The sequence below is a fragment of the Pelophylax lessonae genome (assembly GCF_965119305.1).
Source record: "Pelophylax lessonae genome assembly, chromosome: 3".
NCBI classification, from domain to species: domain Eukaryota; kingdom Metazoa; phylum Chordata; class Amphibia; order Anura; family Ranidae; genus Pelophylax; species Pelophylax lessonae.
In genome coordinates, this window is record NC_138770.1 from 503380075 (window position 1) to 503452163 (window position 72089).

Below are 72089 nucleotides of genomic sequence, written 5' to 3' on the forward strand. Positions count from 1 at the left end.
AATGTCTGAGTATCACTCTACGGGCGACCATTAAACAGGTGGCAATCCAACGTTGGTTTTGGGTAAAAAGAAGACATTGCTGTCGTGAAAGCGAGGATTTTAGGGAGTCCAAATGTCCAAAAAGCAGGCCAAAGAGGTTTTTAGGTATCACAAGGCCCAGCGTACGTGAGATGTGGCGAAGGAGACGATCCCAGAAGGTAGAGATGGGGGGGCAGAGCCATAACTTGTGGAGAAGAGAAGGATTAGAGGTCTTGCAGAGAGTACATAAGTGGTGCTGTGGATCCTGGGACCACCGGAGATGAGGAATGTATGCTCTATGAAGAATCTTAAATTGCTGTTCTCTCCAGAAGGCGTTGGTTATGTGGCGACAGGTGGTTCGGTAACCTGACAGGATAAGAGTACTTGCTTGATCCGAGGTGAGAATTTTATTCCAAGGTTTAGCTACAGACTGTGAGACACTGGCATAAAGGTCCTCTAGCAACGGTTTGTATAAATGCGATATTTTGTGCCTGCCCTGCGATATCCAAGTGTCCAAAGTGGAACCCCTGAAGCGTTGAGTTGGAGAGTTGCAGAGAGAGTCCACAAAACCTACACATTGACCAAGGTACAGGTGGTGGGCTGAGGGAATTCCATATCTGCGGGATAGGTCAGCAATAGGAAGGGGCTTCCCAGTAGCAATGTCAAATAGTTGGGAGAACCGTGTGACGCCCAATCCCAACCATGACTGGAAGGGTGCAAATTGCTGTGCCTGTGGAAACAAAGGATGACCTAGAATGGGCATATAGCGAGAGAGATTCTGGGGAACCCCCATCCGTTTCCTCACCTCCCTCCAGGCAAGAACCGTATCTCTGATAAGAATATTATGCTTCAGAGAGGGAGGGAGGTCCTTGTGTCCACAGTGCAGCAAGGCAACTAAATTATGAGGAGAGGCCATTTGAGTCTCTAACTCAAGGTTGATATATCTCGATTTGGCATCAATCCAGTCCAAACACCCACGTAGGAGACAAGCAAGGTTATATAATCTAGTATTTGGAAGGTCAATACCCCTGGCACGTTTAGGAAGATGGAGCTTACGCAAAGCAATGCGAGGACGTCGACCCTTCCACAGAAAAGTATTCAGGGCTTTATCAAGCCTTTTGACGTCCGTGTGCTTGAGGAGCAAGGGGATGGTCTGCAAAGGATAGAGTAATTTCGGAAAGCTAGACATCTTATACAAGTGACACCTACCAAATAATGATAAGGGGAGATTAGACCAATTGTGTAGTTCTGCTACCATTTTATCTATCACCGGTGTAAAGTTGAGGCGGTAAAAGGATGAGGAATGGCGACCTATCTTGATCCCCAGGTAGGTAATGTGCGTATCCGTGACTTTTAAAGGGGAAGAGTTGGCCCATGATGGCATACGCGTAGTGTTGAGCGGCAAAATTTCACTTTTTGAAAAATTTATGCGGAGTCCCGCGCACAGTCAAAATTCGTCGAAAATGGATTGGATAATCGGGAGGTCATGTCGAGGGTCAGAGGTGAAAATTAATATGTCGTTGGCAAATAAAGCTAGACGCAGTTCTTGCGACCCCACCCGGATGCCCCTAAGATCAGGGTGGTGTAGCAAATATCGAGAGAGCGGCTCTATCGCCAAATTAAATAAAAGGGGGGAGAGGGGGCAACCTTGCCTCGTCCCCTTGTACAACCGAAAGGGATCAGAGATGTGGCCCACCGCTACTACCTGTGCAGAAGGGGAAGTATACATGGCACGAATCAAATGTAGGAAGGGACCCGAAAATCCAAGCTTGTTAAGAACCAGATCAAGCCACTGAAAGCTGACGTTATCAAACGCCTTTTCGGCGTCAAGCGTCATAATTGCAGCATCAGAGGCGGGATCTGATTTGGAGACCTCCATCGCAACGAGAACCTTCCTTATATTGGATGTGGCTGATCTGCCCTGGGTAAAACCGGCTTTGGCCGGGTGTATAAGTGAAGGTAGGATAGAGGCCAGCCTGTTCGCCATGATCTTGGACAGCAGCTTGGCATCAAAATTGAGTAGCGATATGGGCCGATATGAACCTGGGTCAGTGGGGTCCTTGCCCCTTTTTGGTATAATTTTGATGTAAGCCTGGAAGCCCGTGGGTAAGTAGGGATGTCCCGACAGAATGTAATTAAAAACCTCAAGCAGCGTAGGGGGTCACCGATTCCGAAGCCATCTTATAAAATTCGGGGGTGAACCCGTCCGGTCCGGGTGATTTCCCTGACGCTAACGTTTTAATTGTACTGGATACTTCCTCCAGGGAGACAGGGGCATTAAGAAGGGATACATGATCTGAAGAAATCGTAGGGAGCGGGACCGAAGATAAAAGCGATGTTACCGCCGTCGTGTCAATCTGGTCAGGGCTATACAGGGACTGATAGAATTGCTCAAAAAGTTCAACAATGAGCTTGGGGTCTTCGACTAGCTTCCCTTGGGGGTCTTTGAGGGCCGTGATGTGCATAGGGGGGTGGGAAGTTTTGCTCAAGGAAGCCAGAAGCTTACCAGGTTTGTTGCCGTAAGTGTGAAATTGCCAAACTTGATGTGATCTGAACAAGGATTCTCTGGCCTCTGCCCACTCGTCAAAACTGGTCTTAGCCAGGCGCCATTGCTCCCTATTGGCAGGGGTGTTAGAATGATTCAAGGCAGCCTGTGCAGCCCTCAGAGATGCACTGGCCGCCGTGAAACCACTGGCAACCTTTTTCTTGTATGCCGAGGCATAAGAGATAAGTCGACCTCTCAGGACTGCCTTCCCCGCCTCCCAAAGTAGCGTTGGGGAGCAGTCCGGAGAGGCGTTATGGGCGAGGAAATCGGCCCATGTGTCCTTGACGAGTGTGCGTACTCCAGGATCTTTAGCAAGAAAGGAAGGGAAACGCCAGGTCCCCTTTGAGGGGGATGCAGACAGGTAGGTGATATCTATGGAAACTGGAGCGTGGTCAGAAATAGCGATGTCGTGTATTGCGGGGTGAGCTGTGTAGGGGAGCATCTTGTCATTCGAAAATATGTAGTCTATCCTTGTGAGGGTATTGTGGGGATGTGAGTAAAAGGAGTATTCTCGTGCATTGGGGTGCGTCTGACACCACACATCAGTGAGGCGAGCACCTTCAGTAAAAGCGAGAAGCATGTGGGAGGTGTGAAACGTGTGATCAGCAGAGTGAGCTCTGCCTGAAGATCTGTCTTCCTCCAGGTGCATGAGCTGGTTAAAATCGCCCGCCACCAACAGAGGGAGATGTATAGTCGGCCAGTCGAGTCGTAAGTTGTTGGAAAAACGTTTTCGAGGGCAGATTAGGCGCATAGACACCCGCGATCGCCCAGTCTCGATTCAGAGTTTTAAGATAAATAACGGATATGCGTCCCTCCTCATCGAGACTAGAGGACAGCAGGTCACTGGGCAGCCGTTTATGGATTAAAATCATAACGCCCGCCTTACCTTTAACCGCGGGAGAGCCGAAAATTTGTCCCACCCACAACTTTTGCATGCGGAAAAAATCCCATTCAGTTAAGTGGGTCTCCTGGAGGATGGCTATGTCTGCCTTCAGCCATTTCAAGTGTCTGAGGACAGCCATGCGCTTGTTAGGAGACCTTAAGCCTCTCACGTTCCACGTAACAATTTTCATGTGGGTAGGAGGATCTGGAGAGGACGCAAAAGCAGACATAACAACCATAGTAGTATCCTAAAAGTAGTCTGTAGACATAGCAAGAAATAAGCAAACATTACAAACCCTAATATCAGTTTAAGGGCACCTTGCGAAAGACCGAGGGGGTAACAAGGGTAACAGGGCCTGGAACCATGCTTACATGGATATCACATCAGAGGAGGCCAGCGAGTGCAGCCAATAGCAACATAACACATGGTAATGGTAACCTAAAAAGGCAAAAAGAAAAGAAAAAAAACACCCTGGTGGGTCAGGAACCGGCCGAAACACTTGTCCAGCATGTTGCGACAGGTGAGCATAGGCACAGACAAAGTTCTCATCGTGGCAACAGCCACTAAATTGACAATCGGAGCAGAGGAAGTTAAAAACAATTCAACGGTGTCTGGAACGAAAAGCAGGACCTGAGACACGTTGCTTTTTGGCAGGGTCCTTCCTGGGGCTCCTTTGTTCCCTCGCACCCTGGGGACGGGTGGGCGTCGGGTTAGGCAGCGCATCCAGAGAGATATGATAGTGGGTTTGAAGAAAAAGGGATGCATCATCCGGGTGTGAAAAAGACTTTTGGTCTCCTGAGGTGTCAGTAAGGCGAAGAGTGGCCGGATAGGCTAAAGTAAATTTTATGGCCTTGTGATACAGGGCCTGGCAAATGGGCTGAAACGCCTTTCTACGTCTCGACACTTCCTGTGAGTAATCAGCAAATACAAGCAGTTTGTGGCCGTCAATCTGCAGGGATTTTGAGTTACAGAAAGATTTGAGTATGTTTTGTCTGTCCATGTAATTCAAGTACCGGACTATGACTGGGCGAGGAGACCGTCTTTCGTTGGACGGTGCCCCCAGGGGGTGCGCACATTCTACAGTGCATAACGCTGTGATCCCCAGGGCTGAGGGGAGACAGCACATTGTAAGGTCAGTCAGAGCGTCAGCCCCATAGGTTTCAGGCAATCCTATAATCCGAAGATTATTTCTTCTAGAGCGGTTCTCTAGATCATCCAGTTTTTCTAGTAAATATCTCTGGGTTTGTCTGGCCTGTTGGTCCATAGAGAAGGAGCTCTGCAGCTCGTCCTCTAGGTCAGACATTCTGTGCTCCAGCTCTGACAGTCTGTGGGAGTGTTCCCCCAGCTCCTTTCTTAGCTGCACTATGCCCTGTGCAATGGCCTTATCCACCACTTCGGTAATGGTAGGTGATAAGAGAGGCGACCTGGGTGTCTGGGAATGCCGAGGAGAGCGGTCCCTGAGTAGTGGGGGCGGGCGGAGTTGCCGCATCCGCCATGTCTGCCTCGTGTGAGGCCTGGATTGCTGAGGCTCCCTTGGGGGATGGGGCGGGCTGCGGAGGTCCGTGATGGACAAATTTGTCCATAGTTACCGATCCCCGAAGTGCAGGAGGAATGTCCGCCGGGTCGGATGGCTCAGAGGGACTGTCGGGAAGCCGTTGTATGCGGGTAAGCCGGAGCCGCCGTTCCATGCTGCTGGTCACATAGGCGCCGGAACCGGAAGTGGCCAGTAACTGTTGTCACTGTGTGTAGCACAGTCAACACAGCAAGAGAGGCCAAATTTGTGCAGGACTAAAATACACTCTTAGAAAAGAATACTGTTAAATAACACCCCACTTCAATATGTGGTATTGGGGGGCCACTGGTTTATCACACCAGTTGTTGAAAAAATTGGCCAGGGAGTTTGGCACTGTGTTTATCAGACTTAACTCAGCAAAAGAGGCAATATTGTTGCAGGACACAAATACACTTGTAAAAGTATACTCAGATAACACCCCGCTTTAATATGTGGTATTGGGGGGTCACAGGTTTATCACAACAGTTCTACAAATAATTGGCCAGTAACTGTTGTCACTGTGTGTAGCACAGTCAACACAGCAAAAGAGGCCAAATTTTTGCAGGACTAAAATACACTCTTAGAAAAGAATACTGTTAAATAACACCCCACTTCAATGTGTGGTATTGGGGGGCCACTTGTCTATCACACCGGTTGTTGAAAAAATTGGCCAGGGAGTTTGGCACTGTGTGTATCAGACTTAACTCAGCAAAAGAGGCAATATTGTTGCAGGACACAAATACACTTGTAAAAGTATTTTCAGATAACACCCCGCTTCAATATGTGGTATTGGGGGGCCACAGGTTTATTACAACAGTTCTAAAAATAATTGGCCAGTAACTGTTGTCACTGTGTGTAGCACAGTCAACACAGCAAGAGAGGCCATATTTTTGCAGGACTAAAATACACTCTTGGAAAAGAATACTGTTAAATAACACCCCACTTCAATATGTGGTATTGGGGGGCCACTGGTTTATCACACCAGTTGTTGAAAAAAATGGCCAGGGAGTTTGGCACTGTGTGTACAAGACTTAACTCAGCAAAAGAGGCAATATTGTTGCAGTACACAAATACACTTGTAAACCTATACTCAGATAACACCCCGCTTCAATATGTGGTATTGGGGGGGCCACTGGTCTATCACACCAGTTGTTCAAAAAATTGGCCAGGGAGTTTGGCACTGTTTGTAGTATTGCTTCAGCAACACTCAGTTACCATACCTGTCACAATGCTGAACAGTGCACAATAATACTACTAATCCACTATAATATGCTTTCTACAAAGTATATTATACTGTGGATTACCCCCCTTTTTAGTGCACTGCACAGCAATACCAACAAATTTGCAGCCCTTTAAATTACTTTTGTGGACATTTATAGAGCGATTTGTGTGACTGCTGCCGATCTCTAACTACCCCTAAAGCACAGACGGGATACCTGAGCCTAACCTGAAAAGAGACTGGACCTATACCGAAATACCAGCCCTTTAAATGACTTTTGTGGACATTAACAGAGCGATTTGTGTCTGGCAATCTCTCCCTCATGAGCACAGGCAAGTTCTCCCTACGCTGGCAAAAAGCGGAATGTGAAATGGCTGACAGCTCAGATCTATTTATAGGGTAGGGGGCATGTACATGTGCTGAAATGTTTTAATTGGCTGTCCCGTTCCACCTGACAGCTGTGTCATGGGTCAAAGTTCTCCCCAATGTAAACTAATATGGCCGCCGCGAGCAACGCCATGTGTTCGCAAATTTGGTGGGTAGCGAACAAGCAAAATTTGTTGCGAACCGACCGCTGGGCGAACTGCAAGGCCATCTCTAGTACCAATATTTGTCGCCATTCCACGAGCGTGCACAGATTTGAAGCATGACATGTTGGGTATCTATTTACTCAGAGTAACAATATCTTTCACATTATATAATAAAATTGGGCTAAATTTACTCTTTTCTTATTTTTTAATTAAAAAAAGTGAATTTTTACCCAAAAAAATTGCGTTCGGAAGACCGCTCTGGTCTGATAATATATACGGTGTGATAAAAAATATTGCAACGATCTCCATTTTATTCTCTAGGGTCTCTGCTTAAAAAAAAAATATATATATATATATATATATATATATATATATATATATATATATATATATATATATAATGTTTGGGGGTTTTAAGTAGTTTTCTAGGAAAAAAATGATTTTAGCTTGTAAACAACAAGTGTCAGAAATAGGCCCAGTCCTTAAGTGAATAATATAATTCCTATGTTGTGGTGAAGAACACATAAAGACATCTGAACTCCCAGTAGCATTGCAATAGACTGGAAGGCTATTGACCCAATGTGTTTTACCTATATGACACTGAGTTGGGTCATTACAACCACTACAGTATCATTGAATAACAATATGTTATATGTTATAAGTACAATATGAGCACATTTTATATGATTTCTATAGTTTTTGATACACCCTGCACATCCAGCTCATATGGTATACTCCCCAACTTAAACCATGCGCATGTGCATATAAAATAGTTCAATATAGTCACACAATATACAGTATGTCTCTAAGCATGGGGACACTGGTTGGCAGCATATGCACGTGTGAGAGGTGCACAAGAGCACACATAAGGAGTCGCAGCCTCCCCACACAAGCCCACCTGCAACTCCCACAGTGAACTTTCCCACTATGGTGTGGCGTGCCAAATTTCACACTACCGGAAAGGAGAAAGAAAAGGAAAGGAAAACAATGAAACCGGTACACAAAGAAATTTAAATGATGGTACTAATTTCTAAGTCTTCATTGAGCCTCCCAGGGCTAATGGAATGATGAGAGTAAAGATCCAGAAAGTTTCTCTGTGACATAATCTAGAGTATCTTTCACCCTCTGGCAACTGCATAGAGATAGCTTCAACTCCAAATAATTCTAAGCCACTATAGCTTTCATTATGGTACTCACTAAAGTGTCGCGGTACACTATGTTTCGGACTGCCTGCCTCTATGAGCCTCCTATGTTCATTGAACCTCTTACACGTAGTGCGGAATAAGCGACCCACATAATAAAGACCACATGGACACCTCAAAAGGTAGACAACATATTGGGTGCTACATGTGATAAACTGTTTCATTTTGTAGATTTTCCCATTTTTATCCTTAAACTCTTTTTGACCATGTGTTATAAAAGCACAAGTTTTACAATTGGATTTTTTTTTTTGCATTTATTTGTGCCCTGAAAATTAAACATATAGGGAATACCCCAACTTTTGGGCATTTCAGTCAGATGACACCAAGCTATGCAGTGGAATAACATTCTTACATGATGTCTCCAACTTACAAGCCAACCTTAAGGCAATGTTTAATTGGGCAACTATGTGGCAGATAAAGTTTAATGTTGATAAATTTAAAGTTATGCACATGGGGGCTAAGACTATGCATGTATCTTAAATATTAGGGGGAGTAAAACTGGGGGATTCAATGGTGGAGAAAGATCTGGGTGTTTTAGTAGATCATAAGCCTAATAATGGCATGCAGTGCCAAGCTGTGGTTTCCAAACTGAGCAAATTCCTTTCTTGTATTAAGAGGGGTATGGATAGCAGAGAGAGAGAGAGAGAGATTATTTTGCCCCTGTACAAATTATTAGTAAGACTTCAACTGGAATGTTTAGTTCAGTTTTGGGCACCAGTTCTATAAAGGGATATTGGGGAACTGGAGAAAGTGCAGAGAAGCACAACCAAACTGATAAGAGGCATGAAGGTGCTCAGCTATCAGGACAAATTAGAGGAACTGATTTTATTCTCTCTTGAGAAGAGGAGATTAAGGGGGGTATGATCAACATGTAAAAATACATAAGGGGTCCATAGTGAACTTGAGCTATTCACTTTAAGGTCATCACAGAGGACAAGGAAGCACTCTTTATGTTTAGAGGTAAAGAGATTTTATGTCCAAATCCAGAATGGTTATTTCTTAGTAAAAGCTGTTAAAATGTAGAGTAGACTCCCTTAAGTGCCAGTTCTGGCCAGCTCAGTAGATTGCTTTAACCCCTTCCATACCGCGCCATTGTCAAATGACGTCGGCAGGAATCCTTTCTCAATCCGGGCGGCCGTCATATGACGTCCGCCCGGTCTCACCGCTACTGCGCGCCCCCGGGGGCGCGCAGCGCGGCGATCGGGGGTGAGGCTCATCCCTCGGACTGAGCCCAACCCCGATCAAGGTAAACAGCCAATGAAATTGGCTGTTTACCACAGGATCGGCTGTGTCAATCACAGCCGATCACATGAGCGGCTCCAGCGCGAGCCGCTCGTTCCTTCCTCAATGCGCGCCCCCCGGGGGCGCCCAGCGCGGCGATCGGGGACGAGGGTCGTCCCTCGGACAGAGCCCATCCCCGATCTAGGTAAAGAGCCAATGAAATTGGCTTTTTACCATGTGACCGGTTTTGTCCAATCACAGCCGGTCACAAATGTCAACAGAGAACACGGTAACTAGCTGTCACCGTGTTCTCCTCCTCACACACTGATCCTGTGTGAGGAGGAGATTTTGGTAACAGCTAGTTACCGATTACAGTGCACCCCAACCACACTGATTGCCCCCCCCAATAAAAAGCACCTGTCACTATCCCATCAAAGTACCCGAGTACCTGTCACCAACCCATCAGGTACTCTGATGACAGGTACTCGGGTACTCTGATGGGCTGATGACAGGTACTCTGATGGGCTGGTGACAGGTATTCAGGTACTCTGATGATGGGTACTCGGGTACTCTGATGACAGGTACTCGGGTACTCTGATGACAGGTACTCGGGTACTCTGAGGACGGGTACTCGTGTACTCTGATGATAGGTACTCGGGTACTCCGATAACAGGTACTCGGGTACTCTGATGACGGGTACTCGGGTACTCTGATGACGGGTACTCGGGTACTCTGATGACAGGTACTCGGGTACTCTGATGACAGGTACTCGGGTACTCCGATGACAGATACTCTGGTACTTTGAGTACCCGTCACCGGAGTACCCGAGTACCTGTCACCTACCCATCAGAGTACCCGAGTACCTGTCACCTACCCATCAGAGTACCTGAGTACCTTCCACCTGCTCATCAGAGTACCTGACACCTGAAGTACCCGAGTACTTGCCACCTGCTCATCAGTACCCATCACTACTCATCAGTACTCATCAGTACCTATCACCTATCAGTATCAGTACTGATCATTCGTACCCATCAGTACAGTATCAGTATCACCTATCAGTATCAGTACTACTCATCAGTACCTATCACCTGCCTGTCACCTGCCCATAAGAGTACCAGAGTACCTGTCACCTGCCTATCGGAGTACTCGAGTACCTGCCACTTGCTCATCAGTACCAGAGTACCTGTCACCTGCCCAGCAAAGTACCCGAGTACCTGTCACCCTTCATACAGCCACCATGTCTAAGTCCAAAAAGGTTTATATACGTCCTCCGTTTAAACCTAAATACCGGTGTTATGGCAGCAGATAGCTGCCATAACCCTGGTATTTTCGTTAAACGGTGGACGGTTGGCTTTCCGATAAGGGTGGTCCCAGCGGCGGATTCGCCGGGGGATCACCCTTCCGGGGTGGCGGAAGAGGTGCCCCCCTCCTGCCGCATTCTGGTCCTTTTCCCCGCTTACCGGACCCGCCGGCAGCGGGGAAAACGATCCGGTCCCGGATCCTCACAGACAGGATGTCGAGTGAGGGCAAGCTTGCCCTCACTCGACTCTATGGTCTTGGAGGACCGGAGCTACGGCAAACGTCGTTGCCTAGCAACCAGTTTAAAGGTCCCTTTTTTTTTTTTCATTTTATAAAATTTTTTTTTTTTTTCTATCTTTTAGTGTACTTGTGAGATCTGAGGACTTTTTGACCCCAGATCTCACAAAAAAGAGGTCCTGTCGTGCCTTTTTCTATTACAAGTAATGTTTACATTTCTTGTAATAGAAATAAAAATTATCATTTTTTTTTTTTAAAAAAACAGTGTAAAAATAAAAAATAATAAATAAAATAAATAGTAAAAAAAAAAAAAATTAAAGCGCCCTGTCCCCGTGAGCTCACGCGCAGAAGCGAACGCATACGGAAACCCCGCCCACATATGTAAACAGTGTTCAAACTACACATGTGAGGTATTGTCGCGATCGTTAGAGCAAGAGCAATAATTTGAGCCCTGGACCTCCTCTGTAACTCTAAGATAGCAACCTGTAGAAATTTTTAAAGTGTCGCCTATGGGGATTTTTAAGTACCAAAGTTTGTCACCATTCTGTGAGCGTGCGCAATTTTGAAGCATGACATGTTGGGTATCTATTTACTCGGTGTAACATTATCTTTCACATAATGGAAAACAATTGGGCTAACTTTACTGGTTTCTTATTTTTTAATTCAAAAAATTGAATTTTTCCCCAAAAAATTGCGTTTGGAAGACTGCTGCGCAAATACGGTGTGATAAAAAATATTGCAATAATCTCCATTTTATTCTCTAGGGTCTCTGCTAAAAAACAATATATAATGTTTTGGGGTTCTAAGTAGTTTTCTAGCAAAAACAACTGATTTTAGCTTGTAAACACCAAATGTCAAAAATAGGCCTAGGCAAGTGGCTAGGATGCATGATGATGCTCCTTGGATGTTGGGCCCCTCTATATGGCTAGGCTGTGAAAAAGTCTCACACATGTGGTATTGCCATACTCAGGAGGAGTGGCAGAATGTATTTTGGGGTGTCATTTTTGCTATGTACATGCTATGTGTTAGGAATATCCTATAAATTGACAACTTTGTGTAAAAAAAAAAAAAGTTTTTATTTTTTTCCCACATTTTCCAAAAACTTGTGGAAAAAAATGACATGTTCAAAGGACCCATAATGCCTCATAGAATATAAGTTGGAGTGTTTGCTTTCCAAAATGGGGTCATTTTGTGGACTTTTCCATTGTATTGGTGCTTTAGGGCCTTGAAAAGTGTGATAGGTAGTAAGAAAGTTTTATGTGTATTTATGCTCCTAAAACGCCTTATGGTGCTACTTGGACGTGGAGTCTCTTTTTGTGGCCAGGCTGTGTAAAAGTCTCACACATGTGGTATCACCATACTCAGAAGGAGTAGCAGAATGAATTTTGGGGTGTCATTTTTGCTGTGTACATGCTATGTGTTAGAAATAGCTTATAAATTGACAATGTTTTGGGAAAAAAAAAGAAAAAAAAATGTTTTTCTTCATTTTTCCAAGAATTGTGGGAAAAAATTATAACTTCAAAAAACTCACCATGCCTCTTACTAAATACCTTGGACTGTCTACTTTACAAAAAGGGGTCATTTGGGGGGTATTTGTACAGTCCTGACATTTCAGGGCCTCAAGAAAGGAGATAGGCCATCAGTACATCTGGTGTGATCAATTTTCAGTAATTGGTACCATAGCTTCTAGACTCAATAACTTTCACACAGACTTAGGCTGGCCATACACTATACAATTTTCTTATTCAATTTCCTTTAGATTTACCTTAAACTATGTAGTGCAAGGGCCTGCCTGACTGCATACAAATTAAAAGTGTTTAGGTTTGACCCTATATTACATGGTTTTGGTAAATCTAAAGGAAAGTTGAACAAGAAAATTGTATAGTGTATGGCCAGCCTAAATAATATACACAAATTTGGGTTAATTTTACCAGAGATATGTAGCAGTATAAATTTTGGCCCAAATGTATGAAGAAAAATTAATATTTTGCAAAATTTTATAATAGAAACTAAAAAAAAGTGTTCTTTTTTTGCTTATATCACGAAAAAAAAAAAAAAAACACAGTTGTGATCAAATACCACCAAAAGAAAGCTCTATTTGTGTGAAAAAAATGATAAAAATTTTGTTTGGTTACAGTGTAGCATGACTGAGCAATTGTCATTCAAAGTGTGAGAGTGCTGAAAGCTGAAAATTGGTCTGGGCAGGAAGGGGGTCTAACTGCTCTGTATGGAAGCGGTTAAAAAAGGCCTGGGTTCCTAGATTTACATAAACTAACTGGATACTAACATTTATAGGTAAAGTTGATCCAGGGAATATCTGATTGCCTTTCAGGGGGATCAGAAAGCATTTTTTCCCCTGCTGTAGCAAATTGTTTTACGCTTTGCTGGGATTTTTTGTCTTCCTCTGGATCAACTGTGGGTATAGGACTGTGCACACAGGTTTGTAAGATTTTTTTAATTGTTTTAATTGGTTGAACTTTATGGACTTTTTTCATCCAGACTAAGTAACTATGTAAATATTACTTGTTTAGTTTAGACACACTGGTCTGTCCTGAAGGGGACTACTTCTGCTTCTTCATAATCTCAAAACTCTCAGACATCAGTCTGGCTAAACGGCTTGTCTGTCTGTGCTATGTAGGCCTGAACAGTTGCTTTCTACGTGTTAGACCTCATGCACACTGGACGTTTTACTAACTCTTCTGGACTTTCCTCTTGGCAGCAGAGTTTTGGTAGAAAAAATGCTTGATGCTTGTGTGGAGAGTGCCTGTAGGGGAGTGGATGGTCTCAGTAGGGCAGAGGTTTGTATCAGCAGGGCAGTGGATGGTATCAGTAGAGCAGTGGGTGGTGTCAGTGGAGCAGTGGATGTGTCAATGGGGCAAAGGTTTGTATCAGTAGAGCAGTGGATGGTGTCAGCAGAGCAGAGGTTGGTGTCAGAGTAGGGAAGTTGACGATGTCAGTGGTTTTTTTTTTTTTTTTTTGTTATATTTTATCTATTTTTATATTTTTTACAATTTTTTACTACATTATTTTATTTTTTTATTTTTTTTAGAAGCTCCATTGGAGGGCTTTGGTGAAATATCAGGGGTTTAAACAGACTCCTGATGTCTCACTTCTGAGACAGAGAAAGGGACTGAGGACAGAAACCCCCCAAGTCCCTTTCTCTGTAGTCTCAGCTGCACTGGACTCAACAGGGGAAGAAGATATCATGCTAGTATGCCCACATCCCACTAATATATAACAGAATGTGTGTTGTAGCAAAGGGACTGTAAAAGAGCATACATGTAGTTAGGGATTGTTTCTGCCGGAATGTGGTGCTCCGTTCCCACCAGCTCTGGCACTGGCCATGTGCTCACCGCTGTCTACTGTTACTTGTAAACACGGAATTTTAAGTTCTGTGTTTACAAGTGACAGCACAGAGTGCATCTCTTCCACCGCCTTCCCCAGAACCTCCCAGCCTCTGCAATCAGAGCCAGAACAGGGAAGAGACAATTGACTGGTGCTGTGTATTGTGGACAGGAGATGGGGCATTACATGCTGAGCTGCCAGTGTTTGGATGATGACTCCCACATCTGATCATCCTGCTGCTGCCCCTGATAAGTGGGAAGAAATGTAGCCACAAGTGACAGTACATTGTTTGGGTAAAGCCAGACAGATTTTTTTGGAGAGGCAAGCAAAGCAGTGGAGGGGGATGGGGGGCTTGTGCAAAGCTTGTGAAATACAGAAGTCAGAAGTAAGGTGCAGAGGATAGGAGATAAGCTGTAGAAAAAGGTGCAGAGGTGAGTTGTAGACAGGGGATAGCTACGGCCAGGGGTGTAGAGGTGAGCTGTAAAAGGGGGAAAGTGTGCTGGAGTAAGCTGTGGGCATGGAAGGAGGGAGATGCAGAGGTGGGTTGCAGATATGTGGGGGTACAGAGGTGAATTGCAGACAGGAGGTGCAGATGTGAGTTGAGGAAGGGTGGGGGGGGTGCAGAGGTAAGTTATGGACAGGGGGTGCAAAGATGAGTTGTGGATGGGTGGGGGAGCAGAGGTGAATTGCAGACAGGGGGTGCAGAGGTGAGTTGCAGACAGGGGGTGCAGAGGTGATTTGTAGACAGGGGGTGCAGATGTGAGTTGCAGACAGGGGATGCATATGTGAGTTGCGAACAGGGGGTGCAGAGGTGAATTGCAGACAGGGGGTGAAGAGGTGAATTGTAGACAGGGATGTAGAAGTGAGCTCCTAACCATTTTTGATGGGGTGCAGAGGGGATTTGTGGACAGGGGTGCAGAAGTGAGTTGTGGATGGGGTGCAGAGGTGAGTTTTGGATGGGGTGCAGAAGTCAGCTGGAAACAGTTTTGGATGGGGGTGCCGAAGCAAGTTGTGGTTGGGGGTGCAGTGGTGAGTTGTGGATGGTGGGTGCAGAGATCAGCTGTGGTGGAGGGTAAAACATTAAATTACAAACAGGGGGTGCAGAGATGATTTGTGAAAAGGGGTACATAAGTCAGTTGTGGACCAGGGCACAGTCAGTGAGTTGTGGACGGAGATGCAGAGGTAATGTAAATGGTGGGTTACAGAAGTGAGCTTAGAAAGAGGGATCAAAGTTTACAATGCCCCATTTAATACCCACTGTGCATTTTGGCCACACCCACACTATGATGCAGTGCACTACATCGAGGGGTAAAGGACATTGAGGGGGGTTCCTGCACCTATTCTCTTGAAAAAAAAAAAAAACGTCTCAAACTGGCTCATATCTACAAGCCACTCCAACTCCGCATTAGCACTCTTAAGGGCATACCCAGTAAATCCCCTTGGGATAAAGACCTCTCCCTAGAGGGGTCCAGAGAACTCATTTTGCATGGATACACCTCAATTTGCACTTATGTTAGCAACGAATTCTGGAGAGAGCAGCAATTAAAGATTGTCCATAGAGCTTATTCTCCCTTCTCGACCAACACAACTAATGCACCTCTTCGCTGTTGCCCATGGTGTCACAAACACCGGCCAACTTTGTTTCATAGACTCTGGTCATGTCCACCGATCTCGTGCTTCTGGTCCTCGGTGGCGGCCTATATTTTTGACATTGTGGGCTATCTGCCCCCCAAGGATCCCTTTGCTTTCCTCTTTGGTTCGATAGAAACCTCTCCATTGACCGCCTCTCAACACGCTCTCAAGCCTCATCTACCACTGATACGTCAACACAAGGCGTGGATCCTAACCTGTCTGATGATCGCTAAAAGAGCCATTCTCAGATCCTGGATACGTTCTACCCCCCCATCGATGAAAGATGTAAAATCCGAACTAGAGACACTCTTCAACAGGGACTCTCTGGATGTGTCTCTCTTCCACTATCCCCCCATCATTACCAAGCTAAATGGGACCTCTACATCAAAGCACGTGCAAAGTGGGGGATTCCCCCCCCCCTACACCCCCTCAGCAAAGACTTTCACGCCCAACCGGGACCTTCCCCCTTCACTGACCTCCCTAAGGACTAACCGAATCACACGGCTGCAAATTACTCCGGACGCCCACAAGCTGTAATCATGCCTTTTCTCATTAGGCCCTTTTAGTTTATAACTACCACCTTGGTTCATTTTTTTGCTTGTTGTCATATTATTGCCTATTATTGCCTATCATCCTTTTTTGACCCCTCTGGATGGGAGAGGGGCCAAAGGTTGTAAAGTTTGGTCTTACTCGTTATGCAGTGGCATGCCCTGGTTCTTGTTTTATTTCCTTTTCCAATTCTTTAACCTCAGTCATTCTGTTATGAGGTTACCTTTGTTTGTTGTGTTTCCTGTATGGTTGTTTTTTTTTTTTTTTTTTTTTCTCGAAAACCTAATAAAATATTTTTGAAAAAAAAAAAACCTGCAGGTAATGAGCAAACCCAATAAAACAGGAAATAAATCACATAAGATTCCTATTTTTTTTTATTATTCAAAAGTTCTAAAAGACATAGTAGCAATCAGATCCATGTGTTGGACCCAGGTAAAGTTCTTATCTATAATACAGAGAATATCAGCTGCACTGGACAGCGAAAGAATGAGAAGTGCTCTTTGCTGAGCAGCTTCCTGTTTATTCACAAACTGCACTTGTTAATTCTGAATGGACACAGGAGAAATTGATACCGATCACTCACTATGTTCATTCAGAAAAGGAAGGGGTTGGTAAATGATATGATTCAAAACTCACACTGGTAAATCCCAGACAGGGGGCAACTCTATTCTGGGGGTCAGAATACACAAACCCTCACAGCAATGACTAACTTATCTTAGTCTCAGTAGAATTTTACACCTGTCCAGGTAACTTTTTCTTGTCAGAATATATATATTCTGTGTATATTCTGTGTGCATTCAAACCTTCATTTACTAATATGAATTTAATGTAGATGGTTTCAATTATACTGTATTTGCAGAGCATAGCAGGTTTTTTTTTTATTAATGAAGCTTATAACTGGCTTCTTAATCCATGCATGGGCAAAGGAGCTAAAAGAATGTATGTACTCTCTCTGGCTCATTGTATATTGATCTGAATTGCAGGAGATTAAATTATAATCAATCTACAGCATAGTAGTACATAATTCAGAAGCATTGAGCAAAACTTCTATAAATTCCCCATCTAACTACAAATACACTTTATTACCAAAAGTATTGGGATGCCTGTCTTTACACTCACATGAACTTTAATGTCATCCCAGTCTTGGCCCGTATGGTGCAATAATGAGTTGGCCCACCCTTTCCAGCTATTACAGCTTTAACTCTTCTGGGAAGACTGTCCACAAGGTTTAGGAGTGTGTCTATGGGAATGTTTGACCATTCTTCTAGAAGCGCATTTGTGAGGTCTGGCACTGATTTGGATGAGAAGGCCTGGCTCACACTCTCCACTCTAAATAAATCTTGTGCTATCGGGTAGAGGTCAGGACTCAGGACTGTGCAGTCAGTCAAGTTCTTCCACCTCAAACTCACTCATCCATGTCTTAATAGACCTTGCTTTATGCACTGGTCCAAATCATTTGGTGAAGGGGAGATTATGGTGTGGGGTTGTTTTTCAGGGATTGGGTTCGACCCCTTAGTTCCAGTGAAGGGAACTCTTAAGGTGTCAGCATACCAAGACATTTTGTACAATTTCATGCTCCTAAATTTGTGGGAACAGTTTGGGGATGGCCCCTTCCTGTTCCAACATGACTGCGCACCAGTGCACAAAGAAAGGTCCATAAAGACATGGATGAGCGAGTTTGGGGTGGAGAAACTTGACTGGACTGCACAGAGTCCTGACCTCAATCCGATAAAACACCTTTGAAATGAACTAGAGCGGAGACTGCAAGCCAGACCTTCTCGTCCAACATCAGTGTCTGACCTCACAAATATGCTACTGGAAGAATGGTCAAACATTCTCATAGACACACTCCTAAACCTTGTGGACGGCCTTCCCAAAAGAGTTGAAGCTGGTATAGCTGAAAAGGGTGGGCCAACCTAATACTGATTCCTACCGACTAAGACTGGGATACCATTAAAGTTCATGTGCGTGTAAAGGCAGGCGTCCCAATACTTTGGTAATATAGTGTACATTAAGACTTTTATTTTTTTTAGCCCTGAATTTTAACAAAATGCAAATGTTTACAAAAAATGCATGTTGTCACTGAACAGAAAGTCACAGCAGGCTCTTAAATCCAAGATGGCGGCATGGTATCAAAGACCGCTCTGAGGATTTCCGATTGTATGAAGACAGTGCTCACTCCATGAGCTGGTAAGTACCTGTTTAGTAAGCTTTCCACTTTTACATTTTGCACAACTGGTTCCTCATTAACTATTAAAGGTATTTTTTTCATTTGTTTTGTGACATAAATCTACGGCAGGTGGTGCTCAGCAGTTATTCACGACCTGTTTCTCTATCTACTGATAGATGATGGCGATCCCTTTTTAGGTACCCTCTTGCTAAGTCTTGGTGTTTCCTTTTTTAGATACCCTCTTGCTAAGTCTTTTGCTCTCTCCTGCTGTTGTTCCTCTTGTCTTTGTCTGTCTGTCCACCTGTTATTTGTATTGATGTACCACCTTTCTTTTCGGGATGTTGCTGTCTGCCTGTTTATGCTTTTATGACTGCCCCCTCCTGAAAACCTCTCTGGCTTATCCTGTACATGTGGATCTCTTTATGTGCCACTTACAAGCATACTTGCTTTATTTATCCTTTGAGGTGAGCTGTGCACGTGGGAGAGCATAGTAGGGTGCACACCTCCTGATTGGTTCATATTGTTTGAAGGCCCATTCATGTCTGACATGCAAAAAATGCAAATAAACTTTTGCTGTGTGCCTGCAGTCATATGTGTATGTTAAAAATACATTTACCTAGGTTTTATATGTGCTTTATGTATGTTTACTTCAAATTTTTCATTGTGCGTTTTTCTGCTTAATGTGATTTTTTTGGCCCTGTTCACGTGGGTGCCGAGGACCATACACCATAAACGGGACATTTGTTTTAATAAATATCTGCAGTTTGCTACACAGATACATAGAAGAGTGAAAACAGAAAAATACCAAGCGGTCCATCAAGGCTGCCCTATTTTTTTATATAATATTATTATAGCAAGCATGTTTGAATCCATTTATTGTTGACTGACTCGCTACCTCATCTGGAAGTTTATTCCAAGCACCAACTAATCTTTCTGTAAAATAATTAATACTTCCTAAGGGCTCTTTCACACGGGCGATCCGATCAGATCAGCCTGTCAGTTTTTTAGGCGGATCTGATCGGATCCTCCATGCAGCTCTATGGGTCAGTGGATGTCAGCAGAGACAACTCCGCTGACACCCGCTGCCATCCGTATCCGATCCTGTCCGTGAAATCTGGACGGATGGAAACCCTATTTTTCCATCCGTTCAGGGATCGGATCGGATCGGATGAGAGCGGACAGACGGTCGGCTCTCATCCGATCCCCCATAGAGAGCAGCGGGAGCTGTGACACCTCCCTCTCCGCACTGCAAGCCGAGACGGAGCTGTCATCCACCGGCTCAGCGGGGATCGGCGGATCGATCCCCGCTGAGCAGCAAGGATCCGCCTACGGAGGCGGACCACGTGAAAGAGCCCTAAGTTAGTTTTGAACTTCCCTCTTGCTAGTTTGAGGTCATTTGCCATGTTCTTGATTTTATCTTCATATTGAATATCTTAATGTATTTATTTATTACAGGTAATTATATTGTTAGTAAAATAAGTCGCGCTGAGTGATGAAAAACAAACAAATCAATGTCCAACAGTCAAATGTCCCAAATATAAATGGTGAATAGTGATGTAAATAATATCGAGAATCTTGAACGGCCTCCAAGGTCTCTTAGGAAATGTGCTTACCAAACGAACAATAAAAATCTGCGAGATTCATATGCCGAGGTACATTCACATGCCAAGGAGATTATCTGGAGTTCATGCGCCAGGATCCTCAATGTGTATTGCCATATATTAAACAGAAAAGAAAAAATACTCCATAGCGTGATACCGTACAAAAAATGTGGTAATCAAATTGTAGTATCAGAATAGAACCTCATGTGTGAAAATCCTAAACCAACTGTGAAGCAGCTTACCAAAAAGTAAATATAAAAGTGTAAATATCCCAGTGATAGGGAAGGAGGAGAAACCAACACCAAACGTGGAGCCTCTTACCAGATAGAAATGAATAACAGCAGAATATGGTTAAGGTCCAGATGCACCAAAAAGCCAGCAAGACCCCCAAGAGCGCGTCAAGCCTCTTACCAGACCATAGATATAATGCACAATGTAGTCACTTGCTGCACTTCCCCATCGTGTATATAGGTAGACTCAGGGACCCAATGACATCAACGGACGGATATATTCAACATTCAAAAACAGTCCTTGCCCTCAAAGAGCTTACAATCTAAGGTCCTTAATTCACATTCATACATACACATACTAGGGCCAATTTAGACAGGAGCCAATTAATCTACCAGCGTCTTTAGAGTGTGGGAGGATATTGGAGTATCCAGAGGAAACTCATACAGGCAAAGGGAGAACATGCAAACTCCAGGCAGGTGGTGCTGTGGTTGGGATTTGAACCTGGCGACCCTAGTAATGTGGTTAAAGATTTTATAGTAGTTATAAAAGCAGAAGTTTTTTTTTCCTTATGCATTCTATGCATAATGCAGACCCCCCTAAATACTTACTTGATCCCACTCTCAATTCAGCGATGTGCAAAAGAGCAGAGGCTCTTTCAGCTCTTTCTTTCCTCATTGGTTCAGATACAGCAGCGGGGGTCACTGATTTCTGAGGCTGTCAATCACCTCAACTGAGCAGGGAGTGGGGGGCAGGTCCAAACTGCGCTTTGTGTGTCTTATGGACACACAGAGAGTAGCTCGGTGTCGGGAGTGAACATGCACAAATGCCTCCATAGCCAGCCATTTTCAATGGGGGCACTCGGCGGGGAACCCGAGAAGAGGAGGATTGGGGCTGCTCTGTGCAAAATCATTGCACAGAGCTGCTAAGTATGACAAGTTTGTTATTTTTAATAAATAAATAATCTGCCCATACAATCACTTTAATGATGTCTTCCTTTTCACTTCGTTCATCAACACTGTTCAAATTAACATCTGGAAATGTTGCCTGATATGTTGGACCTTTCATCATTTTTGTTTTTTCATGGTGCATCAACAAGAAAGATATGGATTTTACTGAGTAATTCCAATACTCCTACCAGCAATTTTCCACAACTCAGCCAATGAACCTCTTATGTATAATAGCAAGCAATCATAGTAACTGCTTTTTTTATTGCCATGCTAGCAGAAAAGCCTTGTAATCAAAGCACTAGCTTTAAAAAAGCTGACAATTTGCACCACTGAAATCTGTCTTTTAGTTCTGCAAGCATTGTTTTCACTGCCAATTTTTTTTTGTAGCGTAGGTACCATTTGTACATAAATGGTAGGCAACAAAATTAATTATTATTATAACTTAACATAGATGCTAGTGCTATGTCTCCTGTCTGGATAACTAGAAATAGAGTTTTGAATCTTTTAAAAAAAAAAAAAAAATATCTGCTCCCAGAGTTGTTTCTTTTTAGATTGTCACAGATCAAAATGTATTCAGGCATTTCACCATTATACAGGTATAGCATAAAAACTAACAGCACAGCTAGATCTCTGACATCAATGCTCTTAGCAATCTCCATAGCTGAATAAAGAGCATATTTGAGGCTGCTAATGTGGTTATTCAAAATGTCAGTTGTACAAATCAAAATTCTTCTCTTTATAGTGTTATTAGAAAGTGAAAACTCTTTAATTATTTATGCTTATTTGTACTCAAACATAGTTTCACACAGATTAACAGCACAGGGCTTTATTAACATTTCAGCAAAGTGTGAATCACTCCTTGAATTGCAATGTGTTAACTCACTAAGTGCAGAAACATGATTTTTTTTTCCCCTTTGCTTTCAGAATGTGATATAACATTTCTTTGCCTCTCCCAAAAAGCAAAGGGTATATATCACATCTCTGAATTACTTATTTTAAAATTTATTTTTAAGAGAGAGGGTTTTTACTAATGATTATAAAAGCATTTGTTTTCCTCTCTACCACCAGAGCTCGAGTCCTGCAGGAACGCATGGGAACGGCATTTCTGCACTTTTTCCACAGCAGGAATGCCGTTCCCATTAGCAGCCGTGTCCTGCAGGACTGGCCTTTTAAGTATGTGAGCTGTGGCATCAGTGTGTGTGAAGAATAGAGCTTCCTGTATAGCGCGGGCTCCTGTCACTGCCGGATGATACCAAATGCACTCCGCCTGTGACAGTGAGAGGAACGATATAGGAAGCATCAGCTTTGCTCTGTACTTCAGCCGCATGCTTCCTGTCACACTGATGCTCAGGGATGGTGGGTTGGGAACCAGCCAGCAGAACCCACCAACAGTACCAGCCAGCAGTACCCACCAGTAGGACCATCTAGAAGTACCAGCCAGCAGTACCCACCAGTGGTACCATCTAGCAGTACCAGCCAGCAGTACCTACCAGCAGTACCAGCCAGAAGTACCAGCCAGCAGTACCATCTAGCAGTGCCTATCAGCAGTACCAATCAGCAGTACCCACCAACACTACCAGCCAGCAGTACCCACCAACAGTACTACCAGCAGTACCAGCCAGTGGATCAGCAGTATCCACCAGCGGTACCAGCCAGCAGTACCAGCTAAGCAGTACCCACCAGCAGTACCAGCCCTGGAGGACAGCAGCAGCCAGCGATACCTACAGGAATCCTGAGGAATAAGTGAAGATTGAGGTCAGCTGAGGTGCAGGTAAACCACAGTATTGGTCTAATCAGGTCCACCAGTCTGTTTTTTAGGTGGACCCAATGGGACTTATTTCTGTTTACACCTGCCTATCTCCAATCCAATTCACTTAAAAAAACAGAAGTAGGGGGGGCTACAACACACCATAGACATGCCTGTGAAGGCTCCACAGCGGCCCCCAAGAGACTCCAGCAGCACATGCAGCTTAACATATTGTCTGGCCTCCACCCGCTTTGTCCCCTCACCATCTGGGAACTATGACCCGCAAAAGGAAAGAAGGATCCAAGCCGCAAAAACTCACAGCCTTCTTTATGCAACAGTCACCTGCCCCACGGCAAGACAGAGCCGACTTCTCTCCACACCTTTCTGCCGGATCTCCCCGTGTCTCCTCCTGCAGCGACTCGCCAGGGCACTGCAGCAGCACTGCAGGCAAGTCTCCCCTGGCCTTGGTATCTACCCCCATGTCCGGGAGGCCAGCCAAAGCCAGATTTTTATCACACAGTACAACACAAGATACAGGGAAGTGGAAGATATTATCAAAAAGCACTGGCACCTTCTTTTGAGGGATGAAAAATTGAAGGAGGTTATTCCAAACCGGCCGAAATTTGTCTACCGCAGAGGTCCTAACCTCAGAGACAAATTGGTAAAGAATGTACCAGATCCCCCCAAGAAACTTTTAACTTTTTTAGATTATAAAGGTTTCTATTCATGCGGAAGGTGCAAACCATGTAAAACTGTGAAAACGAGGAAAAGACAAGTTCTTGAGTTCCAATCAAACGTAACAAAAAAGAAATATAACATTAAGAAACTAATTACATGCAGGAGTACCCATGTCACATACCTTCTCACTTGCCCTTGTGGGTTACAATATGTGGGTCGTACTACAAGAGAGCTCAGGGTACGTATAGGGGAGCACATTGCTAATATCAAGAAAGGTTTCAGGAATCATAGTGTTTCCCTACATTTTAGAATGGTGCACAATAGGGACCCCACCTTTCTTACCATCTTGGGCATTGACAAGATTGAACAGAATTGGAGGGGCAATAATATGCGAATTGCCGTCTCCCAAAATGAGTCCCGTTGGATTTATGAGCTCTCTACCCTACAACCCAAGGGTATGAATATTGACATGGACATTAATTGTTTTATTTCAAATCCTTAGTTTTTATAGAGTTTTGATAAAATATGATAATTTATAAATCCTATAAAATATTAATGTCTTTGTTCAGCCATAAATAATTAATTTTAATTAATTAATTTAATAAATAATTTTAGATCGTGATAATAAAATTTTATAAATAAAATTATATATATAATATCTTATTAGCAATTTTGTAATCCACTTAACTATAATATTTATACATTTTAGACCTCTGATAATTTTAATATTAATTACATAAACACAGTATTTTTATGATATTAACCCCCATCACAATAATATAGATTTAATATGTTTTTAATAATTTTTAAATTAAAATGTAATATTTTTATTAATATGATTTATTTATATGTGTGCCCTTTTGTATGGAATGTTTTCTATAATGTAGCACAAACTAACTTAATCATATGTTTACACATGATATTAGAATGGTACTGGGTAAATGATAAAGGAATATGGTTATATAATATTGAGCTCCGAAATATGGATTGCACGCCATAAATGTTATTTACTATACGGGGACATGGAGGCATTTCCGGTTTCCGGATAGAGTTTTCTCAGAACGGAGTTGGGCGGAGTGCTGAGCGGCATCTCTGGTATATAAGACCCACGCTAGACGTGTGACTCCACCTCTGAAGACGTCTAGCCAATGACGAAACGCGTTAGGTGGAACGCACGTGGTGACGTCATACGCACTCGAGTGGAACGCATACCGGAACTACCGCTCTCCACTCTTTGTGCCGAACATATGACGGTCCTATTTGTTTGCCTGTCTGTTTGGTTTTGAACACGGTTACCTCACATTTGCTGTTACAATTTTTTGAACTTTGGATGAGCACCTTTATCACCTGCTGGAAATTTTATGGATTTTACCTTTGCTATGCATGGGGTGTGTGAATAAATATATTGGAAACAATACCACACTATCCGCTTTTTATTTCCTCATCACGGTTGTGATTGGAGGGGACTTTGCAGGAAGGGCACATTCCAAGGCTGGGATCGTGGCTGAAGGAGACTACCCGAGGTAGAAGAAATACCCGTAGTGGCTGTAAAGACCCAGGGAGATCCATTCGATCCGGGCAGGATCTCTTAACAAGCACAGACGGTTTTAGTGTCATATGACATATAAAACCCACAGCTTTCGGTGAGTGGGCATTTCATTCATTTACTCACGGTGAAGGAAGCACTAAGGAATCCAGCAAGGAGCACCAGCACTTTATTATTATATGAATTGTGTTTAGAACTACATGATATATTTATTTTTTACCAATTTGAAAGTTTTTTTCACTGCACACTGTGAAGGATTATAATCACCAGTGGTTTATTTATTTATCCACTTATTTATTAATTGTTTATTTATCAGTGTATTTAATTAATTATTTATTTGATAATATCACCATTTATCCATATTAAGCACTATTGTGAAATATATAAAATTCTCCCACTAGGGGACACTGCAAGCGCTATAGTTATCACTACTGTGATCACTTTTTTTCATCACCAGCACCCGCACTTTACATAGCAGCTGCAACATATTAATTAAATTAATTTAAATTATTTTATTTATTGATTTTAATCATTAATCACTTTATTTAATCCACTTATTATCATACAATTAGTAAACCAGGTCCTGTTAATTATCTCCCTGGCGCGCTAATATATACAATTTGTATATATTTTTTGTACAAAGCCAGATTTAGACTTGCAGATGAATGTTACAGTCAGGGGGGTAGCCCTGACAGTGGTGCTGAAGAAGATACCAGAGACCTCCCAGACTCGATAGAAACCTTCCCTACTAACAATAGGCCTGTTGTAGACACAGTACTGAAAGATATGTTAGTCTCCCTCAGGAGCTCGTTACAAGCCAATATGGCCGCCCATATGCACAGAATCGGTAAGGACCTCCAGGAGGTCTCGGAAGAGTGGACCACATTGAAGAAAAAATGGGGGAGTTTGCTACAACAATAACGACCTTGTGGATGCACATGAAAAACAGGAGGATGACATGGAGTGGGTGAAGGTGAAGCTAGCGGACATGGAGGACAGGTCGCGGAGAAATAATTTAAAGATCAGAGGGATCCCAGAAAATGTACCACAAGAGGGCCTCCGCACTTGTGTCCTTGATTTTTTCATAGTGTTGCTCCCTGACTATGTTGATCTGGACCTCACCATCGACCGGATCCACTGCCTACCCAAGCCCTCCTTCCTGCCAGATACTATACCCGTGACGTTGTCTTGAGACTGCATTTTTTCCATACCAAAGAACGTCTGATGCGACTCTCTCAAAATGTACCACAAGAGGTCCTCCGCACTTATGCGCTTGATTTTTTCAGAGTGTTGCTCCTTGACTATGTTGATCTGGACCTCACCATCGACTGGATCCACTGCCTACCCAAGCCCTCCTTCCTGCCATCTAACTATGTCATTGATTCTGTGGAAAAGGGCTTAACCCTCCTCAAGGAATGGAAGATCCTTCCTGCCTCACCCACTGCTGGCTCTCCAACTACCGCAAAGTGGATACCACCCAGAATTCCGGTAAACACAAATGATAGCTGTATGTCTTCAGACTTCCAGTATGGGGCCTCTGGAGCGGAGGCTCCCTTTACTCCTTCCCCCGACCTGAGCAGCATGTTCGCTACACTACAGTTTCTCCTTGTAAAAAAATGGGTGAACCAACAAAACTGCGCAAATGAATGTGATATAAAAAATATTCATAAACGTGATTCAGGTGAAATCTCTTCCACTATGAAAGCTGCCACATAAACATAAAAAACGTGCTTAATGAAAAGTGAAAAATTATAGTGCTCAACAAATATAAATCACAATAAATTCCAATGTGCAAAGATCGTGTAAAAAAATTAAATATAAAGTCTCTAGTGTCGAAATCAATTGGGTCAAACAAACAGCCAATATCAGAAACATAGACTTGATAGGAGTGATTCTTAAAAAAGCCTTCACCTCCACACGATCACCCAGTGAAATGTAAAGGTACCGCTTACCAGAGCCACTGGACCCCTTAATTATAGGGGGTCAAACACGCTTAGTGATCCACATCAATTCGAGCTTGTACAGTCAACGCTCATCAAGGTGATCCCCTGATGACGTCAGCGTTGACTGACGAAACGTACGTCGGGAACGTGAGACTGAGACGTGGAGCGGCGTCTCCTATTCCCAGCTATCGACTCAGTTTTTAAGGCGTTTATCTACTTGGATTGTAGTAAGTGAATTTTATTCAATAAAATGATCCTCTATGAGTAATACTGCACCATGAGAGCTTGTCTTGTCATTTCCCTATCTATGACTTGGTTCCTGAATGCTCCATCGTTTTGGCTTTTGCACTCATGCCTGTGAGAGAGTGGGATGTACAAGCTCGAATTGATGTGGATCACTAAGCGTGTTTGACCCCCTATAATTAAGGGGTCCAGTGGCTCTGGTAAGCGGTACCTTTACATTTCACTGGGTGATCGTGTGGAGGTGAAGGCTTTTTTAAGAATCACTCCTATCAAGTCTATGTTTCTGATATTGGCTGTTTGTTTGACCCAATTGATTTGGAGACTAGAGACTTTATATTTAATTTTTTACACGATCTTTGCACATTGGAATTTATTGTGATTTAGATTTGTTGAGCGCTATAATTTTCCACAGTTTCTCCTTGGCCTACATCAGTGTAGGCAGCTCAAACTGTTCTACGAGTGTTTGCTGGTACATATACTTGCACCTCTTTTTTCCTCTGTGTTCTCCCCCTTTCTTTTTTTCCTGCACCTCTTTCCCATTGCAGCCATGGACTCCCCGAGATCTTCCCGAGGATCATCACACCTGTTTCCTGGACAGCTCAAGGCCACCTGCCGCCAGACCGACAACCTCTGAATGCTGACCTGGACACTGTGAGTATTCTGTGCTCTCATACACCACTTTGCACCCTCCATGCCCTCTGCCATGGGTCTTAAATTTTTATCTTTGAATGTGAAGGGACTGAATCACCCGGCAAAATGTCAGTCACTGTGGCAGGAAGCCAAAACCCAGGGATGTGACGTCCTTTCTGCACAAGAGACACACTTTTGTGCCACCAACCTGCCCCGTTGCACCCACCCTAGCTTTCCCTATATCTTCTCAGCCAATGCCGACGTGAAGAGGGAGGGAGTGCTGACAGCTATGCGTGATACTGTCTCCTTTAAACTCATTAAAGACATCGTAGACCCACAGGGTCGGTACCTTATTCTAGTCTGCGAACGTAACTCAACCCTGTACACCTTGGTCAACGCATACACCCCCAATACTCGCCCAAGATCCATTTCCAAGTTGATGCGAGTTGTCCACAAGGAAAGAGTGGGCTAGCTCCTCCTCTCTGGAGATTTCAACCTCACACCTGACCATGCACTGAATTCTACCTTTACTCCTAAAAGGAGGCCCGCTCACCTCAGACCATGCATTTCAGGACATGACCTCTTTGATGTCTGGAGATGTCTTAATGCTAATGCTAGAGACTACACCTTCTTCTCCACCCCACACCATTGTTATAGCAGGATTGATCAGTTTTTGGTAGACCGCAGTTTACTGTTGAGGGCTTCCTCGCCTGGGATCGACGACATCACGTGGTCTGACCATGCCCCGATCTCGCTGACCCTAGAGAACTCGCTCTCTAATAAACTTGCTCATATATGGGGATTGAACAACGAGTTTCTGCAATATCCCCTCTATATATAAACTGTTGTGAAATCATTGGGTCATTATTTTGCGATAATAATTCCTCTGCTGGTGATCCTTACCTTTTGTGGAACGCACATAAGGCAGTCACCAGAGGGACCCTTATCAAGTTAGGGGCTTGGGAGAGGAGGAAGCGCACAAGCCAAATTGATAGCATTCTTTCCCGCATTCATAACATGGAGGCACAGAATAAGTCTGCCTCTTCTCCCTCTCTCTCACAGGCCCTGTGTGAGGCCAGTCACCGACTCCGCTCTCTTCTCCTGAATGGTTTATAATATGCCTCTCGACGATTGAAAATGATCCATTATGCCTTGGGGAACAGGGCAGGGAAAGTGCTGGCCCACAGACTCTGCGAGGACGGATGAGGATGAGGCCTTTGGGGACTACTATAGATCTTTGTACAATCTAAGAGAAGATTCCTCCATCCCTCAGCCGTCTCCCGCCTCCATCATGACCTTTCTTCGGGGTCTTCAAATACCCACTTTGAAGCCATAAGACCTTGCGATACTCAACGCCCCCTTTACAGCTGCGGAGGTATCTAACATGATAGCCACACTACCCCTGAACAAATCTCCCGGCCCCGATAGATTCTCTGGGGAATACTATCGGCATTTCACTTCTATTCTCACGCCACATCTGGTTAGATTGCATAATGTTGCGGCTTCCTCCTCGACCTTCCCTCCTGAGATGCTTGGGGCCATGGTGGTTATTATCCCTAAACCCGGGAAGGAGCCAACCCTACACCAAAACTATCGTCCTATCTCTTTACTGAACTGTAATATTAAAATCTATGCAAAGATGATTGCTGTTAGGCTGGGAGAGATGGCACCCTACCTCATTCAACCCGATCAATCAGGCTTCTATAGATCGCGTCAGACATCTGACCCTACCCGCAGAATGCTCAATATTTTCCACATAGCTAAGCAGTCCCGAACGCCTTCTCTGCTCCTTACACTGGACACAGAGAAGGCGTTCAATTGGATCCATTGGACTTTTCTGGTGCAAACCCTGTCAGCCTTTGGCTTCCAGGGTCCTATCTACTCGGCAATAATGGCCCTTTATACCTAACCCTCTGCGCAGGTCCTCTCAGTAGGAATGCTATCTGATCCGTTTTCCATTACTAACGGCACTCGACAGGGGTGCCCTCTCTCCCCACTGATTTTTGCATTCTTTTTGGAACTCCTTGCCATGTACGTGAGGTCCCACCTGGATATCACAGGTCTTTTTGTCCAAGATGCCCAACATACTATAAGTCTATTCACAGATGATGTTATACTCATTATTACTAATCCTAAAAAGTCCTTTGCAGCTGTTCACAATGCCCTTTCCCTATTCAATGAGTTTTCTTACTACAAAGTTAATGAGACAAAGTCACTCATACTACCACGGGGAGTCCCCCTAGACACACAGGCTTTGCTGAGGTGACAATATCATTACTAGTGGTCGGAGGTTGGTATAATATATCTAGGCATTACCTTGACCCCTGACCCCCGTGACCTCTTGAAAGCCAATTACACACCTTTTTTAGACTCCCTGCAATCAAAATTATGAGATATGGAGAAGACAGAACAGCCTTGGTCGGGGAGGTTGGCATCGTTCAAGATGATGCTTCTCCCGCAGCTGCTGTACTTATTCTGCACCCTTCCAATACCCGTCTCCGCCTCCTTCTTCACTAAAGCACAAACTCTCTTGAATCACTACCTGTGGCAGGGCAGGAGGGTGCATTGTGCCTTCAGTAAATTACTCCCCACTAGCGATGGACGAACATCGGCCGGGACGGTTCGCGAACGTTAGCCACAAACTTTCTCAAATGTCCGCGAACTGCAAGTTCGCGGCGAGTCCCATTGACTTTAATGGGAGGCGAACTTTAAAAACCTTTATGTCATATTTGCAGCCACAAAAGAATTACTAGCTGTGCACAAATAGTCCCACCACATGGACAATGTCATAACAGAAGTATTGCAATTGGAAAAGTTGCCCTAAATTTTTATTTTTTTTTTACAGCAAATTTTTTTTTTTTTCCTAAATCAGCCATAACTGACAGCAGCTGCTAAATACATGTCAAATACATATAGGGTCCCTTCATACATCCCTTCATACATCTGTAAAATGGGTCCGCATCCATTCCACAATTTTTACAGACCCATTGATTTTGAATTCCAGTCTGAAAAATTAGGCATTCACAGGATAAAGAAGTAAGCGTCGGCCATTCCAGGCCCCAAAAATTAGCCCACATGCGTTTACCTGACAGCTAAGAACGTTGTATTCTGTGACTGAAGGTACATTAGGCATTCACAGGATACAGAAATAAGTGTCGGCCAGTACAGGCCCCAAAAATTAGCTCACAGGCATTCACCTGACAGCAAAGAACTTTGTATTCTGTGGCTGGAGGTACATTAGGCATACACAGGATACAGAAGTAAGTGTCAGGCAGTACAGGCCCTGTAAATTAGCCCACATGGGTTTACCTGACAGCTAAGAATGTTGTATTCTGTGGCTGAAGGTACATTAGGCAATGACAGGATCCAGAAGTAAGATTCGGCCAGTATAGGCCCCAAAAATTAGCCAACATGGGTTCACCTGATAGCTAAGAACATTGTATTCTGTGGCTGAAGGTACATCAGGCATTCATAGGATACAGAAGTAAGTGTCGGACATGAAAGGCCCCAAAAATTAGCCCACATGGGTTTACCTGACAGCTAAGAACGTTGTATTCTGTGGCTGAAGGTACATTAAGCATTCACAAGATACAGAATTAGGTGTCGGCCATAAAAGGCCCCAAAAAATAGCCCACATGGGTTTACCTGAAGCTAAGAACGTTGTATTCTGTGGCTGAAGGTACATTAGGCATTGATAGGATACAGAAGTAAGTGTCGGCCATAAAAGGCCCGAAAAATTAGCCCACATGGGTTTACCTGACAGCTAAGAACGTTGTATTCTGTGGCTGAAGGTACATTAGGCATTCACAAGATACAGAAGTAAGTGTCGGCCATGAAAGGCCCCAAATATTAGCCCACATGGGTTTACCTGACAGCTAAGAACGTTGTATTCTGTGGTTGAAGGTACGTTAGGCATTCATAGGATACAGAAGTAAGTGTCGGCCATAAAAGGCCCCAAAATTTAGCCCACATGGGTTTACCTGACAGCTAAGAACGTTGTAATCTGTGGCTGAAGGTACATTCGATATTCATAGGATACAGAAGTAAGTATCGGCCATAAAAGGCCCCAAAAAATAGCCCACATGGGTTTACCTGACAGCTAAGAACGTTGTATTCTGTGGCTGAAGGTACATTAGGCATTCACAGGATAAATAAGTAAGTGTCGGCCATGAAAGGCCCCAAAAATTAGCCCACATGGGTTTACCTGACAGCTAAGAACGTTGTATTCTGTGGCTGGAGGTACATTAGGCATTAAAAATATGTATATAATCAGCGCAATCCCTAATTGATAAAAGTAAAAAAACACACACAAAGCTGCAAGCAATCAGTGCCAAACACAAAACACCCACAGTAATCAGTAAATAATAGTGAGAGTAAATAAGTAAATAAGAGTGAATAAACAATCGCTTAAAGGTGTCACTAAAAAAAATATATAATGTGACAAAAAATAAATGTGATGCTCATAAATCAATATGAATCATACAAACGTGAAATTGAAAGTCCCAATAACACAATATAAAGGTGAATAAAAATATATATAGTGACTTGATGTCAAAAATGACAAAAAAAAGTTGTGATACAAAAGTCCCAATACACAGTGCAATTTCAGTGACTGATGAGTAAATCAATCTTCATCTTTGCATAAAGTGCTGCATGCTTCACTCCAAGTGCTCCAGTGAGAAATAGTGAGATTAGCAGCTCACCTCAAGTAAGTCAAAACAGGCATATAGATAAACATCAACGGTCGCCTGGTGATCCCTTCTGCCTCCACTTCCAACCAGTCTCTCAGGTTTGGGATAGTAAATGATGGAAGATATAAAGAAGGAGATCTAATGCTCTCTGTATTTATTAGGGGGCTCTTTATTGGTAATCGTAAAGTATTGCACTTACATTACTAGGCACTAAAGCCGTGCCAGCTCACAGCAGCATTCAGGACACTTCCTGGTACCTCCGGAACGGCGTAATGATGTGCAGGCTCCTCCCCTGTACGCGTTGCGTCATCAACTTCGTCAGAGGGGTGGAGCCTAGCGTCATTAGCGGTCCTATATAGTTCTATTGCGGCCATCGTCCCGCCCCACTCCTGGCGTGAAGACCGAGCCGTCCTTCGCCATGACAGAGCATTGCCAATACTTCTTTCCAAGAGGCCTGACCGGTCTGAGGCAAATCTTTCAGGGGAAAGCCGATCGGTGTATATACACCGATCGATCCTTCATTTGACAATGCCTATAATAAAACTTTTTATCAGAAATTTCTTTCTCGAGGAGCCTGCTCGTATCACGCCCCCCCGGTGGTCCAGTGGAAGTGTTACACATATATTACAAGTAATCTCATAGTGCTGCAATTACCAGCATCAATTGAATTAAATATAATAAATAAATACATAACCTTTAATCTTATCCGTGTAGCACCACCCCCGCAGGAGCTGCTGATTATATTATTGGGTCTACACCCTGCCTAACAACCCAATCAAATTGGCTCGATCCCTCCTCAGGCACAACTGACCCAGAATAGGACTGAACTATCAAATAGATACACAGGTTGGAATACAATACTTCACTATGCAACAATACCTTGTTACCTTCTTGAATAGTAGTCCTTCTGGGTGACACAATGGAACAACGCACAAGATTGTAATTAACCAAACTTAGTTTACTATGTATCAAATTGAATAGGGGAGATACAATACAATACAATACAAGTCCATAAAAGGTTATTTAAAACAGCTTTAAAAAGGTAAAAGAATACCCCCACACTCCTCCTGCATTAAGGCTAGACACAGTACCAGGTAGGTGGGCCTATCTGAGTCCCTCCCCCAGAGTTCTCTTCTTTCTTGTTGATCTTCGCTAGCAAGGTTATTGAATAGAGCTCATTTGTAATCCAGATTAGGAATAAAGATCAAGAGAGAAAAAAAACATCGAGCTGTTAGTTGTCACCGCAGGGTGTCTGCGTAACTGAGCAATAACTTCTGCGAGAGAGATAAGCCTCTGGCGACTCCTTTACAGACCTTATTGTTTGTCTATGAGTCTCCTGAGAGAGTATGGTGATAAACCCCGGGGTTTTATCACCTCCTGCTGCGCTACCGCTATCTGTAGATAAAACTGTCTCTTCAGCAGATAAAGTCAGTTATTGGGCATGTGCCCTCTCACCAACAGAAGTTTCTCCTTCGCGCGCTTCCACTGCGGTCTCAGTCCTTTGGCTATATGCCAGCCGCGCGGGGTCCTTCTGGCGGATGACTTCCGGTCTCGGCAAACAGAAGTATGACCTCCAGGAATGTGCCTCGTGCTTGAGATGGGACGGTTCCACGTCGTCCCTCCAGGCTAAAAGGCTCTGGCCCAATATCCAGTGTCAGTCCTTCACTCTCGCTCGCTGGTTCCTCAGAGTCCAGCGCAGAAAGGCCCCCCCCCTTCGCGCGCTTCTCTCTTCCTTTAAATAACCTCCCCCATAGTGCCGTGCGGTGCAGCCGTGCACCCTGGATCTTGCAAAGCAGCCTGGGAGATGTAGTTTCTTCATCTTGTGAAAAGGAAGTCACAGCCCGGGAAATTCCATGCAGCTACCACTAGAGGGAGCCTAGTTCCTTCCCACATATCAAACAGTGTCTTTAGGCATGTTTAACCCCGCTACACACTCCCCCCACTTGAGAAACTTTGGTCCCCAAAGAGGTCAACAGTATGTACCCTAGTGCATAGGTTGGCATTATACAACAAAAACATTAACATTTTGCTGAAATAAGTCAATCTGAATACATCCAATTTTGTATTCTAATAGCAGTGCAACAGTAAAACGATAAAGTGCAATTAATAAACAAATAAGTGATTTCTACAGTGTTAATATAGTGCTGATTTCTAGTGCTTTTATATAGTGCTCCTTTAAAAAGCACATGTGCCTTTGCAATTTCTTAAACACTTACATCTTAAAGTTTGTGTTGAAAAAAAAAACATCAAAAGGTGAGAAAGAGAAAAAAACATATAGTGAGGTCAGAGCAACAAAATGTGCGCAAACATTAACTCACAAAGTAAACCAAATTGTGAACATCAAAAACTGTGCTTATTATAATGGCCAAACCCAATATCCTTATGTACAAACTTAAATGCAAACGTTTTCTACTTCAATACCTTGTTCTCATGATCTCTCACAGACCCCCCAAAACTTGGGTGGCTTGTACAGTTGTGCCTGGGGGTGAGCTAGGGTTGTCCCCCACCAAATCTACAGTGGAGGAACTAGGCTGGTCAGGAGATCTTTTGGAGGTAAAAACAGCTTCTTCCGAACATTCACCCAATTGATCATAGGTCAGTCTCTTAGGTGGGTGAATGACTCTCCTTTCCCTCTGTTCCCGTGGAGGCATGCTCTCAGAGGTGCTAGGATCAGGCACTTCTGAGGATTCTTCAATGTCCCCCTCCTCATGTTCCAACACAGAGGAACCTGATGGTTCAAGAGAGGTCAGTTCTTCTTCAGAGAAGGGTGCAACCTCCTCCTCAGGATCTTCATCCTCAGCTGCTTCTTCTGGAAGCATATGAAAGGGTATGAATTCAGGGGCTTCTGCCCGAAGGGCTCCTCTATCAGCCAAGTCAGATGAAGACAGGGAGGCAGGTGTGGGTTCTGGCAACTGAGATGACCACAACCAGTCGGGTACCTCCTCTTCATCTTCCAAATCTTCAGATGGAGAACTTCCCTCTCCCTCATCTGGGAGCGTCGTCTGAGATCTGGTAACTGGTCTGGACCGGCGAGAAGTCGAAGGGGCCTCTGACAAGTCTTCCACAGGGGGCATACGAACCGCTTCAGAGAGAGGCAGCAAATGGTTCCGATGCCAAGCCTTCAATGGACCCACACTTCCTTCAGGCCGAATTTGGTACACAGGAAGGTTTGGCAGTTGCTTGCAGATAACATAAGGTTGGGACTTCCAGCGGTCTGCCAACTTGTGTTTTCCCGGGACACCCAAGTTTCTCAACAAAACCCTGTCCCCTGGTTGCAGGTCATGGATCCGAACTTTTAGGTCGAAATTTTTTTTATTCCGCAGTCCACGTTGATCAGATGTGGCCTGAGCCTTGTCATAGGCCGCTTTCAGACTCTTCCGCAGTCGGTCCACATATCCTCTATGCGATGCTGAAGAGGTATGATCAGGCGAAATGCCAAAGGCCAAATCCACTGGCAACCGAGCCTCCCTTCCAAACATCAGCCGATAAGGGGAATATCCAGTAGCATCACTGACAGTGCTGTTGTAGGCATGCACAATGGCAGCTACGTGCTTGCCCCAATGCTGTTTCTTCTCTGAGCTCAAAGTCCCCAACATATCCAAAAGAGTCCTGTTAAATCGTTCAGGCTGGGCATCCCCCTGTGGATGGTAGGGAGTGGTTCTAGTCTTTTGAATGCCTAACATATCTAACAGTCTCTTGATCAGTCTGCTTTCAAAGTCCCTTCCCTGATCAGAATGGAGGCGTTGTGGTAACCCATAATGTACAAAGAACTTCTCTACAAGAACTTTGGCTACCGTTGAGGCCTTCTGATCCCTTGTTGGGAATGCTTGAGCATATCTGGTAAAATGGTCTGTTACCACAAGGACATTCCCCTGGCCACTCAGATCAGGCTCTAAGCAAAGGAAATCAATGCACACCAGCTCCATGGGTCCCTGACTTTGTAGATGGCCCATTGGGGCTGCTTGACGTGGCAGAGTCTTCCTCTGTATACACCGGACACAAGAATGACAGTATCCTTCAACTTCGGCCCTCATACAAGGCCAGTAGAACCTGTCCCTGACAAGCTGAAAGGTTCTTTCGGGCCCCAGATGGCCATGATTATCATGAAGAGCGGCCAGAACTCCCTCTCTGTATTTAGCTGGTAAGAACAGTTGCCACTTCTCCTCCAGATCTTCAGATGGACCTCTCCGGTAGGCCACTCCTTCTCTGATCTGTAACCGGGTCCACTCTCTATGCAACAGACGGGCCCCCTGAGGGGAGTCAGTTAGAAGCAACTCAGGGCTCTGGATCTCCAGAGCTTCCAAGAGAAGTTTTCCCAAAGGGTCTTCCAACTGCTCCTTCCGCAAGTCCCTTTTGGACAGCCGGGGCAAACCCTCCCCTTCAACTTGGGTCACCTGGCAGTAGCATTTGGGTACTCCGATAGCCGAAACCCCAATCTCTTCTGCTCTTGACCCTCCTCGGGATCGAAATTCAGTTCCCTGATATAGGGCACGCACCCCTTCTGGAGCCAAATGAGTCCATTCTTCCGCAGGTTCCTGTGGAACATGCAACCTTCTGGATAGGGCATCTGCATCCCTATTTCCGATTCCTGGCCGATACTTCAGGCTAAAATTGAAGCTAGAGAGGGCAGCCAACCATCGATGTCCTGTTGCATCCAGCTTGGCCGTAGTCAACAGATAGGTGAGGGGATTATTATCTGTCTTGACAATGAATTCAGCTCCGTACAGGTAGTCTTTCAATTTGTCAACCACTGCCCACTTCAAGGCCAAGAATTCAAGTTTGTGAGTAGGATAATTCCTTTCAGCAGGCAATAGGCTTCTGCTCACATAGGCAACAGGTCGCAGATGACCCTCATGCTCCTGATAAAGTACCCCCCCCAGCCCATCTCGGCTGGCATCAACATGCAGTTCATATGGTTTTGTGGGGTCCGCATAGGCCAACACAGGGGCAGTGGTTAGGGTTTCCTTCAGCTGGACAAAGGCCCCTTCGCATTCCGGGGTCCACTGATCCTGGATGGATTCCTTAGCCTTCCGGGGGCCTATGGTGGACTTCGCCGGCTTTACCAACTCAGGGACATCATCTTCTTCATTCTTCAGGAGCTCATTTAGGGGTCGGGCAATCTGGGCGAACCCCTCCACAAACCTCCTGTAATAGGAGCAAAAGCCCAAGAATGACCGGAGTTCGGTCACATTTGTGGGTCTCGGCCAGGAAGCAACAGCATCCAGCTTGTCCGGGTCAGTGGCCACCCCTTCTTCAGACACGATATGGCCCAGGTAATGGACCGAGGACTGATAGAATTGGCACTTCTCAGGAGAAAGTTTCAGACCTTCTTCATGTAGCCTCTTCAAGACCTTTTCCAACCTCTCCTCATGTTCTTCTAAAGTTCTGCCAAACACGATAACATCATCCAAGTATACCAGTACCTCTATCAAATTCATATCTCCAACGGTCCTCTCCATCAGCCTTTGGAAGGTAGCAGGGGCCCCGGACAACCCCTGAGGCATGCGATTGAACTCAAAGAACCCCACAGGGGTGATGAAGGCTGTTTTCTCCCGATCTTCAGGGTGCATGGGGATCTGATAATACCCACTCTTTAAGTCCATCACACTGAACCACTTCGCCCCTGACAGACTCTGTAGGGCATCTTCGATTCGAGGAGTGGTATACTGGTCTGGGATGGTTCTTCTGTTCAGCGTTCGGTAGTCGATACAAAGCCTCAAAGATCCATTTTTCTTCCGGACTACCACTATCGGGGAAGCATACGGGCTCCTGGATTCTCGGATAATCCCGATCTTTTTGAGCTCTGCCAGCTGTTGACGTAGATCTTCTAAGTCACCTAAGGGGACTCGCCGGACTCTCTCCCTGAAAGGCTTGTCCTCACTCAGGCGGATCTTATGAGTAGCGCTCCTGGCACATCCCACGTCAAACTCGTCCTTAGAGAATATTTCCCTACATCGAGCAAGTTGTGCCTTGGCCCTCTTCACCCATTCCGGCGGGAGGGCAGCGTTTCCAGAGCAAAGCTCCTCTATAACCGCTTCACCCTGTTCCTTTTCTTTGAAATCAATGGGGGCAACTGGGGTAGCCGGGTTGACTTGGCCCAGGAGCACTCTGGCCGGTACCTTCACTGGTGTAATAGAGGTGTTTCTGACACTCACTAAAACCCTTCCACGGTTTTCCTGTAACACCTTCAAAGGGATCACCTCAGGGATCACTTCTATCCCTCTCTGTCTCTCCTTTTGACCTGATTCAAAGATAATGAAGGGACCCGGCTGTTGCCATGTGAGTTTAACAGAAGCCTTAAAACAGGCCACCTCTCCTGGCTGTAAGACCTTTTCTGCTCTATCCAGCTTCCAGAGTCGTCCAACTCCTTCTGCGGGGGTCTCTTGCTCCAACACTAATCGTTGGTAGGCCTGCCGTAGCATGGGATGGATCCTTGGCGCCTGAGCATCTTGTCCCTGGACCAGTTGTATCAGAAGGCGCCTTACCAGGTCAGTGTTTGTTCCTACGATGAGAGAGCTTTTGTTGGCCCCTGGTGGACGAGGACAGACCACCGCTAAGGTGTCGAAGGTTTCCGCTTCACCAGCCACTGATGGATCAAAGGTCAACTTGATTGGCAGATACCCGTCATAGGGAAAACTTTGGGTCCCAATACCCCATATCTCCAGATCTTCCAACTTCTGCAAAGGTAGATGGGTAAGATATTTATCATAGAAGTCTCTATACAAAAGAGTCACCTGGGCCCCTGTGTCAAGGAGGGCTCTTGTGTAAATTCCTTCCACCTGAACCGAGACCACTGGGGAGGGCCCGACCAAGTTAGTTGGGAATTCTCTTGATGTAGCCTGGTTGTCTGATTCAGTTCTCTGTACCCTGGCCCTCTTCTCCTTTTTCTTCCTTGATCTGGGCCCCCGCTGAACCCGGTGTGCATTGACTTTCCTTCCCTCAGTAACCCGGAGTCTAGAACTGGGGGTATTATATTTGGGTCTGACCCCCTGACTCAGTTTCCCTGATCCTGCACCACTTCTGGAGTCCCTTAAGACTGGCGGACACCCGGTTGACTCCTTCACCGGTGTCCTCTGAAGTTTCCCGCTGGCTCGCGAGGTTTCGCGGCAGCATTTCCTGAGCTGGGACATACCCTTCTAACATGCCCAACTCCCCCGCAGTTGAAACAAGTTAACAATCTTGCAGGCCGTGGCTCTGGATCTGTGCTGAGACTAACAGGTTCATCTGGCCTCTCCGATATACTCCCCTTGGGTAGAGTGGATACCTGACCAGTCAGGATGGACACCATTTCTATCAACTGAGACACTTGGGTCTTTAGAAGTTCAACTTGAGAGTCACCCTCTTCCACACTTATCACTCCAACCCGGGCAGTTGAGTCAAACTGCCGACTTTTCTTCTTGTTGTCCAACATAACCTCTTCCTCTCTGACCATTCGAATCAGATCGGGGTATTCTAGAATGCCGCCATCTCGACGAGTTCGTAACAGTATGGCAATGGGATCTAAAGGTTGAGCCCCTTTCAGAACCTGTCGTGCACGAGTCTCATCTATTTTCCGGTGGTCTATTCCTTTCTTTAACAGAATCTGGTGGATAATCCTATCCAGACGTTTAATGAATTCGGACAACTTCTCCCCCTCTTCTTGATAACAGTGGTCCAACTGGTAGAGAAGTTCAGCCGCGTTCTCCGTCCGACCAAACACATCTTGCAGAATGTCCAAATAATCCTGTGCAGTGCAGTTCTTCTTGCTAAGCTTTAGATTACGTACAGCCTCTAATGCAGGTCCCCTTAAACTCTCTGTGATTCTCTGCTTCTTGTGCTGTTCTGGTACCTCCCATTCCTCCAAAGCCTGAGTGGCGGTATCTAACCACTCTTCGAACCCATCTTCTGCTGAAGGCACAGGCTGTTTCCCAGAGAATGTCCGGAGCTTCCTATATCCAGTCATCAAATAGCTCGAGGAGTCCCTACTACATTTTGCCACAATCTCCCCAAGAACAGCACACAGTTCTGAGCTAAAAGTCGACAAAGGTGATGACTCAGGATGCCCTTCTTGGACACCTTTTTCTTGGCTGGATACCCCAGGGGTGGTGGATGAGGGACCCGCAATAGGAACTCCTGGATGTATCAGGAAAAGTTCTGTTTGGTCAGTAGTTTTTACACTGTTTCCGTTGAAATAATCAGGGACCCCCTTCCTCCACTCACACAGTGCATACGTGTGTGGGACAGTGGTGTCAGTTTTCATGTCAATCACCCAAAATTTCCTGTCTGTGGATAGTGCCCTCAAAACAGGGAGGAGCTTTTCTTCAGTCCAGGCTTCTCCCTTGATTTCAACCACCAGGCCATTTTCCACTATGACATTCTCTTCCTTGCACCACTCAGCAGCAGCGACAGGATCCATTTCTGCGTGGGAGGGGATTCTATGGCTGAGAGGGTTGTATTGCAGGACTGTAGAAATCCCGGACGAGCCCCCACGTGTAGCACCACCCCCGCAGGAGCTGCTGATTATATTATTGGGTCTACACCCTGCCTAACAACCCAATCAAATTGGCTCGATCCCTCCTCAGGCACAACTGACCCAGAATAGGACTGAACTATCAAATAGATACACAGGTTGGAATACAATACTTCACTATGCAACAATACCTTGTTACCTTCTTGAATAGTAGTCCTTCTGGGTGACACAATGGAACAACGCACAAGATTGTAATTAACCAAACTTAGTTTACTATGTATCAAATTGAATAGGGGAGATACAATACAATACAATACAAGTCCATAAAAGGTTATTTAAAACAGCTTTAAAAAGGTAAAAGAATACCCCCACACTCCTCCTGCATTAAGGCTAGACACAGTACCAGGTAGGTGGGCCTATCTGAGTCCCTCCCCCAGAGTTCTCTTCTTTCTTGTTGATCTTCGCTAGCAAGGTTATTGAATAGAGCTCATTTGTAATCCAGATTAGGAATAAAGATCAAGAGAGAAAAAAAACATCGAGCTGTTAGTTGTCACCGCAGGGTGTCTGCGTAACTGAGCAATAACTTCTGCGAGAGAGATAAGCCTCTGGCGACTCCTTTACAGACCTTATTGTTTGTCTATGAGTCTCCTGAGAGAGTATGGTGATAAACCCCGGGGTTTTATCACCTCCTGCTGCGCTACCGCTATCTGTAGATAAAACTGTCTCTTCAGCAGATAAAGTCAGTTATTGGGCATGTGCCCTCTCACCAACAGAAGTTTCTCCTTCGCGCGCTTCCACTGCGGTCTCAGTCCTTTGGCTATATGCCAGCCGCGCGGGGTCCTTCTGGCGGATGACTTCCGGTCTCGGCAAACAGAAGTATGACCTCCAGGAATGTGCCTCGTGCTTGAGATGGGACGGTTCCACGTCGTCCCTCCAGGCTAAAAGGCTCTGGCCCAATATCCAGTGTCAGTCCTTCACTCTCGCTCGCTGGTTCCTCAGAGTCCAGCGCAGAAAGGCCCCCCCCCTTCGCGCGCTTCTCTCTTCCTTTAAATAACCTCCCCCATAGTGCCGTGCGGTGCAGCCGTGCACCCTGGATCTTGCAAAGCAGCCTGGGAGATGTAGTTTCTTCATCTTGTGAAAAGGAAGTCACAGCCCGGGAAATTCCATGCAGCTACCACTAGAGGGAGCCTAGTTCCTTCCCACATATCAAACAGTGTCTTTAGGCATGTTTAACCCCGCTACATCGGGTTAATCTATAAATTATACAACTCAATAAATAGCATATATCAAACCTAATATGTATTATTAAAAACCTTGAAACCTCACATATAAAATCAAAAATTGGGCAGTGATAGAGGTGATTATAGCAAAAAAAATAATCAAATAAAATCCGAATCCCTACTCAATACGCACCTATACAATTAATTGATCGACCCATTATTAATGGGATCGACTCCGTGTGTGCACGATTGGGTCAATATATTGACTATTTTCTTCAGCCCTTGGTCAAACAAACTTGGGCATTCACCAAGGATACCACACACATTATCCAGTAGGGCTGCGCATCTTTACTTACCTCACGATTCGATGCGATTACAATTATTAGGGTCGCGATTCGATACGATTCGATTCCGCGATGCATCACGATGCATCACGATTACTGCCCATGCCCAGCCCACTGCCCATGCCCAGCCCACTGCCCAACGGTTTTCAAAACATTATAAAAAAGTAAAAAAACAATCAAGCATTAAAGAATCATTTTTATTTTCATTTGCTTTTAAAGGACACTCTTGTCACACTACAGGAGAGGGTCAGAGATGTCACACTACAGGAGAGGGTCAGAGACTGCAGACACACTACAGGAGAGGGTCAGAGACTGCAGACACACTACAGGAGAGGGTCACAGACTGCAAACACACTACAGGAGAGGGTCACAGACTGCAAACACACTACAGGAGAGGGTCACAGACTGCAGACATACTACAGGAGAGGGTCAGAGACTGCAGATACACTACAGGAGAGGGTCAGAGACTGCAGACACACTACAGGAGAGGGTCACAGACTGCAGACACACTACAGGAGAGAGTCAGAGAATGCAGATACACTACAGGAGAGGGTTAGAGACTGCAGATACACTACAGGAGAGGGTCAGAGACTGCAGATGCACTACAGGAGAGGGTCAGAGACTACATATACACTACAGGAGAGGGTCAGAGACTGCAGACACACTACAGGAGAGGGTCACAGACTACAGACACACTACAGGAGAGGGTCAGAGACTGCAGATACACTATAGGAGAGGGTCAGAGATTGCAGATACACTACAGGAGAGGGTCACAGACTGCAGACACACTACAGGAGAGGGTCAGAGACTGCAGATACACTACAGGAGAGGGTCAGAGACTGCAGATACACTACAGGAGAGGGTCAGAGACTGCAGATACACTAGATGAGAGGGTCAGAGACTGCAGACACACTACAGGAGAGGGTCACAGACTACAGATACACTACAGGAGAGGGGCAGAGACTGCAGACATGGTACAAGAGACGGCCAGCAGGTAAGTATGATAGCTTTTTTATTTTATAGAAAAAAAATAATAATACCCTTTAGTATCACTTTAACAAATCATTGCTGAGTCTTTTGGTAGCAACTTAGATAGAATGCAGGTCAAGTAATTTCATAGTGCTGCAATTACCAGCATCAATTGAATTAAATATAATAAATAAATACATAACCTTTAATCTTATCGGGTTAATCTATAAATTATACAACTCAATAAATAGCATATATCAAACCTAATATGTATTATTAAAAACCTTGAAACCTCACATATAAAATCAAAAATTGGGCAGTGATAGAGGTGATTATAGCAAAAAAAAATAATCAAATAAAATCCGAATCCCTACTCAATACGCACCTATACAATTAATTGATCGACCCATTATTAATGGGATCGACTCCGTGTGTGCACGATTGGGTCAATATATTGACTATTTTCTTCAGCCCTTGGTCAATCAAACGTGGGCATTCACCAAGGATACCAAACACATTATCCAGTAGGGCTGCGCATCTTTACTTACCTCACGATTCGATGCGATTACGATTATTAGGGTCGCGATTCGATACGATTCGATTCCGCGATGCATCACGATGCATCACGATTACTGCCCATGCCCAGCCCACTGCCCATGCCCAGCCCACTGCCCAACGGTTTTCAAAACATTATAAAAAAATAAAAAAACAATCAAGCATTAAAGAATCATTTTTATTTTCATTTGCTTTTAAAGGACACTCTTGTCACACTACAGGAGAGGGTCAGAGATGTCACACTACAGGAGAGGGTCAGAGGCTGCAGACACACTTCAGGAGAGGGTCACAGACTGCAAACACACTACAGGAGAGGGTCACAGACTGCAAACACACTACAGGAGAGGGTCACAGACTGCAGACATACTACAGGAGAGGGTCAGAGACTGCAGATACACTACAGGAGAGGGTCAGAGACTGCAGACACACTACAGGAGAGGGTCACAGACTGCAGACACACTACAGGAGAGAGTCAGAGAATGCAGATACACTACAGGAGAGGGTCAGAGACTGCAGACACACTACAGGAGAGGGTCACAGACTGCAGACACACTACAGGAGAGGGTCAGAGACTGCAGATACACTACAGGAGAGGGTCAGAGACTGCAGACGCACTACAGGAGAGGGTCAGAGACTACATATACACTACAGGAGAGGGTCAGAGACTGCAGACACACTACAGGAGAGGGTCACAGACTACAGACACACTACAGGAGAGGGTCAGAGACTGCAGATACACTATAGGAGAGGGTCAGAGACTGCAGATACACTACAGGAGAGGGTCACAGACTGCAGACACACTACAGGAGAGGGTCAGAGACTGCAGATACACTACAGGAGAGGGTCAGAGACTGCAGATACACTAGAGGAGAGGGTCAGAGACTGCAGACACACTACAGGAGAGGGTCACAGACTACAGATACACTACAGGAGAGGGGCAGAGACTGCAGACATGGTACAAGAGACGGCCAGCAGGTAAGTATGATAGCTTTTTTATTTTATAGAAAAAAAATAATAATACCCTTTAGTATCACTTTAACAAATCATTGCTGAGTCTTTTGGTAGCAACTTAGATAGAATGCAGGTCAACAACATCAATGAAAGAAAAAAAAAAGAAAGGAAGGCATTCTATCTACAAGTATACTACTTGTAGATAAGTGGATGTTTCCAGGTGGGAAAGTTTATAGGGAAATCTTAGGAAGAACTAGACAGAAAAAAGCCCCAATGTGATAGGCACAGTAGTACAGGGACTGGAGGTACAGCAGAGGTGGGGGATGGGCCACTTCTATGCTGCACTCACTCACTCCTCACTTACTTTTAGCATGACAGGCTGGTCTCTCATCTTCCGAGCACTCCTAGCAGTGCACCCCTCCTCCTCCTCCCCTCGCAGCTCATTTCCTGAAGCAGACTGTTTCTTTCGAGGGATGTGATGATAGCTGCAGCCATGTCTGTGTCGGCTTTGAGCAGGACTACACCCGCCCATGGGGGAGGTGAGAGCTACAAATCCTGAGGAAGGGGGAGAGCGTGGTTGGGGCGGCCTGTTGGTGTGCTGCAGCGCCCGCCTCCTGAGGCTACACACCATCCAATGAGAGGGCAACAGCGCAGAATGCAGCCAGGCCACCGCTGCATATTAATCCAGCAATGACACTTCTGTGGAGGGAGGGAGGGGCCAGAAATCGATTATTCAGGGTTCCCGCATCGATGCAGAATCACGAAGGGTCGAATCGCGATGCATCGATCTTTCGATTATATTCCGCAGCCCTATTATCCAGTGTCTTGACCAACTGGAAGATACTGAAGATTGTATATTGGCCACAGCAGATGTCGGATCCCTTTATACTATCATTAGCCATGAAGAAGCGATAGCATCTACTAAATGGGCCTTATCCAAATCGGATCTCACTTCTAAACACAAAAGATTTATGTTAAAATGTTTAGCTTTTTGTCTCCAGCACAATTATTTTTGGTACGACCACCACTATTACCTCCAAACGAAAGGCGTCGCTATGGGGGCTAGATTTGCCCCCAGCGTCGCCAATATATTTATGGCCCATTGGGAACAAGAGCATATCTTAAAAGAACGACCACATGAATTGATCTGTTACAGAAGATTCATTGATGATCTTCTGATCGTCTGGAAGGGCGATCAGATATCCTTCAACAGATTCAAAGAGAAAATGGATAGAAATAACAAGAATATACAGCTAACCTGGAATATTAAGAATGACAACATTGTGTTTTTAGATTTAGAATTTTTTAAACACCAAGGATGTCTTTTTACCAAAAATTATTTTAAACCAACAGATAGGAACTCCTATCTTCCAGTAGACAGCTGTCATCACAAGATGTGGTTGTGCAATATTCCCAAGGGACAATTCGTAAGGTTACGGAGGAACTGCACTAAAGGAATTGACTTTGTTACCCAATCAGAGGTGTTGGGCAAAAGATTTCTAGAAAAAGGCTACCGAGTGGAAGAAACAGTGGGTACGGAAAGTATTCAGACCCCCTTAAATTTTTCAATCTTTGTTATATTGCAGCCATTTGCTAAAATCATTTAAGTTCATTCTTCTTCCTCATGAATGTACACATAGCACCCCATACTGACAGAAAAACACAGAATTGTTGACATTGTTGCAGATTTATTAAAAAAGAAAAACTGAAATATCACATGGTCCTAAGTATTCAGACCCTTTGCTCAGTATTTAGTAGAAGCCCCATTTTGATCTAATACAGCCAGGAGTCTTTTTGGGAAAGATGCAACAAGTCTTTCACACCTGGATTTGGGGATCCTCTGCCATTCCTCCTTGCAGATCCTCTCCCGTTCTGTCAGGTTGGATGGTAAACGTTGGTGGACAGCCATTTTTAGGTCTCTCCAGAGATGCTCAATTGGGTTTAAGTCAGGGCTCTGGCTGGGCCATTCAAGAACAGTCATGGAGTTGTTGTGAAGCCACTCCTTCGTTATTTTAGCTGTGTGCTTAGGGTCATTGTCTTGTTGGAAGGTAAACCTTCGGCCCAGTCTGAGGTCCAGAGCACTCTAGAGAAGGTTTTTGTCCAGGATATCCCCGTACTTGGCCGCATTCATCTTTCCCTCGATTGCAACCAGTCGTCCTGTCCCTGCAGCTGAAAAACACCCCCACAGCATGATGCTGCCACCACCATGCTTCACTGTTGGGACTGTATTGGACAGGTAATGAGCAGTGCCTGGTTTTCTCCACACATACCGCTTAGAATTAAGGCCAAAAAGTTCTATTTTGGTCTCATCAGACCAGAGAATCTTATTTCTCACCATCTTGAAGTCCTTCAGGTTTTTTTTAGCAAACTCCATGCGGGCTTTCATGTGTCTTACACTGAGGAGAGGCTTCCGTCGGGCCACTCTGCCATAAAGCCCCGACTGGTGGAGCGCTGCAGTGATGGTTGACTTTATACAACTTTCTCCCATCTCCTGACTGCATCAGCTCAGCCACAGTGATCTTTGGGTTCTTCTTTACCTCTCTCACCAAGGCTCTTCTCCCCCGATAGCTCAGTTTGGCCAGACGGCCAGCTCTAGGAAGGGTTCTGGTCGTCCCAAACGTCTTCCATTTAAGGATTATGGAGGCCACTGTGCTCTTAGGAACCTTAAGTGCAGCAGAAATATTTTTGTAACCTTGGCCAGATCTGTGCCTTTCCACAATTCTGTCTCTGAGCTCTTCAGGCAGTTCCTTTGACCTCATGATTCTCATATGCTCTGACATGCATTGTGATCTGGAAGGTCTTATATAGACAGGTGTGTGGCTTTCCTAATCAAGTCCAATCAGTATAATCAAACACAGCTGGACTCAAATGAAGGTGTAGAACCATCTCAAGGATGATCAGAAGAAATGGAAAGCACCTGAGTTAAATATATGAGTGTCACAGCAAAGGGTCTGAATACTTAGGACCATGTGATATTTCAGTTTTTCTTTTTTAACAAATCTGCAACAATGTCAACAATTCTGTGTTTTTCTGTCAGTATGGGATGCTATGTGTACATTCATGAGGAAGAAGAATGAACTTAAATGATTTTAGCAAATGGCTGCAATATAACAAAGAGTGAAAAATTTTAGGGGGTCTGAATACTTTCCGTACCCACTGTATACACAAAGTCAGAGAACAAGTTCAACAAATGGATAGAAATGCCCTGAAAGGAAGAACAAATAGCGAAAGGAGAGAAAACACCAAAGACGAGTTTAGGATCATTTTAGACTACAATGTTCAATTTAAACAAGTGGAAAAGATTGTAAGGAGACATTGGGATATTTTGAGAAAAGACCGAATGCTAGGACCAGTATTGCCCGAAAGACCGAAATTCGTGTACAGGAAGGCCCCAATTTTGAAAGATATGATAGCACCAGGTGCGGTCGATCCACCTATACAAAAGAAGGAAGGACTCTTCTCATTCATAACGGGCTTTCATGCATGTGGGAGATGTCCCGCATGTAGACATGCAGTGAATAATCAGAAAAAGAGAAAGGAATTCACTTCAAACAGCATGAATAAGAAATACCCCATTAAAGACTTAATAACATGTAGTACCATAGGAGTGGTCTACATGTTATAATGTGGTTGCGGTCTCCAATACATAGGGCGCACCTCCAGAAGTTTAAGTGTCAGGATGGGGGAGCATGTGAAAAATATTAAAAAAGGCTCCATCAATCATAATGTGTCAAAACACTTCCGATTGGTTCACAATCGAGACCCCAGGACCCTCAAATTTTGGGGTGTCGAACGGGTGGTCAGACATTGGAGGGGAGGTAACTTCATCAGACAATTAAGTAAACGTGAGTCTTTTTGGATATATGAGGCCAAGGTCCTTGCACCAAGAGGTTTGAACATTGAGTTCGACCTTAACTGTTTCATCAGTGATAAATGATCTCCTTGCTCTATTTATATATTTATATATTTATATATTCATGAATTATTTATTTATATATTCATATATATATATATATATATATATATATATATATATATTCTGTCTTTTTATCCCCTATTATCGATGAATATATGGATATGTTTTTAGATTTCAACATTTTAATTTTAGTATTTTAGATATGTTTCAACTTGGTGGTTACATGTAATTAGTTTTAGTATGGTTTTAGAATATTTTAATAATTTTAACCATTTTAAAATTGCTTGATAATTAATTGTATAGGTGCGTATTGAGTAGGGATTCGGATTTTATTTGAATATTTTTTTTGCTATAATCACCTCTATCACTGCCCAATTTTTGATTTTATATGTGAGGTTTCAAGGTTTTTAATAATACATATTAGGTTTGATATATGCTATTTATTGAGTTGTATAATTTATAGATTAACCCGATAAGATTAAAGGTTATGTATTTATTTATTATATTTAATTCAATTGATGCTGGTAATTGCAGCACTATGAGATTACTTGTAATATATGTGTAACACTTCCACTGGACCACGGGGGGGCGTGATACGAGCAGGCTCCTCGAGAAAGAAATTTCTGATAAAAAGTTTTATTATAGGCATTGTCAAATGAAGGATCGATCGGTGTATATACACCGATCGGCTTTCCCCTGAAAGATTTGCCTCAGACCGGTCAGGCTTCTTGGAAAGAAGTATTGGCAATGCTCTGTCATGGCGCAGGACGGCTCGGTCTCCACGCCAGGAGTGGGGCGGGACGACGGCCGCAATAGAATTATATAGGACCGCTAATGACGCTAGGCTCCACCCCGCTGACGAATTCGATGACGCAACGCATACGGGGGAGGAGCCTGCACGTCATTACGCCGTTCCGGAGGTACCAGGAAGTGTCCTGAATGCTGCTGTGAGCTGGCACGGCTTTAGTGCCTAGTAATGTAAGTGCAATACTTTACGATTACCAATAAATAGCCCCCTAATAAATACAGAGAGCATTAGATCTCCTTCTTTATATCTTCCATCATTTACTATCCCAAACCTGAGAGACTGGTTGGAAGTGGAGGCAGAAGGGATCACCAGGCGACCGTTGATGTTTATCTATATGCCTGTTTTGACTTACTTGAGGTGAGCTGCTAATCTCACTATTTCTCACTGGAGCACTTGGAGTGAAGCATGCAGCACTTTATGCACAGATGAAGATTGATTTACTCATCAGTCACTGAAATTGCACTGTGTATTGAGACTTTTGTATCACAACTTTTTTTTGTCATTTTTGACATCAAGTCACTATATATATTTTTATTCACATTTATATTGTGTTATTGGGACTTTCAATTTCACGTTTGTATGATTCATATTGATTTATGAGCATCACATTTATTTTTTGTCACATTATATATTTTTTTTAGTGACACCTTTAAGCGATTGTTTATTCACTCAGCGCAGCAATATTATTTACTGATTACTGTGGGTGTTTTGTGTTTGGCACTGATTGCTTGCAGCTTTGTGTGTGTTTTTTACTTTTATCAATTAGGGATTGCGCTGATTATATACATATTTTTATTGTCACATTCTTTTGCACATTTAATTAGCAGCACCCATGGATGTCTTTAACTATTTTGAGACCAGAGTGGTCAAATTAGAAGACATCTTTTCAGGAGATAAAAATCGCCGTAAAAATGAGGATATTAGTGACTTTTACAAAAAATTGGGTTATCTTATGGATAAGAAGATACAGTGGCGTAGCGTGGGTTGTCAGCACCCGGGGCAAGGCAAGTAATTTGCGCCCCCTACACAAACCTACTAGACCACTACACAGACCTACCCCCCCCATACACTGACACCTACACTGACCCCCCTTCACTTACCCCCACTACACTGACACATACACTGACCCCCATACACTGACCCCTACACTGACTCCCCCTTACATTTCTATACACTGACCCCCCCATACACTAACACCCCCTACACTGACACCTATACAGACCCCCCTACACTGACCCCCCCATACACTGACTCCTACACTAACACCTATACTGACACCCCCTACACTGACCCCCCCCCCCCCATACACTGACAGCTACACTGACACCTATACTGACCCCCTTACATTCCCACATACACTGACCCCCTATACACTGACCCCTATGCTGACTTCCCCCTACATTTCCACATACACTGACCCCCTAAACTGACCCCTACACTAATAGCTTTACTGACCCCCTACACTGACCTCCCCCATACACTGACATATATATATATATATACTGACCCCCCTACATTTCCACATACACTGACCCCCCCCTACACTGATCCCCCCCATACACTGACACCTACACTGACACCTATGCTGACCCCCCTACACTGACACACCCTCCTCTACACTGACCCCCCCCATACACTGACACCTACACTGACCCCCCCCATACACTGACAGCTACACTGACACCTATACTGACCCCCTTACATTCCCACATACACTGACCCCCCCATACACTGACCCCTACACTGACTCCCCCCTACATTTCCACATACACTGACCCCTACCGTAATAGCTATACTGACCCCCCATACACTGACACCTATACTGACCCACCTATACTGACCTCCCCCATACACTGACACCTATACTGACCCCCCTACACTGACCGCCACATACACTGACACCTATACTGACCCCCTACATTTCCACATACACTGACCTCCCCCCTACACTGATCCCCCCCATATACTGACACCTACACTGACCCCTACACTGACACCTATGCTGACCCCCCTACACTGACACACCCTCCTCTACACTGACCCCCCCATACACTGACACCTACACTGACCCACCCCCATACACTGACACCTACACTGACCCCCCCCGTACACTGACAGCTACACTGACACCTATACTGACCCCCTTACATTCCCACATACACTGACCCCCCCATACACTGACCCCTACACTGACTCCCCCCTACATTTCCACATACACTGACACCCACTACACTGACCCCTACACTAATAGCTATACTGACCCCCCCATACACTGACACCTATACTGACCCCCCCTACACTGACCTCCCCCATACACTCACACCTATACTGACCCCCCTACACTGACCCCCACATACACTGACACCTATACTGACCCCCCTACATTTCCACATACACTGACCCCCCCTTACACTGACACCTACACTGACCCCTACGCTGACCCCCCTACACTGACACACCCTCCTCTACACTGACCCCCCCCATACACTGACACCTACACTGACACCCCCTTCACTGACCCCCCCCTCCCTCCCATGTCCACTTCCCCTACACTGACACCTATGCTGACCCCCCTACACTGACACCCCCCCACTTCCCTGGGCCCTGGGGGCAGGCAAGATATCACTTACCTTGTTCTGTGCCAATACACTGGCGACTCGAGGAGGGGAGAGACAGCATGTCGGTGGCCGGCTGGACAGCAGGGGGAGACTCCGGAAGTGGTGCTGCACATGCACCGAGCCACAGACTGGCATCTTCATCCACGACCAGCCCCGCCCCCTGGCCGCATGACACCTTCAGCGGTCCGCCGCTCGTCTTGCACAAAGCGGCGGTCACTGAGCCAAGAGGTGGAGTGCGGGCGGGCGGGCAACTTCAGAATAAAGGGACACTTTGATCCCGCCGATTGCGGGCGTGGGATGCGCCCCCCTAAATGTTGCGCCCGGTGCCAGTGGCCCCCCCTGCACCCCCCACGCTACGCCACTGAGAAGATAAGAGCCTGGTGGGATATAGTATCCCTTGAACAGTACATTGCAAATAATTTAGTCCCTAGGAGGCTTAGATGGGATATCCCTCCCAGCGATGGGATAACAGGAGATGAAGCCATGAATGATTGGTTCCTGTTTTTTAACAATAAAGGGGTGGAATTATTGCAGTTCCTATTAAAAAAGAAAGCAGACCAAATTAGCCACTCTAGAACAATCGATTAAAGAAATCAAAGAAAAAATTGAACCCTCTAAGGAATCTCCGGAATGTATTAGACTTTCAGGAGAACTGAAGAAAAAAATGGAGAAAACGGATAAAGAGACACAAGAGAAAAAAAGGAAAAAATTCCTACGTGATATTGGCGATTTCAGGAATCATGAGGTTTTTAAATGGCAACGCCTGCTTAATGAGGAAAATGCAGCCATATCTCGTGATAGTACGCCAGAGAGAGAGAGCTCCCAGTCCCAGTGACCCCACCAGTGTCCCCTACACCCAGAATCCAAAATGGACAAGGGAGGGGACAACAAGGGACACCCAATCAACAGGTGGGACAAACAAGAGGGAATTATAATTATCCGGCTCCACCCATTAGGGGAAATGGAAGAGGCAGAAGACCCTCAAGAGGTAGAGCATCAAGAGGAAGAGGTTTTTATCCGAATTTTAATCCTAATTTCAATCCGAATCAATACTCTAATTTTAATGCGCATCCGAATCCTAATTTTTATCCAAATTTTAACCAGAATTTTAACCCTAACCAACATTGGCAGGGGAATTCACAACCACAACATCCTAGACAAGGGAGTGGACAACCTCAGCATCAACAGACAAACAGAGGGACCCCCAACCAGAGAAATGATCAACCTCCAAGAAACAGTGGTCAATCGGATCATCAAGAATTTAACGTGACCACTGAAAATAGGTTTACACCTCTGAGAGACCAGGAGAATGATCCCATTCAGGATGTTTTTTTAGGGAACCCCAGAGGACAGTGGTCCTACCGAGAGCAGACCACCAGGGGGGAAAAAGAAAAGACAGAGAGGAAGAAGAGCAGGCAGAAAATGCCAGAAAAAGAGAACACCAATAGGAGGAGGCATTTTTAATATAAGCAAGAAAACACTGAATCAACAGGAAATGAAACTTTTAGATAAAGGTCTTAAGTTCGCACCTATGAAAAACCTGAATAAATTTGACACGTACGTGAATTTGCAGAAATTTGTCCGTACAGTCAATCAAAAGAAATATTTTCTTTCCAAACCTGATAACAGACCGCCAGTGGTACAAATGGGACACCATTCCACTCTTAGGAATAAGTCTGTTTTCAATCCAGCCAATACGGGCAATCAACATATAGAAGTTTTCCGAAACATGGTGACAGACAATTTGGAAAGATTGAACGTCCGGAAAATTCCTAACCCACAATGGATCAAACAGGGCATTAAAGATCTAGAAAAAGACAATAAAGTTATTATCAGACCAGCTGATAAAGGGGGAGGATTGGTGGTTATGGATCGTTCGTATTACAAAGGAGAGATGGAAAGAAAGTTATCCGATATGGAGACCTACCAGCTATTAAACAATAATCCGACTTTGGAATTTAAGCAGGAACTGGATCAGTTAGTGAAAAGTGGAGCGAGGAAAGGGATTTTAAACAAAAAAGAAGAATTATTCCTTAACCCCTCTGCATGTAGGATACCTATCATGTATATCCTACCTTAGATCCATAAGGATCCACAGAAACCACCGGGGAGGCCCATTATTAATGGGATCGACTCCGTGTGTGCACAATTGGGTCAATATGTTGACTATTTTCTTCAGCCCTTAGTCAATCAAACGTGGGCATTCACCAAGGATATCAAACACATTATCCAGTGTCTTGACCAACTGGAAGATACTGAAGATTGTATATTGGCCACAGCGGATGTCGGATCCCTTTATACTATCATCAGCCATGAAGAAGCGATAGCATCTACTAAATGGGCCTTATCCAAATCGGATCTCACTTCTAAACACAAAAGATTCCTGTTAAAATGTTTAGCTTTTTGTCTCCAGCACAATTATTTTTGGTACGACCACCACTATTACCTCCAAACGAAAGGCGTCGCTATGGGGGCTAGATTTGCCCCCAGCGTCGCCAATATATTTATGGCCCATTGGGAACAAGAGCATATCTTAAAAGAACGACCACATGAATTGATCTGTTACAGAAGATTCATTGATGATCTTCTGATCGTCTGGAAGGGCGATCAGATATGCTTCAACAGATTCAAAGAGAAAATGGATAGAAATAACAAGAATATACAGCTAACCTGGAATATTAAGAATGACAACATTGTGTTTTTAGATTTAGAATTTTTTAAACACCAAGGATGTCTTTTTACCAAAAATTATTTTAAACCAACAGATAGGGACTCCTATCTGCCAGTAGACAGCTGTCATCACAAGATGTGGTTGTGCAATATTCCCAAGGGACAATTCGTAAGGTTATGGAGGAACTGCACTAAAGAAATGGACTTTGTTACCAAATCAGAGGTGTTGGGCAAAAGATTTCTAGAAAAAGGCTACCGAGTGGAAGATATACACAAAGTCAGAGAACAAGTCCAACAAATGGATAGAAATGCCCTGAAAGGAAGAACAAATAGCGAAAGGAGAGAAAACACCAAAGACGAGTTTAGGATCATTTTAGACTACAATGTTCAATTTAAACAAGTGGAAAAGATTGTAAGGAGACATTGGGATATTTTGAGAAAAGACCGAATACTAGGACCAGTATTGCCCGAAAGACCGAAATTCGTGTACAGGAAGGCCCCAATTTTGAAAGATATGATAGCACCAGGTGCGGTCGATCCACCTATACAAAAGAAGGAAGGACTCTTCTCATTCATAACGGGCTTTCATGCATGTGGGAGATGTCCCGCATGTAGACATGCAGTGAATAATCAGAAAAAGAGAAAGGAATTCACTTCAAACAGCACGAATAAGAAATACCCCATTAAAGACTTGATAACATGTAGTACCGTAGGAGTGGTCTACATGTTAGAATGTGGTTGCGGTCTCCAATACATAGGGCGTACCTCCAGAAGTTTAAGTGTCAGGATGGGGGAGCATGTGAAAAATATTAAAAAAGGCTCCATCAATCATAATGTGTCAAAACACTTCCGATTGGTTCACAATCGAGACCCCAGGACCCTCAAATTTTGGGGTGTCGAACAGGTGGTCTGACATTGGAGGGGAGGTAACTTCATCAGACAATTAAGTAAACGTGAGTCTTTTTGGATATATGAGGCCAAGGTCCTTGCACCAAGAGGTTTGAACATTGAGTTCGACCTTAACTGTTTCATCAGTGATAAATGATCTCCTTGCTCTATTTATATATTTATATATTTATATATTCATTAATTATTTATTTATATATTTATATACATATATATATATATATATATATATTCTGTCTTTTTATCCCCTATTATCGATGAATATATGGATATGTTTTTAGATTTCAACATTTTAATTTTGGTATTTTAGATTTGTTTCAACTTGGTGGTTACATGTAATTAGTTTTAGTATGGTTTTAGAATATTTTAATAATTTTAACCATTTTAAAATTGCTTGATAATTAATTGTATAGGTGCGTATTGAGTAGGGATTCGGATTTTATTTGATTATTTTTTTGCTATAATCACGTCTATCACTGCCCAATTTTTGATTTTATATGTGAGGTTTCAAGGTTTTTAATAATACATATTAGGTTTGATATATGCTATTTATTGAGTTGTATAATTTATAGATTAACCCGATAAGATTAAAGGTTATGTATTTATTTATTATATTTAATTCAATTGATGCTGGTAATTGCAGCACTATGAGATTACTTGTAATATATGTGTAACACTTCCACTGGACCACCGGGGGGCGTGATACGAGCAGGCTCCTCGAGAAAGAAATTTCTGATAAAAAGTTTTATTATAGGCATTGTCAAATGAAGGATCGATCGGTGTATATACACCGATCGGCTTTCCCCTGAAAGATTTGCCTCAGACCGGTCAGGCTTCTTGGAAAGAAGTATTGGCAATGCTCTGTCATGGCGCAGGACGGTTTGGTCTCCACGCCAGGAGTGGGGCGGGACGACGGCCGCAATAGAATTATATAGGACCGCTAATGACGCTAGGCTCCACCCCCCTGATGAAGTCGATGATGCAACGCGTACGGGGGAGGAGCCTGCACATCATTACGCCATTCCGGAGGTACCAAGAAGTGCCCTGAATGCTGCTGTGAGCTGGCACGGCTTTAGTGCCTAGTAATGTAAGTGCAATACTTTATGATTACCAATAAATAGCCCCCTAATAAATACAGAGAGCATTAGATCTCCTTCTTTATACCTTCCATCATTTACTATCCCAAACCTGAGAGACTGGTTGGAAGTGGAGGCAGAAGGGATCACCAGGCGACCGTTGATGTTTATCTATATGCCTGTTTTGACTTACTTGAGGTGAGCTGCTAATTTCACTATTTCTCACTGGAGCACTTGGAGTGAAGCATGCAGCAATTTATGCACAGATGAAGATTGATTTACTCATCAGTCACTGAAATTGCACTGTGTATTGGGACTTTTGTATCACAATTTTTTTTTGTCTTTTTTGACATCAAGTCACTATATATATTTTTATTCACATTTATATTATGTTATTGGGACTTTCAATTTCACGTTTGTATGATTCTTATTGATTTATGAGCATCACATTTATTTTTTGTCACATTATATATTTTTTTTAGTGACACCTTTAAGCGATTGTTTATTCACTCAGCGCAGCAATATTATTTACTGAGTACATTGACAGAAAAAATAATTGTCGGCCATAAAAGGCCCCAAAAATGAGGCATTCAATGGACATGGAATGCCTTTTATGCCGCTTTATTTACCGAAGACAAGGACCATGAATTGTTGTGGGTGGATGGCGGTCTGGCGGATATTTGTGGCCTGTCATGAGGAATTGTAATGAAACGTGGTCTACTGGTCACATGTGTTGAATTCCTCAAAGATCCATGCCTCATTCATTTTTAAAAATGTGAGGTAGTCAACACTGTCATGAGCTAGGCGAGTGCGCTTATCGGTCACGAGCCCCCTGATACGCTGAACGTCCTTTCGGACAGGACACTGGACGGGGGGCAAGCCAACATTTCCATTGCAAATTGTGCAAGCTCTGGCCAGAGGTCAAGCCTGCCCACCCAGTAGTCCAGGGGTTCATCACTCCTCAGAGCATCCACATCGACCATTAACCCGATGTAGTCGGACACCTGTCGGTCTAGACGTTCACTGATGCTGGATCCGGAGTACAGCTGTCGATGGGTCGGCTGAAACAAGGATCTCATATCTGAAGTGACCAACACACCTTCAAACCGCCCTCTTCTTGCAGGCATTGATGGATTGCTACCCGCAACTGTTTCTCTGTGAGTGGAAGATCCCAGACAGGTTTAAAGCATGCTCTTGCTCCTTCTCATCCACCCCGGCACCATCCTTCTCTGACTCCTCTTCAGACTCCTGTTGTTGACTTGTCTCAGATGAAGTAGCACTCCCTGGGAATTCATCCAACATTGCAACTTCCTCATCTTCCTGCTCCTGCTCCTCGACGGCTTGATCAATGACACAACGCAATGCACGCTTCAGAAAGAAGGCGTAAGGTACAATGTCACTGATGGCGCCCAGTTTGGTGATCTCATCAAATGGCCGCAGAAGTCTGCATACATCGCACATGAGCAGCCACTGGCGAGGTGAAAAAAAAAACCCAAGCTCCCCAGAACCTGTGCTGCCGCAGAGTTTGTACAGGTAGTCATTAACTGCACGTTTCTGCTGGAGAAGCCTATCAAGCATACAGTGCCTTGCGAAAGTATTTGGCCCCCTTGAACTTTGCGACCTTTTGCCACATTTCAGGCTTCAAACATAAAGATATAAAACTGCAATTTTTTGTGAAGAATCAACAACAAGTGGGACACAATCATGAAGTGGAGCAAAATTTATTGGATATTTCAAACTTTTTTAACAAATAAAAAACTGAAAAATTGGGCGTGCAAAATTATTCAGCCCCCCTTAAGTTAATACTTTATAGCGCCACCTTTTACTGCGATTACAGCTGTAAGTCACTTGGTGTATGTCTCTATCAGTTTTGCACATCGAGAGACTGAAATTTTTGCCCATTCCTCCTTTCAAAACAGCTCAAGCTCAGTGAGGTTGGATGGAGAGCGTTTGTGAACAGCAGTTTTCAGTCCTTTCCACAGATTCTTGATTGGATTCAGGTCTAGACTTTGACTTGGCCATTCTAACACCTGGATATGTTTATTTGTGAACCATTCCATTGTAGATTTTGCTTTATGTTTTGGATCATTGTCTTGTTGGAAGACAAATCTCCGTCCCAGTCTCAGGTCTTTTGCAGACTCCATCTGGTTTTCTTCCAGAATGGTCCTGTATTTGGCTCCATCCATCTTCCCATCAATTTTAACCATCTTCCCTGTCCCTCCTGAAGAAAAGCAGGCCCAAACCGTGATGCTGCCACCACCATGTTTGACAGTGGGGATGGTGTGTTCAGGGTGATGAGCTGTGTTGCTTTTACGCCAAACATAACGTTTTGCATTGTTGCCAAAAAGTTAGATTTTGGTTTTATCTGACCAGAGCACCTTCTTCCACATGTTTGGTGTGTCTCCCAGGTGGCTTGTGGCAAACTTTAAACTACACTTTTTATGGATATCTTTATATCAGTATACGTGTCCTATGGACAGAGTCTCCCACCTCAGCTGTAGATCTCTGCAGTTCATCCAGAGTGATCATGGGCCTCTTGGCTGCATCTCTGATCAGTCTTCTCCTTGTATGAGCTGAATGTTTAGAGGGACGGCCAGGTCTTCGTAGATTTGCAGTGGTCTGATATTCCTTCCATTTCGATAGTATCGCTTGCACAGTGCTCCTTGGGATGTTTAAAGCTTGGGAAATCTTTTTGTATCCAAATCCGGCTTTAAACTTCTCCACAACAGTATCTCGGACCTGCCTGGTGTGTTCCTTGTTTTTCATGATGCTTTCTGCGCTTTAAACGGACCTCTGAGACTATCACAGTGCAGGTGCATTTATATGGAGACTTGATTACACACAGGTGGATTCTATTTATCATCATTAGTCATTTAGGTCAACATTGGATCATTCAGAGATCCTAACTGAACTTCTGGAGAGAGTTTGCTGCACTGAAAGTAAAGGGGCTGAATAATTTTGCACGCCCAATTTTTCAGTTTTTTATTTGTTAACAAAGTTTGAAATATCCAATAATTTTGTTCCACTTCATGATTGTGTCCCACTTGTTGTTGATTCTTCACAAAAAATTACAGTTTTATATCTTTATGTTTGAAGCCTGAAATGTGGCAAAAGGTCGCAAAGTTCAAGGGGGCCGAATACTTTCGCAAGGCACTGTATGCAACGTTGAGTTCCATCGTGTCGGACAGTCACAAATAAGACCCCTGACGGGCAGGTTGCATTGCCGCTGAATGTCAGCAAGGTGAGCCATGGCTGTGTAAGATCTTCTGAAATGGCCCGAGATTTTCCTGGCTACCGCAAGACGTCCTGGACCCCAGGGTATTTGGCAACGATTCGCTGCACGACCAAGTTCAGGACGTGTGCCATGCATTGCACATGTGTAATTTTGCCCTTTTTCAGCGCGCTCAGCAGATTGGCACTGTTGTCACACATCACTTTACCAACTGTCAAATTGAGCGGTGTCAGCCACTGATCTGCCTGTGAACGCAAAGCTGAAAGGAGTGCAGGCTCTTGGCTTCCAGGCACAACAGACGCAGCACAGCATGGCAATGTCTCACCTGGCATGTGGAATAGGTTCTGGGGATCTTGGACGGCGCAGCGGAAGAGACGGTAGCAGCGGAAAAGGAGGAGTCAGCCGAGGAGGAGAGGGAGGATGGAGTAGGAGGAGAAGAAGAGGCAGGCCTGCATGCAATCCGTGGCGGTAAAACCAAATCTACACGGGTGCCACGTTTTACATGCTTGACGGCCCTCAGAAGGTTCACCCAGTGGGCAGAAGAAATGATACACCTTCCCTGCCCGTGTTTGCTAGACCATGTGTATGTGGTCAGATGTATCTTGGCACCAACACTGTGTGCCACAGAAGCCTGCCTATTTCCAGAACAACGTTAGGACGGCATGATGGAAGGTGGAATGGAGGACAATTGTGAGGAGAGAGGAGACAGAGAAGAGGCTAGACGGTGAAAGCCTGGAGTGTGGCTTTGTGGGTTGTGACACCGTCGCTCCCACTGGGCTCGGTGATGGGAGTTCAGGTGCCTTCTTAAGGCAGTCGTCCCTGGTGCACACAGCAAACCTCTCCCTACACTGACAAAAGAGACAGTACACCTATACCAAATACCAGCCCTTAACCTTCCTAGCGGTATTCCCGAGCGTGGCTCGGGGGTTTAATTTCAGTGCCAAAAGCGGTAACCCCGAGCCACACTTGGGGTACCGCTAGGAAGATCGCTGGATCCTGGTAGGGGGGAACTTACCTTGTCACCAGGATCCAGCGATGTATCCTGGCGGTGTGCAGCGGCGGAGCTTCCTCCCGATCCTCTCTGTGCCCCGGCTTCCGTCTCCTGCGACGTTCGCAGGGGGGGGAAACCGGCGGCAAATTCAAATGTAAAACACACCAAACACACTGATACAATGCAAAATAAAATATAGTCACATTAGTTTGCCCCCCAGTGCCTTTTCCTGCAGTTTTACTGTACTTTTTATATATATATATATATATATATATATTTATATATACATATGTACATGTGTATACGTATACATGTGTGTATGCGCATATATATATATATATATATATATATATATACTATATGTATGCGTATATATATATATATATATATATATATGAGAAGAAACATAGAGCGTAGCCCATGCCCTGACAAAAAGTCCTCATCCCTGAATAGTAATAAGGATTTGAAAGGATTTTCCAAATCAGTGGTCCCAAAAACCCACTGACTAAGGGAAGGAGGGTTGGGTCTACAGCGGACTTGTTGTCAATAGTGTGTAGGTAAGCAAAAAGAAGCAGAATATAAAAATCACAAAATTTATTCAAAAAGTATTAAAAGTCAACACATAAAACATTATACAAAATCCATACAAAATAATTCACATATCATGGTGGTAGTAATCAGATGGGTGAATGCTTTGTTCTATGCATTTCGCGGGAATACTCCAGCTTCATCAGGAACTATAGCATTTGAAATTCACCCTTACAGAGCCATGATTACATTCAAACCTTGAAAATATTCATAGAATGAGAAAAAATATCAATACATGATATAGTGGTAGGACAGACCTATCATCACAAAACATGCATTGCAACATGACCGTATATATATATATATATAACGAGAGATTAACACAAATAGATATAAAACGTTATATGTTGACTGCTTACCAAACTTAACGAATATTTTAACAAATACATAGTTGGTTTGGACCTCAGATTGCGTCTCCCGTCAGTATGCCTCATGACTCCAAGCCCAAGAACCCCGAAAGGGCCAGAGGGTCCCGGGAGAAAAAAAGGCTAAATAGTATGGGTTGGACCAGCCTTACATAGGTGCCACCAAAGCGGACAGTGGGTGGAGCTATAGGTCTGCAAGAAATATGTTGTATATGTTTAGAATGATATCACACAGTGGTGTTTAAGAAAAACAGCCACATTATGCATCAAATATATCCTAGAGTCCAAAACTCAGAAGGTTCTAGGCCTTGAAAACAGAGGTTATATGATTCATGATGCATATTACCCTACTCCCACCACCATATAAAGAAGGGGCCTCCTAAAAAATGATAAATGGAGGGATATCATAGTGACTAAGAGGAAAAAGAAGTCTCTAGAAGCCGTTCCAAGAGAAATGCTGTATTAGAGCTAAGCCACTCCATAAGTAAGAGACCTATGTCTCAGAAATATATGGCTATAAAGGGGCTCCCATAGGGTATAGCATGTATCCAAAAATATAACATGGAGGCAAAAAAGCGTAGAGTGCCATAAAGGGAGGCTAATAAGTATCATCTCTATGGAGGGGGAGAGGGGATTTGTGGCCGAGATATTGAAGTAACAGGGTGGAATAGATAGCTGCAATGGCAGAGAGTCTAAAACCTACCTTTAAGCCAGCAAAACCGCGAGTCGGGAGAACCGCCATACACAGCCTCCCGCACTCGCGGCTTAAGACTGGTCCCGTCGGAAGTGACGCGCGTCCGCTAGCATCACTTCCGGCGCGGGCGCCATTTTGCCGAAGGTTCGCCGCTAGGGGTCAATTGACCTCAGCAACCACCATCAGCGCCGGCCGTAAGCCGGAGGGGGCCAAGGAAAGAATACCGCCCCCTGCTTGGTGCCCGAACCCATACGAGGGAGGGGCCAAGGATGACAGAGAAGCAATCCGGGTCCTTACAATTTAAGTTTACATGAAAACGACATACATTCCACAGTACATTATCTTGCCACTATGATCAATAAATAAACTTGGGATGGCCGCAGCTTATCCACGCATGGTTCGCAGCGGATCCCGGATATTAGCCGAATAGGCACATTATACCTGAGCTAAAAAAGAAGAAAAGAGAGGGAGGGCAAACATAGAAAGGAGGGGGGGGAAGGAAAAAAGAGAAAAAGGAGAGGGAGAAAAAAAAGTGAAGGGGAAAAAAGGGTAAAAAGGACAAGGGGAGAGAAAAAATCACACAAAAACACATATAAATTGTATATCCCAGAGAACCCGCTGGGTTCCCCTCAGGGTCTTAGTGAGGACACAATAATTTGTCATAATATTTGACAGCAAAGTTGATTTGATTATCTATCCCTGTGAATGGCGTATTATCTGCTATTCCCATCCCTGGTTATTTATTTTGCACACTTTTACTCTGGGATATACAATTTATATGTGTTTTTGTGTGATTTTTTCTCCCCCCTTTTCCTTTTTACCTCTGCCTACGACAAAAAGCAGAATGTGAATGGCAGCCAGGTCAGGTCTATTTATAAGGTAGGGGGTATGTCCATGTGCTGAAATGTTTCAATTGGCTGTCCCGTTCCACCTGATGGCTGTGTCATGGGTCAAAGTTCTCCCCAATGTAAACTAATATGGCATTTCTGCCCTAACAGTGGCCACCCTAGATCTAGACGTCTCGACGTGGAAATCCCGAGGTGTAGCACTCCTCGAAATCCTCACGGTTGGACCGGCGGTGAAAACTTTCCGTTCCCTCCAACTTGAGTACGACCTCCCCCTCAAGGAACACTTTACCTATATCAGAATACGCCACTTCTTACGTAATGCTAAATACCAGCCATTATCTATCCCCTGGCATGTAGCTCAATATCTTACATCACCTATCCCTAAGGTTAAAGGTATCTTCCTGTTTTATAACTTTCTTAACCACAAAACCACTTTTACCAAGACCACTCCCTTTACCCAATGGGAAAAAGACTTGTGCAATTCCTTTAAAATCTCCCAATGGCAAAAAGCTCTCTCTCTCACGTTTTAAAGCCCCTAGATCTACTGGACTCTGGGTGCTGACCCATAAAATCAATCTCAGATGGTACCTCACGCCGATACGGATTGCTAAAATTAACCCACAGGCCTCTCCGCAATGCTGGTGACGTTGTGGACAGGCTGGTACATTGATCCACATGCTATGGAGCTGCCCTAAACTTAGCGCATTTTGGGCCGGTATCTCCTCTCTCATTTCCAAGACCCTAAAGCTCCCAGGCCCACTAACGCCTGCCCTTGAACTGTGCTCCTTGGGGATAGAGCTCATACCCCCTCATCTTAGGACAGTCCTCCTTCATATCTCACTGTCAGCCCGCCTAACCATCCTCCGACACTGGAAAGGTGACAATCCTCCCATACTTAATGAAGCCCTAGGTACTATACACACTTATGCTTCATATGAGCTTATGTTCTCCTCTGTTATTGATAAACACCACCAAGTGAGTAAACTTTGGGAACCGTGGACCTCATGTTATCCTAACGTAGTCTAATGCCTGCATTTCACCCCTCCCCCACCCCCTCTCTTAATTGTTCTTTCCCCTTTTTCTTTTCTTTTCTATCTGATACCGCAGCTTGACGTCATTATCCTTCTGTGACACGTAACTGCAATGTTTTTCATTTTCTGACATGCATGCATCGCTGCTGGATCGGTGACCCCCTCTGACTGACGCTGTTCCGCTGTTCTCCGGCCCTCCTTTCCCCTGGCCATGTTGAGAAACTGGAGGGTGGAGGGGGGGGGGGGGGGGCTCTGTGGACCAAGGGGTCCCATGCCTCTGGTTTCCTGACCGATTTGTTCTGTTTACCTTGTATATGCCTTCTGCACAACTGTTTTTGTGTTGGTTATGCGCTGACCTGCGTGTCATGCAAGGTTTTTTTTCCAACAAGTTTATTGAAGAGTAATGAGGTTAACAACATGTAATTATACTTTTCACATTGTATGAAGAAGTAACAATCACATCTGATCCAATAACATTATAAGCGAGTAAGTATCAGTTTACATTAGGCAAAAGAAATAATCAGATGTCAAGGAAAACGTATGTTGAAACACGTGTTATTACAGGAATGATAAAACTGAGGTGATTCACCCTTTAGAGTGAGAAGTTTTATGTTGAAACAACATAACCCATGAAATATGGCTGTTAAGGGCTAACATCTTTTTCCGCTTAATAAAGCTAAAATAACAGAGTAAGAGGTAGAATATCAGAGGACGTGGGGGAGCGGAACCTCTGACCAGCACTGGGTCCGCTGGGATGGGGAAGGAGTAAGCTAGAGAAGTAAGATGGGGAAGAGGGAGAGGGAAGGCAAGGAGAGTGGGCAGAGGGGAGGCGGGTAGGGACCAAATCAACTTATGTGTCTAAGCCACTTAAGGGATTATGAAGATAAATGATAATACGGAGGAGGTGGATTAACTAATTAGTATAAGAGTTAGTAAGCTGTTCATATTCGGCGGAGTATCGGAAAATGATCCAATCTTTCCAGATTTTAAGATATTTGTTTGGAGAGTCATGAACTGTAGATATGAGCTCCTCCATTTCAGAGATTTTGTTGATCTGGGTAAGCCAAGTATGTAGGGATGGGACTTTTGTGGTACCCCAAAGTCTGGGGATGCAAAGCTTAGCAGCATTTATCATAATCATAGGAAGGGATTTGAAGTACTTAGGTGGAGAGTTGGGGTGAAAGTGCAGTAGAAACTGAGCTGGATGTAATTGTAAGTCTTGAGTGGTTATTTTGAGTATGTAGGATTTGACCGTATTCCAAAATGGCTGTATCAGGTGACAGGACCACCAGATATGTAGTAAATCTGCATGAGATGTTTGCACCTCCAACATTCATTTGGGATATCTTTGTTATATTTGTTGAGCAGGAATGGGGTGCGGTACCATTTGGTAAGTATCTTATAATTGTTTTCTTGAATGGATACATTTATTGATCCTTTTAAGATGTTACGATATATTTTTTCCCATTGGGGGTCTGTCAGAGATAAGTCCAAATCAATGCCCCAGTCATCAGACAGTTTGCCAAGTTGTATAGGGCAGGAATCCCAAAGGAGGGAGTGTATAGCTGATAGCAGGTGTCGCTGGGGTTGCTGAAGTGCACAAATTTGTTCAAATTTGGAAAGAGGTGCCTCTTTAGGATTTTTTTTCAGGCGTGTGGAGACAAAGTAATGGAGTTGTGTGTATTCCCACCAGGTCAATGCGGGACAAAGTATAGCATTTTTGAGATCCTGTAAGTTAGGAAATTTCCCATTTTGTAAGAGGTGGAAAATGCAAATTCCTATATCATTGGGAACCGAGCGCAGGGTGTGTGAGGATTGGCCCGGAGGGAATTGAGAGTTGTCTAGTAAAGGAGTAAGGAGGCTATGTTTACGGATTAGTTGGTGTTTGGCGTTTGCTGTATGAAAACAACGAATGGTGGGACCTATTAACGGGTGTTTTTTTAGGGAGTCCTGTAAGGAGGAATAAATTAGCCAAGGGGTACTTTGAATGGGAATCTGAAAGAGAGAGTCTTCCAATTCAACCCAATCCTTTTTGTGCTTCTGTGAGTGCCAATCTGCTATGCGTAAGAGGTGTGATGCCTGGTAGTACAAGTAGATGTCTGGGATTCCCATTCCACCTTTGGATTTGGGTCTTGAGAGTGTCTCAAATTGAATGCGAGGGGCTTTGTGACGCCAGATAAAGGATCTGATGGCCTTTTTTATAGTGGAGAAGAAGTGTAAGGGCAGTTGAATGGGAACCGTTTGTAGTAGGTAGAGGATACGCGGAAGCACATTCATTTTGACAATTGCAGCACGATCGAACCATGAAAAGTGTACTTTATTCCACTTTTTAAGGTCTTTGAAAATATCCTGTGAAATAGGAAGATAGTTTTTTTTGAATAGGATATTTAAATCCGTGGGGATTTCGATACCCAAGTATGTGATGGTATCCGTCTTCCATTCATAGGGGAATGATTGTTTACACTGCTCAACTATTGGGTCAGGGAGGGATATGTTAAGTGCTTCCGATTTGGATCTATTTATTTTGAAGTTAGAAATGTATTGAAATAATTTCAACTCTTTTTGTAAATTGGGGATTGAGATAAGGGGGTTGGAGAGGAACAGCAGAACATCGTCTGCATAGGCAGCAATCTTATATTGGTTAGAGTTGGAGTGTACGCCTGAAATGTTAGGATTTGTTCTAATACTATTGAGAAGGGGCTCAAGTGTGAGTATGAATAGGAGAGGAGACAGGGGGCAGCCCTGACGGGTTCCGTTGCTGATGGAGAAGGCATTCGATAGCGAGCCGTTCACACGTACCCTTGCTGATGGGCTGTGGTAAAGTGCAAGTATGAGGGACATCAACCTGGGTCCCAGACCGATTGACTGAAGGATCGCTTCCAAGTAGTCCCAGGCAAGCCTATCGAATGCCTTCTCCGCATCTAGAGATAACAGGAAGCCGGTCTGTGAGGAAGAAGAAAGAATGTGGTGTATATTAAGGGCTTTAAGTGTGTTATCCCTAGCTTCTCTGCCAGGCACAAAGCCAACTTGGTCAGAGTCAATCAGGGATGGAATGAAAGAAAGGAGGCGGTTAGCTAGTATTTTGGCAAATATTTTCAGATCTACATTGAGCAGTGATATTGGACGGTAGTTTTGAACTCTTGTTACGGAGTGGCCCACAAACTCGGAAATAGGGGAGGGGGAAGGAAGATAACATATGTACAGGGCCGTGGGGCATACCCCTATGTGGTCAGTGAATACAATAAATGAAGTGAAAAATACAATATTTATACATTAACATGTAGGAATGTACTAGGTGCAATTAGACCAATGCACCCCCCCACCAAACAAAAATCTGTCTGACGAGTGAAGGTTAGACATCCTAACTAACTAGGCTACAAGTAACATCTGTACATACTGTATATACAAAATGGACAGTGAATGACCTTTCCAAGGCCCGAAGATCCTCTGCAAGCCTGCAAAGGAAAGGGTAAGCACATAGCAACTTATGCATCCTACTTACTTACAGTTAGACTGCCCTCTCCATAGAGGCGACCTTCTCATTTGCAGAATCTCTAACTCTAACATTCCCATAGAGATTTCTGATGCATCCAGTCCCCTAAGGGCACGCTTGACTCGGCGTTCTATTGTGCACCTGTAATAGACACAAACAGAACAACTCCTGCCAATCTAACTGACTAACACATTTGCACTGGTTCCATCCGGGAACCATTTGACTAGCAATAGGCACAGTCCCTCTCAGTTACCAGGGCACTGAATCTTTCCTATCCTAGTCAGACCCACAAGTTAGGATAAAGAAGTGTGGAGTCAACCTGACTGGTGTTCACAGTGTTCTTCCCTGGTGGCAAGCTATTATTGCTTGAGCCTGAGCAAAGCTTGCCTTACTTGTGGGTGTCTGTAAGAACTCTTCAAGGGATCCTTCACTCTGGCATCCCTCTCTCTGAAGAGGCTATGAGCCGCTACCTTTTTCTCATAAGGTGGCAACTTGCACAAAGTTTATCTTCTACAGCACACCATGGCCCACTAGCCCAAAGGATCTTCGCAAAGTGTCCTTTAAACCAATTATCTTTTGCAATCTGTTCTTTTCTCTGTACTTGATTATCCTGGCCCACTGGCCCAAACGATCTTCGCAAAGTGTCCTTTAAATAAACGATCTTTGGAAAGTGTCCTTTCTTGGTACTCCTCTCTAGCAACAGTATCGGCCCAAAGCCAAAAGATCTTCACAAAGTGTCATTTAGCAGGATAATACTATTGGTTTACTCCCTCCAGGTAGCAGCCCCTGGTTTTAAGAGGAGAAGTTCTTTGTGGCAAAAGTTCTTTCTCCCAGGTGAAGAAACTGTTGCAGTTTCACTGATCCCCATCTTTTGCAAGGATGGAAGGGAAGGGGGATTTGGGAATAGGGCTCCTAGCCCTAACAGTAACTTTAGTATCAAAGAGACTCTTCAGGCACACTAGCCCCTTTGTAACTCTTTCCAACAAATACAACACATTCTTAAGGCTTGCTAGCCCCTTTGTAACTCAACTTCCAGCTGAAAGAAGAACCTGGCACACCTCAGTGGTAGTGATCAGGATGAGGTATGCAGACGATCTTGCCTTCAGGATACTAATGGCTCAGGCTTGACCTTTTCCATCTGGGCGATGGACCTCTACTCAGTCAATGTAGATGGACTGTCCCAGAATCCAATTGGCCTTGATTGATAGGAAGGTGTCCCATAATTGAGGCTAGGACTGGTTCCTATGTGGCTTGGGGACATACATGAAGTCCCAAATGGCTTCTTGACACTATTGGACCAGTGTGAAACACTTCAGACAAACTGAGTTGCACCTGAGCACATTGAGCAGACCTCACTAGCAGATCCTCTGGTAGGCAGAAACAATGTTTATCTGGCAATCCTTTGGTAAGCTACATAGTAGTTGAGGTTGAATAAAGACAATAGTCCATTGTGTAGGTGTGTGTGGACATAATTATTTCCCATACCCCTGAATGTTTTAATCCTTGAGATGTATGTCCAAGAGTTTTTTAAAAGTAGCCATACTCCCCGCAGTTACTACCACTTGTGGTAGAGAATTCCACAATCTTGTAGCCCTTACTGTAAAAAAAACCCCTGCATAGCCTAAGGTTAAATCTCTTCTCCTCTAATCGCATTGTATGGCCTCGTGTCCTCATGCATTCATTGAGACTGAACAGTTTTTTTTTCTATGTTGAGATCACTGTTGAGGTACTTGTAAATTGCTATCATGTCCCCTCTCAGGCGTCTCCTTTCCAGGGAGAATATATCAAGCACTTGTAAGCGCTCTTCATAATTAAGGTCCTCCAATCCCCTAATCAGTTTAGTTGCTGAAAGGATCAAAAATTATACTCTCTCTCTCTCTCTGTAGCACCTATCTAGGAGGGTGCTACACCAATTCTAGGGGTTATTACTGCCTAAACTGGCACCAATACTAGGGGTTATTACTGCCTAAACTGGCACCAATACTAGGGGTTATTACTGTGTAAACTAGCACCAATACTAGGGGCTATTACTGCATAAACTGGCACCAATGCTAGGGGCAATTGCTGCGTAAACTGGCACCAATACTTGGGGCTCTTACTGCATAAACTGACACCATTACTAGGGGTTATTACTGCATAAACTGGCACCAATACTAGGGGTTAGTACTGCATAAACTGGCACCAATACTAGGGGTTAGTACTGTGTAAACTGGCACCAATACTAGGGGTTTATTACTGGGTAAACTGGCACCAATACTAGGGGCTATTACTGCGTAACCTGGCACCAATACTAGGAGCTAGTATTGCGTAAACTGGCACCAATACTAGGGACTATTACTGCTTAAACTGGCACCAATAGTAGGGGCTATTACTGCGTAAACTGGCACCAATACTAGGGGATATTATTGCGTGATCTGACACCAATATTAGGGGCTATTATTGCATAAACTGACACCAATACTAGTGGCAATTACTGCGTAAACTGGCACCAATACTAGGGGCTATTACTGCATAATCTGGCACCAATACTAGGGGATATTACTGCATAATATGGCACCAATACTAGGGGTTATTACTGCTTAAACTGTCACCAATACTAGGTGCTATTACTGCTTAAATTAGCAGCAATACTAGGGGCTATTACTGCTTAAACCGGCATCAATACTAGGGGTTATTACTGCCTAAAATGGCACCAGTGCTAGGGGCTAATATTGCGTAAACTGACACCAATACTAGGGGCTATTACTGTGTAAACTGGCACCAATGCTAGGGGCTATTACTGCTTAAACTGGCACCATTACTAGGGGCTATTACTACTTAAACTGGCACCAATGCCAGGGGCTACTACTGCTTAAACTGGCACCAATTCTAGGGTTTGTTACTGCCTAAAATGGCACCAATACTGGGGGCTATTACTGCTTATACTGGCACCAATACTAGGCGCTATTACTGCTTAAACTTGTACCAATACTAGGAGTGATTACTACATATACTGGCACCAATACTGGGTTACAGGTTAAATTATTTTGTTGTTACATCTGTTATATATTTATTTGTTTAATGCATGTGAATTTTGGAGGTGTCCTCGTAAATTGTCACTTTACAATAAATGTTGCACTTTATTTGTTAAAAAAGGAGTACGTAATATATATATATATATATATATATATATATATATATACAGTATCTTACAAAAGTGAGTACACCCATAACATTTTTGTAAATATTTTATTATAACTTTTCATGGGAAAACACAGAAGAATTTACACTTTTCTTAAATGTAAAGTAGTGAGTGTACAGCTTGTATAACAGTGTAAATTTGCTGTCCCCTCAAAATAACTCAACACACAGCCATTAATGTCTAAACCGCTGGCAACAAAAGTGAGTACACTCCTAAGTGAACATGTCTAAATTGGACCCAAAGTGTCAATATTTTGTGTGGCCCCCATTATTTTCCAGCACTGTCTTAACCCTCTTGGACATTGGGTTTACCAGAGCTTCACAGGTTGCCAGTGGAGTCCTCCTTCACTTCTTTATGGCGACATCACAGAGCTGGTGGATGTTGGAGACTTTGTACTCCTCCACCTTTCATTTGAGGATGCCCCACAGATACTCAATAGGGTTTAGGTCTGGAGACATGCTTGGCCAGTCCATCACCTTTACCCTCAGCTTCTTTAGCAAGGCAGTGGTCGTCTTGGAGTTGTGT